This window comes from Lithobates pipiens, unplaced genomic scaffold, assembly GCF_037356315.1.
Source record: "Lithobates pipiens isolate NorthernLeopardFrog02 unplaced genomic scaffold, aLitPip1_a1.2 Scaffold_18, whole genome shotgun sequence".
Classification (NCBI taxonomy): domain Eukaryota; kingdom Metazoa; phylum Chordata; class Amphibia; order Anura; family Ranidae; genus Lithobates; species Lithobates pipiens.
Genome location: NW_027507758.1, coordinates 577,441 through 649,529, shown reverse-complemented (window position 1 = coordinate 649,529; position 72,089 = coordinate 577,441). Strand labels below are relative to the sequence as shown.

At 48.1% G+C, this 72,089-nt stretch overlaps 2 protein-coding genes across 2 annotated transcripts; both read right to left on the bottom strand.

The window, feature by feature from the left end:
- Positions 1-53,002: 53,002 nt before the first annotated feature.
- Positions 53,003-62,416, bottom strand: LOC143986928 (uncharacterized). The gene is made up of 3 exons (XM_077485337.1): positions 62,278-62,416; positions 57,381-57,522; positions 53,003-55,859 (listed from the first exon to the last, which is right to left on the bottom strand). Exons 1-3 carry the CDS (start codon positions 62,380-62,382, stop codon positions 53,125-53,127), a joined length of 2,982 nt encoding a protein of 993 aa, XP_077341463.1. The 5' UTR covers positions 62,383-62,416; the 3' UTR covers positions 53,003-53,124.
- Positions 62,417-62,554: 138 nt separating this feature from the next.
- LOC143990016 (gastrula zinc finger protein XlCGF66.1-like) lies at positions 62,555-63,805 on the bottom strand. Its single transcript, XM_077490254.1, has 3 exons — positions 63,719-63,805; positions 62,727-62,861; positions 62,555-62,662 (listed from the first exon to the last, which is right to left on the bottom strand). Exons 1-3 carry the CDS (start codon positions 63,794-63,796, stop codon positions 62,555-62,557), a joined length of 321 nt encoding a protein of 106 aa, XP_077346380.1. The 5' UTR covers positions 63,797-63,805.
- Positions 63,806-72,089: the final 8,284 nt, after the last annotated feature.

The window sequence follows — 72,089 nt, the reverse complement described above, 5'->3', positions numbered from 1 at the left end:
TCCCCGAGCTTCAGTGTTCAGTGTCCTCATCCCTATCCCGGAGCTTCAGTGTTCAGTGTCCTCATCCTTATCCCCGAGCCTCAGTGTTCAGTGTCCTCATCCCTATCCCCGAGCTTCAATGTTCAGTGTCCTCATCCCTATCCCCGAGCTTCAGTGTTCAGTGTCCTCATCCCTATCCCCGAGCTTCAATGTTCAGTGTCCTCATCCCTATCCCCGAGCTTCAGTGTTCAGTGTCCTCATCCCTATCCCCGAGCTTCAATGTTCAGTGTCCTCATCCCTATCCCCGAGCTTCAATGTTCAGTGGCCTCATCCCTATCCCCGAGCTTCAATGTTCAGTGTCCTCATCCCTATCCCCGAGCTTCAATGTTCAGTGTCCTCATCCTTATCCCTGTGCTTCAATGTTCAGTGTCCTCATCCCTATCCCCGAACTTCAATGTTCAGTGTCCTCATCCTTATCCCTGTGCTTCAATGTTCAGTGTCCTCATCCCTATCCCCGAGCTTCAATGTTCAGTGTCCTCATCCCTATCCCCGAGCTTCAATGTTCAGTGTCCTCATCCTTATCCCTGTGCTTCAATGTTCAGTGCCCTCATCCCTATCCCCGAGCTTCAATGTTCAGTGTCCTCATCCTTATCCCCGAGCTTCAATGTTCAGTGTCCTCATCCTTATCCCTGTGCTTCAATGTTCAGTGTCCTCATCCTTATCCCCGAGCTTCAATGTTCAGTGTCCTCATCCCTATCCCCGAGCTTCAATGTTCAGTGTCCTCATCCTTATCCCTGTGCTTCAATGTTCAGTGTCCTCATCCCTATCCCCGAGCTTCAATGTTCAGTGTCCTCATCCTTATCCCTGTGCTTCAATGTTCAGTGTCCTCATCCCTATCCCCGAGCTTCAATGTTCAGTGTCCTCATCCCTATCCCCGGGCTTCAATGTTCAGTGTCCTCATCCTTATCCCCGAGCTTCAATGTTCAGTGTCCTCATCCCTATCCCCGGGCTTCAATGTTCAGTATCCTCATCCTTATCCCTGTGCTTCAATGTTCAGTGTCCTCATCCCTATCCCGAGCTTCAATGTTCAGTGTCCTCATCCCTATCCCCGGGCTTCAATGTTCAGTGTCCTCATCCTTATCCCCGAGCTTCAATGTTCAGTGTCCTCATCCTTATCCCCGAGCTTCAATGTTCAGAGTCCTCATTCTTATCCCCGGGCTTCAATGTTCAGTGTCCTCATCCTTATCCCTGTGCTTCAATGTTCAGTGTCCTCATCCTTATCCCCGAGCTTCAATGTTCAGTGTACTCATCCTTATCCCCGAGCTTCAATGTTCAGTGTCCTCATCCCTATCCCCGGGCTTCAATGTTCAGTGTCCTCATCCCTATCCCCGGGCTTCAATGTTCAGTGTCCTCATCCTTATCCCCCTGCTTCAATGTTCAGTGTCCTCATCCTTATCCCCGAGCTTCAATGTTCAGTGTCCTCATCCCTATCCCCGAGCTTCAATGTTCAGTGTCCTCATCCTTATCCCCGAGCTTCAATGTTCAGTGTCCTCATCCTTATCCCCGAGCTTCAATGTTCAGTGTCCTCATCCTTATCCCCCTGCTTCAATGTTCAGTGTCCTCATCCCTATCCCCGAGCTTCAATGTTCAGTGTCCTCATCCTTATCCCTGAGCTTCAATGTTCAGTATCCTCATCCCTATCCCCGAGCTTTAATGTTCAGTGTCCTCATCCTTATCCCCGAGCTTCAATGTTCAGTGTCCTCATCCCTATCCCCGAGCTTCAATGTTCAGTGTCCTCATCCCTATCCCCGAGCTTCAATGTTCAGTGTCCTCATCCTTATCCCCGAGCTTCAATATTCAGTGTCCTCATCCCTATCCCCGAGCTTCAATGTTCAGTGCCCTCATCCCTATCCCCGAGCTTCAATGTTCAGTGTCCTCATCCCTATCCCCGAGCTTCAATGTTCAGTGTCCTCATCCTTATCCCCGAGCTTCAATATTCAGTGTCCTCATCCCTATCCCCGAGCTTCAATGTTCAGTGTCCTCATCCTTATCCCCGAGCTTCAATGTTCAGTGTCCTCATCCTTATCCCCCTGCTTCAATGTTCAGTGTCCTCATCCCTATCCCCCTGCTTCAATGTTCAGTGTCCTCATCCCTATCCCCCTGCTTCAATGTTCAGTGTCCTCATCCCTATCCCCCTGCTTCAATGTTCAGTGTCCTCATCCCTATCCCCCTGCTTCAATGTTCAGTGTCCTCATCCCTATCCCCCTGCTTCAATGTTCAGTGTCCTCATCCCTATCCCCCTGCTTCAATGTTCAGTGTCCTCATCCCTATCCCCGAGCTTCAATGTTCAGTGTCCTCATCCTTATCCCCGAGCTTCAATGTTCAGTGTCCTCATCCTTATCCCCGAGCTTCAATGTTCAGTGTCCTCATCCTTATCCCCGAGCTTCAATGTTCAGTGTCCTCATCCCTATCCCCGAGCTTCAATGTTCAGTGTCCTCATCCCTATCCCCGAGCTTCAATGTTCAGTGTCCTCATCCTTATCCCCGAGCTTCAATATTCAGTGTCCTCATCCCTATCCCCGAGCTTCAATGTTCAGTGTCCTCATCCTTATCCCCGAGCTTCAATGTTCAGTGTCCTCATCCCTATCCCCATGCTTCAATGTTCAGTGTCCATCCTTATCCCTGTGCTTCAATGTTCAGTGTCCTCATCCTTATCCCTGTGCTTCAATGTTCAGTGTCCTCATCCTTATCCCTGTGCTTCAATGTTCAGTGTCCTCATCCCTATCCCCGAGCTTCAATGTTCAGTGTCCTCATCCCTATCCCCGAGCTTCAATGTTCAGTGTCCTCATCCCTATCCCCGAGCTTCAATGTTCAGTGTCCTCATCCCTATCCCCGAGCTTCAATGTTCAGTGTCCTCATCCCTATCCCCGAGCTTCAATGTTCAGTGTCCTCATCCCTATCACCGAGCTTCAATGTTCAGTGTCCTCATCCTTATCCCCGTGCTTCAATGTTCAGTGTCCTCATCCTTATCCCCGAGCTTCAATGTTCAGTGTCCTCATCCTTATCCCCGAGCTTCAATGTTCAGTGTCCTCATCTCTATCCCCGAGCTTCAATGTTCAGTGTCCTCATCCCTATCCCCGAGCTTCAATGTTCAGTGTCCTCATCCCTATCCCCGAGCTTCAATGTTCAGTGTCCTCATCCCTATCCCTGTGCTTCAATGTTCAGTGTCCTCATCCTTATCCCTGTGCTTCAATGTTCAGTGTCCTCATCCCTATCCCCGAGCTTCAATGTTCAGTGTCCTCATCCTTATCCGCGAGCTTCAATGTTCAGTGTCCTCATCCTTATCCCCGAGCTTCAATGTTCAGTGTCCTCATCCTTATCCCCGAGCTTCAATGTTCAGTGTCCTCATCCTTATCCGCGAGCTTCAATGTTCAGTGTCCTCATCCTTATCCCCAAGCTTCAATGTTCAGTGTCCTCATCCTTATCCCGAGCTTCAATGTTCAGTGTCCTCATCCCTATCCCCGAGCTTCAATGTTCAGTGTCCTCATCCTTATCCCCGAGCTTCAATGTTCAGTGTCCTCATACCTACCCCCGAGCTTCAGTGTCCTCATCCCTATCCCCGAGCTTCAATGTTCAGTGTCCTCATCCCTATCCCCGAGCTTCAATGTTCCGTATCCTCATCCCTATCCCCGACCTTCAATGTTCAGTGTCCTCATCCTTATCCCCGAGCTTCAATGTTCAGTGTCCTCATCCTTATCCCCTGCTTCAATGTTCAGTGTCCTCATCCCTATCCCCGAGCTTCAATGTTCAGTGTCCTCATCCCTATCCCCGAGCTTCAATGTTCAGTGTCCTCATCCCTATCCCCGAGCTTCAATGTTCAGTGTCCTCATCCCTATCCCCGAGCTTCAATGTTCAGTGTCCTCATCCCTATCCCCGAGCTTCAATGTTCAGTGTCCTCATCCCTATCCCCGAGCTTCAATGTTCAGTGTCCTCATCCCTATCCCCGAGCTTCAATGTTCAGTGTCCTCATCCCTATCCCCGAGCTTCAGTGTTCAGTGTCCTCATCCTTATCCCCGAGCTTCAGTGTTCAGTGTCCTCATCCCTATCCCCGAGCTTCAATGTTCAGTGTCCTCATCCCTATCCCCGAGCTTCAATGTTCAGTGTCCTCATCCTTATCCCTGTGCTTCAATGTTCAGTGTCCTCATCCTTATCCCTGTGCTTCAATGTTCAGTGTCCTCATCCCTATCCCCGAGCTTCAATGTTCAGTGTCCTCATCCTTATCCCCGAGCTTCAATGTTCAGAGTCCTCATTCTTATCCCCGGGCTTCAATGTTCAGTGTCCTCATCCTTATCCCTGTGCTTCAATGTTCAGTGTCCTCATCCCTATCCCCGAGCTTCAATGTTCAGTGTCCTCATCCTTATCCCCGAGCTTCAATGTTCAGAGTCCTCATTCTTATCCCCGGGCTTCAATGTTCAGTGTCCTCATCCTTATCCCTGTGCTTCAATGTTCAGTATCCTCATCCTTATCCCCGAGCTTCAATGTTCATTGTCCTCATCTTTATCCCCGAGCTTCAATGTTCAGTGTCCTCATCCCTATCCCCGAGCTTCAATGTTCAGTGTCCTCATCCCTATCCCCGAGCTTCAATGTTCAGTGTCCTCATCCCTATCCCCGAGCTTCAGTGTTCAGTGTCCTCATCCTTATCCCCGAGCTTCAGTGTTCAGTGTCCTCATCCCTATCCCCGAGCTTCAATGTTCAGTGTCCTCATCCCTATCCCCGAGCTTCAGTGTTCAGTGTCCTCATCCCTATCCCCGAGCTTCAATGTTCAGTGTCCTCATCCCTATCCCCGAGCTTCAATGTTCAGTGTCCTCATCCCTATCCCCGAGCTTCAGTGTTCAGTGTCCTCATCCCTATCCCCGAGCTTCAATGTTCAGTGTCCTCATCCCTATCCCTGAGCTTCAGTGTTCAGTGTCCTCATCCTTATCCCCGAGCTTCAGTGTTCAGTGTCCTCATCCCTATCCCCGAGCTTCAGTGTTCAGTGTCCTCATCCCTATCCCCGAGCTTCCGTGTTCAGTGTCCTCATCCTTATCCCCGAGCTTCAGTGTTCAGTGTCCTCATCCCTATCCCCGAGCTTCAATGTTCAGTGTCCTCATCCCTATCCCCGAGCTTCAGTGTTCAGTGTCCTCATCCCTATCCCCGAGCTTCAGTGTTCAGTGTCCTCATCCCTATCCCCGAGCTTCAATGTTCAGTGTCCTCATCCCTATCCCCGAGCTTCAGTGTTCAGTGTCCTCATCCCTATCCCGGAGCTTCAGTGTTCAGTGTCCTCATCCTTATCCCCGAGCCTCAGTGTTCAGTGTCCTCATCCCTATCCCCGAGCTTCAATGTTCAGTGTCCTCATCCCTATCCCCGAGCTTCAGTGTTCAGTGTCCTCATCCCTATCCCCGAGCTTCAATGTTCAGTGTCCTCATCCCTATCCCCGAGCTTCAGTGTTCAGTGTCCTCATCCCTATCCCCGAGCTTCAATGTTCAGTGTCCTCATCCCTATCCCCGAGCTTCAATGTTCAGTGTCCTCATCCCTATCCCCGAGCTTCAATGTTCAGTGTCCTCATCCTTATCCCTGTGCTTCAATGTTCAGTGTCCTCATCCCTATCCCCGAGCTTCAATGTTCAGTGTCCTCATCCTTATCCCTGTGCTTCAATGTTCAGTGTCCTCATCCCTATCCCCGAGCTTCAATGTTCAGTGTCCTCATCCCTATCCCCGAGCTTCAATGTTCAGTGTCCTCATCCTTATCCCTGTGCTTCAATGTTCAGTGCCCTCATCCCTATCCCCGAGCTTCAATGTTCAGTGTCCTCATCCTTATCCCCGAGCTTCAATGTTCAGTGTCCTCATCCTTATCCCTGTGCTTCAATGTTCAGTGTCCTCATCCTTATCCCCGAGCTTCAATGTTCAGTGTCCTCATCCTTATCCCCAAGCTTCAATGTTCAGTGTCCTCATCCTTATCCCTGTGCTTCAATGTTCAGTGTCCTCATCCCTATCCCCGAGCTTCAATGTTCAGTGTCCTCATCCTTATCCCTGTGCTTCAATGTTCAGTGTCCTCATCCCTATCCCCGAGCTTCAATGTTCAGTGTCCTCATCCCTATCCCCGGGCTTCAATGTTCAGTGTCCTCATCCTTATCCCCGAGCTTCAATGTTCAGTGTCCTCATCCCTATCCCCGGGCTTCAATGTTCAGTATCCTCATCCTTATCCCTGTGCTTCAATGTTCAGTGTCCTCATCCCTATCCCCGAGCTTCAATGTTCAGTGTCCTCATCCCTATCCCCGGGCTTCAATGTTCAGTGTCCTCATCCTTATCCCCGAGCTTCAATGTTCAGTGTCCTCATCCTTATCCCCGAGCTTCAATGTTCAGAGTCCTCATTCTTATCCCCGGGCTTCAATGTTCAGTGTCCTCATCCTTATCCCTGTGCTTCAATGTTCAGTGTCCTCATCCCTATCCCCGAGCTTCAATGTTCAGTGTCCTCATCCTTATCCCCGAGCTTCAATGTTCAGTGTCCTCATCCTTATCCCCCTGCTTCAATGTTCAGTGTCCTCATCCCTATCCCCCTGCTTCAATGTTCAGTGTCCTCATCCCTATCCCCCTGCTTCAATGTTCAGTGTCCTCATCCCTATCCCCCTGCTTCAATGTTCAGTGTCCTCATCCCTATCCCCCTGCTTCAATGTTCAGTGTCCTCATCCCTATCCCCCTGCTTCAATGTTCAGTGTCCTCATCCCTATCCCCCTGCTTCAATGTTCAGTGTCCTCATCCCTATCCCCGAGCTTCAATGTTCAGTGTCCTCATCCTTATCCCCGAGCTTCAATGTTCAGTGTCCTCATCCTTATCCCCGAGCTTCAATGTTCAGTGTCCTCATCCTTATCCCCGAGCTTCAATGTTCAGTGTCCTCATCCCTATCCCCGAGCTTCAATGTTCAGTGTCCTCATCCCTATCCCCGAGCTTCAATGTTCAGTGTCCTCATCCTTATCCCCGAGCTTCAATATTCAGTGTCCTCATCCCTATCCCCGAGCTTCAATGTTCAGTGTCCTCATCCTTATCCCCGAGCTTCAATGTTCAGTGTCCTCATCCCTATCCCCGAGCTTCAATGTTCAGTGTCCTCATCCCTATCCCCGAGCTATTCTTCATGCTACCAGTAGTGACACTGACCCTATAAGGTCCAGGTATGGCCTCATGCTACCAGTAGTGACACTGACCCTATAGGGTCCAGGCATGGCCTCATGCTCCCATTAGTGACATTGCCCCTTCAGTGTCCTCATCCTTATCCCCGAGCTTCAATATTCAGTGTCCTCATCCTTATCCCCGAGCTTCAATGTTCAGTGTCCTCATCCTTATCCCCGAGCTTCAATGTTCAGTGTCCTCATCTCTATCCCGAGCTTCAATGTTCAGTGTCCTCATCCCTATCCCCGAGCTTCAATGTTCAGTGTCCTCATCCCTATCCCCGAGCTTCAATGTTCAGTGTCCTCATCCCTATCCCCGAGCTTCAATGTTCTGTGTCCTCATCCTTATCCCCGAGCTTCAATGTTCAGTGTCCTCATCCTTATCCCCGAGCTTCAATGTTCAGTGTCCTCATCCCTATCCCCGAGCTTCAATGTTCAGTGTCCTCATCCTTATCCCTGAGCTTCAATGTTCAGTGTCCTCATCCCTATCCCCGAGCTTCAATGTTCAGTGTCCTCATCCCTATCCCCCTGCTTCAATGTTCAGTGTCCTCATCCCTATCCCCCTGCTTCAATGTTCAGTGTCCTCATCCCTATCCCCGAGCTTCAATGTTCAGTGTCCTCATCCTTATCCCTGAGCTATTCTTCATGCTACCAGTAGTGACACTGACCCTATAAGGTCCAGGTATGGCCTCATGCTCCCATTAGTGACATTGCCCCTTCAGTGTCCTCATCCTTATCCCCGAGCTTCAATATTCAGTGTCCTCATCCCTATCCCCGAGCTTCAATGTTCAGTGTCCTCATCCTTATCCCCGAGCTTCAATGTTCAGTGTCCTCATCCTTATCCCCCTGCTTCAATGTTCAGTGTCCTCATCCCTATCCCCCTGCTTCAATGTTCAGTGTCCTCATCCCTATCCCCCTGCTTCAATGTTCAGTGTCCTCATCCCTATCCCCCTGCTTCAATGTTCAGTGTCCTCATCCCTATCCCCCTGCTTCAATGTTCAGTGTCCTCATCCCTATCCCCCTGCTTCAATGTTCAGTGTCCTCATCCCTATCCCCCTGCTTCAATGTTCAGTGTCCTCATCCCTATCCCCGAGCTTCAATGTTCAGTGTCCTCATCCTTATCCCCGAGCTTCAATGTTCAGTGTCCTCATCCTTATCCCCGAGCTTCAATGTTCAGTGTCCTCATCCTTATCCCCGAGCTTCAATGTTCAGTGTCCTCATCCCTATCCCCGAGCTTCAATGTTCAGTGTCCTCATCCCTATCCCCGAGCTTCAATGTTCAGTGTCCTCATCCTTATCCCCGAGCTTCAATATTCAGTGTCCTCATCCCTATCCCCGAGCTTCAATGTTCAGTGTCCTCATCCTTATCCCCGAGCTTCAATGTTCAGTGTCCTCATCCCTATCCCCGAGCTTCAATGTTCAGTGTCCTCATCCCTATCCCCGAGCTTCAATGTTCAGTGTCCTCATCCTTATCCCCGAGCTTCAATGTTCAGTGTCCTCATCTCTATCCCGAGCTTCAATGTTCAGTGTCCTCATCCCTATCCCCGAGCTTCAATGTTCAGTGTCCTCATCCCTATCCCCGAGCTTCAATGTTCAGTGTCCTCATCCCTATCCCCGAGCTTCAATGTTCTGTGTCCTCATCCTTATCCCCGAGCTTCAATGTTCAGTGTCCTCATCCTTATCCCCGAGCTTCAATGTTCAGTGTCCTCATCCCTATCCCCGAGCTTCAATGTTCAGTGTCCTCATCCTTATCCCTGAGCTATTCTTCATGCTACCAGTAGTGACACTGACCCTATAAGGTCCAGGTATGGCCTCATGCTACCAGTAGTGACACTGACCCTATAGGGTCCAGGCATGGCCTCATGCTCCCATTAGTGACATTGCCCCTATAGGGTCAAGGTATGGCCTCATGCTACCTGTAGTGACACTGACCCTATAAGGTCCAGGTATGGCCTCATGCTCCCAGTAGTGACACTGACCCTATAGGGTCCAAGGATAGCCTCATGCTACCAGTAGTGACACTGACCCTATAGGGTCCAGGTATGGCCTCATGCTCCCAGTAGTGACACTGACCCTATAGGGTCCAAGGATAGCCTCATGCTACCAGTAGTGACACTGACCCTATAGGGTCCAGGGATGGCCTCATGCTACCAGTAGTGACACTGACCATATATGGTCCAGGGATGGCCTCATGCTACCAGTAGTGACACTGACCCTATAGGGTCCAGGTATGGCTTCATGCTCCCAGTAGTGACACTGACCCTATAGGGTCCAGGTATGGCCTCATGCTCCCAGTAGTGACACTGACCCTATAGGGTCCAGGGATGGCCTCATGCTACCAGTAGTGACACTGACCGTATAGGGTCCAGGGATGGCCTCATGCTACCAGTAGTGACACTGACCCTATAGGGTCCAGGTATGGCTTCATGCTCCCAGTAGTGACACTGACCCTATAGGGTCCAGGTATGGCCTCATGCTACCAGTAGTGCCATTGACCCTATAGGGTCAAGGTATGGCCTCATGCTACCTGTAGTGACACTGACCCTATAAGGTCCAGGTATGGCCTCATGCTACCAGTAGTGACACTGACCCTATAGGGTCCAGGTATGGCCTCATGCTCCCAGTAGTGACACTGACCCTATAGGGTCCAAGGATAGCCTCATGCTACCAGTAGTGACACTGACCCTATAGGGTCCAGGTATGGCCTCATGCTCCCAGTAGTGACACTGACCCTATAGGGTCCAAGGATAGCCTCATGCTACCAGTAGTGACACTGACCCTATAGGGTCCAGGGATGGCCTCATGCTACCAGTAGTGACACTGACCATATATGGTCCAGGGATGGCCTCATGCTACCAGTAGTGACACTGACCCTATAGGGTCCAGGTATGGCTTCATGCTCCCAGTAGTGACACTGACCCTATAGGGTCCAGGTATGGCCTCATGCTCCCAGTAGTGACACTGACCCTATAGGGTCCAGGGATGGCCTCATGCTACCAGTAGTGACACTGACCGTATAGGGTCCAGGGATGGCCTCATGCTACCAGTAGTGACACTGACCCTATAGGGTCCAGGTATGGCTTCATGCTCCCAGTAGTGACACTGACCCTATAGGGTCCAGGTATGGCCTCATGCTACCAGTAGTGCCATTGACCCTATAGGGTCAAGGTATGGCCTCATGCTACCTGTAGTGACACTGACCCTATAAGGTCCAGGTATGGCCTCATGCTCCCAGTAGTGACACTGACCCTATAGGGTCCAAGGATAGCCTCATGTTCCCAGTAGTGACACTGACCCTATAGGGTCCAGGTATGGCCTCATGCTCCCAGTAGTGACACTGACCCTATAGGGTCCAAGGATAGCCTCATGCTACCAGTAGTGACACTGACCCTATAGGGTCCAGGTATGGCCTCATGCTCCCAGTAGTGACACTGACCCTATAGGGTCCAAGGATAGCCTCATGCTACCAGTAGTGACACTGACCCTATAGGGTCCAGGGATGGCCTCATGCTACCAGTAGTGACACTGACCATATAGGGTCCAGGGATGGCCTCATGCTACCAGTAGTGACACTGACCCTATAGGGTCCAGGTATGGCTTCATGCTCCCAGTAGTGACACTGACCCTATAGGGTCCAGGTATGGCCTCATGCTCCCAGTAGTGACACTGACCCTATAGGGTCCAGGGATGGCCTCATGCTACCAGTAGTGACACTGACCATATAGGGTCCAGGGATGGCCTCATGCTACCAGTAGTGACACTGACCCTATAGGGTCCAGGTATGGCTTCATGCTCCCAGTAGTGACACTGACCCTATAGGGTCCAGGTATGGCCTCATGCTACCAGTAGTGCCATTGACCCTATAGGGTCCAGGTATGGCCTCATGCTCCCAGTAGTGACACTGACCCTATAGGGTCCAGGGATGGCCTCATGCTCCCAGTAGAGACACTGACCCTATAGGGTCCAGGTATGGCTTCATGCTCCCAGTAGTGACACTGACCCTATAGGGTCCAGGTATGGCCTCATGCTCCCAGTAGTGACACTGGCCCTATAGGGTCCAGGTATGGCCTCATGCCCCCAGTAGTGACACTGACCCTATAGGGTCCAGGTATGGCCTCATGCTCCCTGTAGTGACACTGACCCTATAGGGTCCAGGGATGGCCTCATGCTCCCAGTAGTGACACTGACCCTATAGGGTCCAGGTATGGCTTCATGCTCCCAGTAGTGACACTGACCCTATAGGGTCCAGGTATGGCCTCATGCTCCCAGTAGTGACACTGACCCTATAGGGTCCAGGTATGGCCTCATGCTCCCAGTAGTGACACTGACCCTATAAGGTCCAGGTATGGCCTCATGCTACCAGTAGTGACACTGACCCTATAGGGTCCAGGGATGGCCTCATGCTCCGAGTAGTGACACTGACCCTATAGGGTCCAGGTATGGCCTCATGCTCCCAGTAGTGACACTGACCCTATAGGGTCCAGGGATGGCCTCATGCTACCAGTAGTGACAATGACCCTATAGGGTCCAGGGATGGCCTCATGCACCCAGTAGTGACACTGACCCTATAGGGTCCAGGTATGGCCTCATGCTACCAGTAGTGACACTGACCCTATAGGGTCCAGGCATGGCCTCATGCTACCAGTAGTGACACTGACCCTATAGGGTCCAGGTATGGCCTCATGCTCCCATTAGTGACATTGCCCCTATAGGGTCAAGGTATGGCCTCATGCTACCTGTAGTGACACTGACCCTATAAGGTCCAGGTATGGCCTCATGCTCCCAGTAGTGACACTGACCCTATAAGGTCCAGGTATGGCCTCATGCTCCCAGTAGTGACACTGACCCTATAGGGTCCAAGTATGGCCTCATGCTCCCAGTAGTGACACTGACCCTATAGGGTCCAGGTATGGCCTCATGCTCCCAGTAGTGACACTGACCCTATAGGGTCCAGGTATGGCCTCATGATCCCAGTAGTGACACTGACCCTATAGGGTCCAGGGATGGCCTCATGCTCCCAGTAGTGACACTGACCCTATAGGGTCCAGGTATGGCCTCATGCTACCAGTAGTGACATTGACCCTATAGGGTCCAGGTATGGCCTCATGCTCACAGTAGTGACACTGACCCTATAGGGTCCAGGTATGGCCTCATGCTACCAGTAGTGACACTGACCCTATAGGGTCCAGGTATGGCCTCATGCTACCAGTAGTGACACTGACCCTATAGGGTCCAGGTATGGCCTCATGCTACCAGTAGTGACACTGACCCTATAGGGTCCAGGGATGGCCTCATGCTCCCAGTAGTGACACTGACTCTATAGGGTCCAGGTATGGCCTCATGCTCCCATTAGTGACATTGCCCCTAAAGGGTCCAGGTATGGCCTCATGCTACCTGTAGTGACACTGACCCTATAAGGTCCAGGTGTGGCCTCATGCTCCCAGTAGTGACACTGACCCTATAAGGTCCAGGTATGGCCTCATGCTCCCAGTAGTGACACTGACCCTATAGGGTCCATGGATGGCCTCATGCTCCCAGTAGTGACACTGACCCTATAAGGTCCAGGTATGGCCTCATGCTCCCAGTAGTGACACTGGCCCTATAGGGTGCAGGGATGGCCTCATGCTCCCAGTAGTGACACTGACCCTATAGGGTCCAGGTATGGCCTAATTCTCCCAGTAGTGACACTGACCCTATAGGGTCCAGGTATGGCCTCATGCTCCCAGTAGTGACACTGACCCTATAAGGTCCAGGTATGGCCTCATGCTCCCAGTAGTGACACTGACCCTATAGGGTCCATGGATGGCCTCATGCTCCCAGTAGTGACACTGACCCTATAAGGTCCAGGTATGGCCTCATGCTCCCAGTAGTGACACTGACCCTATAGGGTGCAGGGATGGCCTCATGCTCCCAGTAGTGACACTGACCCTATAGGGTCCAGGTATGGCCTCATGCTCCCAGTAGTGACACTGACCCTTTAGGGTCCAGGTATGGCCTCATGCTCCCAGTAGTGACACTGACCCTATAGGGTCCAGGGATGGCCTCATGCTCCCAGTAGTGACACTGACCCTATAGGGTCCAGGTATGGCCTCATGCTCCCAGTAGTGACACTGACCCTATAAGGTCCAGGTATGGCCTCATGCTTCCAGTAGTGACACTGACCCTATAGGGTCCATGGATGGCCTCATGCTCCCAGTAGTGACACTGACCCTATAAGGTCCAGGTATGGCCTCATGCTCCCAGTAGTGACACTGACCCTATAGGGTGCAGGGATGGCCTCATGCTCCCAGTAGTGACACTGACCCTATAGGGTCCAGGTATGGCCTCATGCTCCCAGTAGTGACACTGACCCTATAGGGTCCAGGGATGGCCTCATGCTCCCAGTAGTGACACTGACCCTATAGGGTCCAGGTATGGCCTCATGCTCCCAGTAGTGACATTGACCCTATAGGGTCCAGGTATGGCCTCATGCTCCCAGTAGTGACACTGACCCTATAAGGTCCACGTATGGCCTCATGCTCCCAGTAGTGACACTGACCCTATAGGGTCCAGGTATGGCCTCATGCTCCCATTAGTGACATTGCCCCTATAGGGTCAAGGTATGGCCTCATGCTCCCAGTAGTGACATTGACCCTATAGGGTCCAGGTATGGCCTCATGCTACTAGTAGTGACACTGACCCTATAGGGTCCAGGTATGGCCTCATGCTCCCAGTAGTGACACTGACCCTATAAGGTCCAGGTATGGCCTCATGCTCCCAGTAGTGACACTGACCCTATAGGGTCCAGGTATGGCCTCATGCTCCCAGTACTGACACTGACCCTATAGGGTCCAGGTATGGCCTCATGCTCCCAGTAGTGACACTGACCCTATAGGGTCCAGGTATGGCCTCATGCTACCTGTAGTGACACGGACCCTATAGGGTCCAGGTATGGCCTCATGCTCCCAGTAGTGACACTGACCCTATAGGGTCCAGGTATGGCCTCATGCTACCAGTAGTGACATTGACCCTATAGGGTCCAGGTATGGCCTCATGCTACCAGTAGTGGCACTGACCCTATAGGGTCCAGGTATGGCCTCATGCTACCAGTAGTGACACTGACCCTATAGGGTCCAGGGATGGCCGAGTACATAAATACCCGACACGTCACACTATGACATCACACCGGGTACTTCGATGTTGGGGGGTATATTTGGTACCAGTGACCCCAATTTTGGGGTTTGTAATTGCTACCAGTGGCCCCAGTGGGGTTATAATTGCAGCTAGTGAGCCCTATGATGGGGGATATAATTTCTTCCAGTGACCCTAATGTTGGAGTCATAATTGGCGTCAGTGACCCCAATTTTGGGGGTTGTTATTGCTACCAATGACCTCAATGTTGGGGTTATAATTGCTTCCAGTGACCCCAATGTTGGAGTTTTAAATGGCGCCAGTGACTCCAATGTTGGGGGTTATAATTGCAGCGAGTGACCCTTATGTTGCGGGATATAATTGCTACCAGTGACTCCTATGTTGAGGTTTTTAATTGCTACCAGTGACCCCAATGTTGGTGGTTATAATCGGTTCCTGTAACCCCAATGTTGGGGGTTATAATTGCTACCAGTGGCCCCAATGTTGGAGTTATAGTTGGCGCCAGTGACCCCAATGTTGGGGTTATAATTGGCACCAGTAACCCCAATGTTGTTTTTTATTGCTACAAGTGACCCCAATGTTTAGGGTTATAATTGCTTCCAGTGACCCCAATTTTGGGGGTTAGAATGGCTACTAGCTACCCCAATTTTGGGGGTTATAAGTGCTACCAGTTACCCCAATGTTGGAGTTATAGTTGCTTCCAATGACTCCAATGTTGTGAGTTATAGTTGCTGACAGTGACCCCAATGTTGGAGTTATAATTGCTTCCAGTGACCCCAATTTATCGGGTTATAATTGCTTCCAGTGACCCCAATGGTAGGAGTTATAATTGCTACCAGTTACCCCGATGTTGGAGTTATAATTGGCGCCAGTGTTCCCAATGTTAGGGGTTATAATTGCTACCACTGACTCCAATGTTGGGATTAAACTTTCTACCAGTGACCCCAATGTTGGAGTTATAATTGCTACCAGTGACCCCAATGTTGGGAGTTTTTATTGCTACCAGTGACCCCAATTTCAGGGTTTATAATTGCTTCCAGTATCTCCGATGTTAGGGGTTATAATTGCTACCAGTTACACCAATGTTGTTTTTTTTATTACTACCGGTGACCCCAATGTTAGTGGTTATAATTCCTACCAATTTATCCAATGTTGGAGTTATAATTGCTAACAGTGACCCCAATGTTGGAGTTATAATTGCTGCCAGTGACCCCAATGTTGGGAGTCATAATTGCTATCAGTGACCCCAATATTGGGGGTTATAGTTGGTAGCAGTGACCCCAATGTTGGGGTTTATTATTGCTACCAGTGACCCCAATGTTGGGGGTTATAATTGCTAATAGTGATTCCAATGTTGGGGCTTATAATTGCTGACAGCGACCCCAATTTTGGGGTTAAAATTTCTACCAATGACCTCAATGTAGGGGGTTTTAATTGTTACCAGTGACCCCAATGTCGGGGGTTTTAATTGCTTCCAGTGACCCCAATGTTGGAGTTATAATTGGCGACAGTGACTCCAATGTTAGTAGTTATAATTGCTTCCAGTGACCCCAATGTTGGAGTTATAAATGGCGCCAGTGACCCCAATGTTGGGGGTTATAATTTCTTCCAGTGACCCCAATGTTGGGGGTTATAATTTCTTCCAGTGACCCCAATGTTGGGGGTTATGATTGTTTCCAGTGACCCCAATGTTGGGGGTTATAATTGCAGCGAGTGACCCTTATATAGCGGGATATAAGTGCTACCAGTTACCCCAATGTTGGAGTTATAATTGATTCCAATGACTCCAATGTTGTGGGTTATAGTTGCTGACAGTCAGGGGCGTAACTATAGGGGGTGCAGCAGTTGCAACCGCAACCGGGCCCTGTGATGCAGGGGGCCCATGCAGCCCCCTCTACATATGGCTGCTCTTTAGTTGTGCATTCCCCGCATGACCTGTGTCCTCAGCCGGCTCCTCAGAGTACCCCTCTCCTGCTCCATGAATTGCCGCTTAGTCCGATGTCTGTTCTCCCCAGCCAGAGTCCCGCCCACCCCGAGTCCGGCCCACTCTGCACTGCAAACTTTTCCCGGGTAAACAAACTTTAAGCACACAGATGCAGTGCAGCCCTATGAGAGCCCCCCGGAGGACACTGCAGGCTTGTCTGCCATCCCCCCTCCTCCCCCGTCATACACAGATGATGAAAGGTCTTTCTGGGAGATATGCTGATCGCCGTGCCACACACTGGATGGAGCCCAGGCCAACATGGATGAGTGCGTGGCCTACAGCTTGGTCATGGTGAGTGAGAGGACCCCATCCCCCACACACCATTACATACCCCCTCCATCTCCCCCTGGGGACAGGGACCCCTTCCCACGTGGGGACAGGGACCCCCATCTCCCCTGGGGACAGGGACCCCTTCTCACCTGGGGGCAGTAACTTCATCTGCCCTGGAGAAAAGGACCTCATCTCTTCTGGGGATGGGGGCCCCATCCTACCTAGGGACAGTCCCCAATGGGGCACCTAAAAATAAATAAAAATAAAAATACTGATACCAGTGGTGGAACTACAGGGCTCACAAAGGTCATACCTGTGACCACGCCCTGGAGTTCCACCGCCGGACTCGGAGGGAAGGGCCCTGGCTGGGGTTCAGGGGGGCCCTTCATGGTTTCTTGCATTGGGGCCCTGAAGGTTCTAGTTACGCCACTGCTGACAGTGACCCCAATGTTGGAGTTATAATTGCTTCCAGTGACCCCAATGTTGGAGTTATAATTGCTTCCAGTTACCCCAATGTTGGGGGTTATAATTGCTTCCAGTGACCCCAATGTTTTGGGTTATAATTGCTACCAGTTAACCCAATTTGGAGGTATAATTGCTTCCAGTGACCCCAATGTTGGGGTTTTTTATTACTACCAGTCACCCCAATGTCGGGGTTATAATTTCTACCAGTGACCCCAATGTTGAGGATTATAATTGGTACAAGTGACCCCAAATTAGGGGTTTTAATTGCTAACAGTGACTCCAATGTTGGGAGTTATAATTGGTACCAGTGACCCCAATGTTGGGGGTTATTATTGCTGCCAGTGACCCCAATGTTGGGGGTTTTAATTGCTTCCAGTGACCCCAATCTTGGAGTTATAATTGGCGCCAGTGACCCCAATGTTGAGGGTTATTATTGCTACCAGTGACCCCAATGTGGGGTGTTATAATACTTGTCAGTGACACCAATGTTGGGGGTCGCAATTGCTGCCAGTGATCCCAATATTGTTGGTAATAATTGGTGCCAGTGACCCCAATGTTGGAGTGACAATTGCAGCCAGTGTCCCCAATGTTGGGGGAAATAATTGCTGCCAGTGACCACAATGTTGGAGTTATAATTGCTGCCGGTTACCCCAATGTTGGGGAATATAATTGCTGCCAGTGACCCCAATGTTGGAGTTATAATTGCTGCCGGTTACCACAATGTTGGGGGTTATTATTGCTACCAGTGACCCCAATGTTGGAGTTATAATTGCTGCCAGTGACCCCAATGTTGGGGGTTATAATTGCTTCCAGTGACCCCAATGCTGGGGGTTATAATTGCTGCCAGTGACCCAATGTTGGGGGTTATAATTGCTACCAGTGACCCCAATGTTGGAGTTATAATTGCTGCCAGTGACCCCAATGTTGGAGTTATAATTGCTGTCAGTGACCCCAATGTTGGGGAATATAATTGCTGCCAGTGACCCCAATGTTGGAGTTATAATTGCTGCCAGTGACCCCAATGTTGGAGTTATAATTGCTGCCAGTGACCCCAATGTTGGAGTTATAATTGCTGCCGGTGACCACAATGTTGGGGGTTATTATTGCTACCAGTGACCCCAATGTTGGAGTTATAATTGCTGCCAGTGACCCCAATGTTGGGGGTTATAATTGCTTCCAGTGACCCCAATGTTGGGGGTTATAATTGCTACCAGTGACCCCCAAAATTGGTGGTTATAATTGCTGTCAGTGACCCCAATGTTGGAGTTATAATTGCTGCCAGTGACCCCAATGTTGGGGGTTATAATTGCTACCAGTGACCCCAATGTTGGGGGTTATAATTGCTACCAGTGACCCCAATTTGGTTGCTATAATTACTACCGGTGACCCCATTGTTAGGGGTTATAATTGCTACCAGTGACCCCAATGTTTGAGTTATATTTGCTCCCAGTGACCCCAATGTTGGGGGTTATAATTTCTACCAGTGACCCGAATGTTGGGGGTTAAAATTGCTGCCAGTGACCCCAAAGTTGGGGATTAAACTTGCTACCAGTGACCCCGATGATGGGGGTTATTATTGCTACCAGTGACCACAATGTTGGGGGTTTTAATTTCTATCAGTGACCCCAGTGCTGGCGTTATAATTGCTGCAAGTGACGCCAATTTTGGGGGTTATTATTCCTGCCAGTGACCCCAATGTGGGGTGTTATAATATCTGCCAGTGACCCCAATATTGGGGGTTATAATTGCTGCCAGTGACCCCAATGTTGGGGTTTATTATTGTTGTCAGTGACCCCAATATTGGGGGTCATTATTGCTACCAGTGACCCTAACATTTTCAGTTATAATTGCGTCCATTGACCCCAATGTTGGGGGTTATAATTGCTACCAGTGACCCCAACATTTTCAGTTATAATTGCGTCCATTGACCCCAATGTTGGGGGTTATAGTTGCTGCCAGGGACCCCAAAGCAGCAAATATAATTGCTACCGTTGACCCCAATGTTGGGGGTTACAATTGCTTCCAGTGACCCCAATGTCGTGGCTTATAATTTCTGACAGTGACCCCAATGTTGTGGGTTATAATTGGTACCAGTGACCCCAATTTTGAGGGCTATAAATGGTGCTAGTGACCCCAATGTTGAGGGTTATCAGTTCTACCAGTGACCCCAATGTTGTGGCTTATAATTGCTGATAGTGACCCCAATGTTGGGTGCTTTAATTGCTTCCAGTGACCCCAATGTTGGAGTTATAATTGGTACCATTGACCCCAATGTTGTGGGTTATATTTGCTACTAGTGACCCCAATGTTGGGGGTTATTATTGCTACCAATGACCCCAATGTTGGTTTTTTTTATTGCTACCAGTGACCCCAATGTTGGGGGTTATAATTGCTACTAGTGACCCCAATGTTCGGGGTTATAATTGCTACCAGTGACCCCAATGTTGTTTTTTTTATTACTACCAGTGACCCCAATGTTGGGGGTTATATTTTGTACCAGTGATCCCAATGTTAGGGTTTATATTTGCTCCCAGTGACCACAATGTTGGAGTTATAATTGGCGCCAGTGTTCCCAATGTTAGAGGCAGTGCCGGTGCTAGACTATTTTGCACCCTAGGCAAGGCCAGATACATGCGCCCCCCCCCCCCCCCCAACAAAAAAACATACTTTTTTTTTTAAACACATGCCACTGCACACTGTGAATGAGTGGGTGGAAATGCACCTGCATCCTCGGTAACACTAAAATAACATTGTCTCTTATACTGGGAGGACAAATGCCCTTGTGTCTGTGCTGTCACTGGAAGAAAAAAATTGTCCGTGTCCATTATATGTGAAGTGCACCAGTAAGGGAATGGGGTTGTAGAAAGCTGGCAATGGAGTAGATGGGGATGAAGATGACAGGGGGTGGGGTGATAGGAACCTGGCAATGGAGTAGATGGGGATGAAGATGACAGGGGATGGGGTGATGGGAAGATGGAAGTGGGGTACAGGGGGGTGACAATGACAGGGAGCTGGGTGGTAGGAAGCTGGCAGTGGGGTACATGGGGATGAAGATGACAGGGGTGGGGTGGCAGAAAGCTGGCAGTGGGGTGCATGGGGATGAAGATGACAAGGGGCTGGGTGGTAGGAAGCTGGCAGTGGGGTGCAGGGGGATGAAGATGACAGGGGGCTGGGTGGTAGGAAGCTGGCAGTAGGGTACATGGGGATGAAGATGGCAGGGGCGGGGTTGTAGGCAGCTGGCAGTGGGTTACAGATGACAGGGGGTGGTAGGAAGCTGGCAGAGGGGTACAGGGGATGAATATGACAGGGGGTGGGGTGGAAGAAAGCTAGCAGTGGGGTACAGGGTGGTGAAGATGACAGGGGTAGGGTGGTAGGAAGCTGACAGTGGGGTACAGGTGAATGAGCATGACAGGGGGCATGGTGGTAGCAAGCTGGAAGTGGGGTACGGGGGGGAATGAAGATGACAGGGGGTGGGGTGGTAGGAAGCTGAAAGTGGGGTACAGGTAAATGAGGATGACAGGGGGCAGGGTGGTAGCAAGCTGGAAGTTGGGTACAGGGGGGTGAAGATGACAGGAGGTGGGGTGGTAAGAAGCGGACAGTGGGATACAGGGGAATGAAGATGACGGGGGTGGAGTAATAAGCTGGCAGTGGGGTACAGGGGGATGAAGATGACGGGTGAGGTGGTAGGAATCTTGCAGTGGGGTACAGGGGGGTGAAGATGACAGGGGGGTGGTAGGAAGCTGGCAGTGGGCTACAGGGGGGTGAAGATGACAGGGGTGGGTGGTAGGAAGCTGACAGTGGGGTACATGGGGATGATAAGAAGTATGTGACAGGAGGTAGGTTAGTAGGGAAACAGGGAGATGATGAGGAGGATAAAGATGATGACAGGGGGACAGCAGGTGGCAGCATCATATGTATTGTTAGGGCTGTGTGTGGGGCGGCTGCTAACAGTAATTTGTAGGGCTCCCTCGGTCAGGGAGTGACGTCACGGGTACTGCCAGTGTCGGGCAGGACCGTCATGACTCATGTAGTACCTGTAGACGCCAGAAGAATGATGATCGCCAGGCTCCTGTTTCAGGTCCTCCAGCACAGTCCACAGAAACTGATGTCCATCCTGGAGAGGAGGGGAGAGCTGCTCAGCCGCGGCGACCATTATCCGGGCTCTGCACACATAGTAGGAGATCTGCAGAGCGCGTGGGCAGGGGAGGAGCGCACATGGAACCACCCACTGATCCAGCAGCTGTTGCACTTCCTGCTCTGTGCCGAGTTCACCAGCTACTCAAACTGACAAACTCCATTACAGCGCTTCCTTCTCCACAGGACTACACCATGCCTTGCTCCCTGAAAGCATTAGCGGGAGCATCACTGCTGTCACACAGCGAGATAGAGAGCCAGAGGCCGTGGCAGCGCCCTAGGCAGCAGTGCGCCCTAGGCGACTGCCTAGTTCGCCTAGTGGTAGCGCCGGCCCTGGTTAGAGGTTATAATTGCTATCAGTGACCCCAATGATAGGGGTTAAAATTGCTGCCAGTAACCCCAATATTGGAGTTATAATTGCTTCAAGTGACCCCCATGTTAGGGGTTATATTTGCTACAAGTGACCCCAATGTTGGGGGTTATTATTGCTACCAGTGACCCCTATGTTAGGGGTTATAATTCCTACCAATTTATCCAATGTTGGAGTTATAATTGCTAACAGTGACCCCAATGTTGGAGTTATAATTACTGCCAGTGACCCCAATGTTAGGGGTTATAATTGCTGCCAGTGACTCCAATGTTGGGGGTTATAATTTCTATCAGTGACCCCAATATTGGGGGTTATAATTGGTAGCAGTGACCCCAATGTTGGGGTTTATTATTGCTACCAGTGACCCCAATGTTGGGGTGTATATTTGCTATCAGTGACCACAATGTTGGGGGTTATAATTGCTAATTGTGACTCCAATGTTGGGGCTTATAATTGCTGACAGCGACCCCAATGGTGGGGTTAAAATTTCTACCAATGACCCCAATGTAGGGGGTTTTAATTGTTACCAGTGACCCCAATGTAGGGGGTTTTAATTAGAACCAGTGACCCTAATGTCGGGGGTTGTAATTGCTTCCAGTGACCCCAATCTGTGGAGTTATAATTGCTTCCAGTGACCCCAATGTTAGGGGTTATAATTGCTACCAGTGACCCCAATGTTGGGGGTTTTAATTTCTATCAGTGACCCCAATGCCGGCGTTATAATTGCTGCAAGTGACGCCAATTTTGGGGGTTATTATTCCTGCCAGTGACCCCAATGTGGGGGTTTATTATTGTTGTCAGTGACCCCAATATTGGGGGTCATTATTGCTACCAGTGACCCCAATGTTGTGGCTTATAATTGCTGACAGTAACCCCAATGTTGGGGGCTTTAATTGCTACCAGTGACCCCAATGTTGTGGGTTATAATTGCAACCAGTGAGCCCAATGTTGGGGGTTATAATTGCTACCAGTGACCCCAATGTTTGGGGTTATAACTGCAGCCAGTGACCCCAACATTTTCAGTTATAATTGCGTCCATTGACCCCAATGTTGGGGGTTGTAGTTGCTGCCAGTGACCCCAAAGCAGCAAATATAATTGCTACCGTTGACCCCAATGTTGGGGGTTACAATTGCTTCCAGTGACCCCAATGTCGTGGCTTATAATTTCTGACAGTGACCCCAATGTTGTGGGTTATAATTGGTACCAGTGACCCCAATTTTGAGGGCTATAAATGGTGCTAGTGACCCCAATGTTGAGGGTTATCATTTCTACCAGTGACCCCAATGTTGTGGCTTATAATTGCTGATAGTGACCCCAATGTTGGGTGCTTTAATTGCTTCCAGTGACCCCAATATTGGAGTTATAATTGGTACCATTGACCCCAATGTTGGGGGTTATAATTACTACTAGTGACCCCAATGTTGGGGGTTATTATTGCTACCACTGACCCCAATATTGGAGTTTTTTATTGCTACCAGTGACCCCAATGTTTGGGGTTATAACTGCAGCCAGTGACCCCAACATTTTCAGTTATAATTGCGTCCATTGACCCCAATGTTGGGGGTTGTAGTTGCTGCCAGTGACCCCAAAGCAGCAAATATAATTGCTACCGTTGACCCCAATGTTGGGGGTTACAATTGCTTCCAGTGACCCCAATGTCGTGGCTTATAATTTCTGACAGTGACCCCAATGTTGTGGGTTATAATTGGTACCAGTGACCCCAATTTTGAGGGCTATAAATGGTGCTAGTGACCCCAATGTTGAGGGTTATCATTTCTACCAGTGACCCCAATGTTGTGGCTTATAATTGCTGATAGTGACCCCAATGTTGGGTGCTTTAATTGCTTCCAGTGACCCCAATATTGGAGTTATAATTGGTACCATTGACCCCAATGTTGGCGGTTATAATTACTACTAGTGACCCCAATGTTGGGGGTTATTATTGCTACCACTGACCCCAATATTGGAGTTTTTTATTGCTACCAGTGACCCCAATGTTGGGGGTTATAATTGCTACTAGTGACCCCAATGTTCGGGGTTATAATTGCTACCAGTGACCCCAATGTTAGGGGTTATAATTGCTTACCCTGATGCCACTGTTGGGGGTTATAATTGCTGCCTGTTACCCCTATGTTGGGGGTTATAATTGCTACCTTTGACCCCAATGTTGGGGCTTATAGTAGCTGCCAGTTACCCCAATGTTGAGGGTTATGATTTCTACCAGTGACCCTAATGATGGGGGTTATAATTGCTATCGGTGACCCCAATGGTGGGGGTTTTAATTGCTGCCAGTGACCCCAAAAATTTGGAGTTTTAATTTCTTCCAGTGACTCCAATGTTGTTGGTTATAATATCTGCCAATGACCCCAATGTTGGGGGTTATAATTTCTACCAGTGATCCCAAACTTGGGGGTTATAATATCTGCCAGTGACCCCAATATTGGGGGTTATAATTTCTGCCAGTGACCCCACTCTTTGGGGGTATAATTGCTGCCAGTGATTAAAATATTGGGGGTTATAATTGGTGCCAGTGACCCCAATTTTGGGGGTTATGATTGCTGCCAGTGACCCCAATATGTGGGGGTATAATTGCTGCCAGTGACCCCAATGATGGGGGTTATAATTGCTGTCAGTGGCCCCAATGTTGTGGGTTAAATTGGTACCAGTGACCCTAATGTTGGAAGTTATAATTACTACCAGTGACCCCAATGTTGTGGGTTATAATTGGTACAAGTGACCCCAATGTTGTGGGTTATAATTGGTACCAATGACCCAAATGTTGTGGGTTATAATTGCTACCAGTGATCCCAATGTTGTAGGTTATAATTGGTACCAGTGACTCCGATAATTTGTGTTATAATTGCTGTTAGTGACCCCAATAATGGAGTTATAATTGCTGCCTGTGACCCCAAAGTTGGGGATTATAATTGCTGCCAGTGACCCCAATAGGGCAATTTTAATTGCTACTAGTGACCCCAATGTTGGAGTTATAATTGTTGCCAGTGACCCCAATGTTGGGGGTTATAATTGTTTACAGTGACCCCAATGTTGGGGTTATAATTTCTACCAATTACCCCAAAGTTGGGGGTTATAATCGCTACCAGTGACCCCAATGTTGGGGATTATAATTGCTTCCCCTGATGCCACTGTTGATTATTATATTTGCTGTCAGTGACCCCAATGTTGGGGATTATCATTTCTACCAGTGACCCCAATCTATGGGGGTATAATTGCTGCCAGTGACCCCAATAATGGGGGTTATAATTGCTACTAATGACCCCAATGTTGGGAGTTATAATTGATATCGGTGACCCCAATGTTGGGGGTTTTAATTGCTGGTAGTGACCCCAAAGATTTAGGTTATAATTGCTTCCGCTAACCCCAATGTGGGGGTTATAATATCTGCCAGTGACCCCAATGTTGGGTGTTATTATTGCTACCAGTGACCCCAATGTTGGGGATTATTATCGGTGCCAGTAACCCTAATGTTGAGGTTATAATTGCTTCCCCTGATGCCACTGTTGGGGGTTATAATTGCTACCAGGGACTCCACTGTTGGGGGTTATTATTGCTACCAGTGACCCCAATGTTGGGGGTTATATTGCTACCAGTGACCCCAATGTTGGGGGTTATAATTGCTGACAATGACCCCAATGTTGAGGGCTATAATTGGCGCTAGTGACCCCAATGTTGGGTGTTATTATTTCTACCAGTGACCCTAATGTTGTGGCTTATAATTGCTGACAGTGACCCCAATGTTGGGGGCTTTAATTGCTACCAGTGACCCCAATGTTGTGGGTTATAATTGCAACCAGTGAGCCCAATGTTGGAGTTATAATTGCGTCCAATGACTCCAATGTTGTGGGTTATAGTTGCTGACAGTGACTCCAATGTTGGGGGTTATAATTGCTACCAGTGACCCCAATTTTGGGGGTTATATTTTCTATCAGTGACCCCAATGTTGGAGTTATAATTGCTTCCAGTGACCCCAATGTTGGGGGTTATAATTGCTACCAGTGACCCCAATGTATAGGGTTATAACTGCTTCCAATGACTCCAATGTTGTGGGTTATAATTGCTACCAGTACCCCAATGTTGGAGTTATAATTGCTTCCAGTGGCCCCAATAGTGGAGTTATAATTGGCGCCAGTGACCCCAATGTTGGGGGTTATAATTGCTTCCAGTGACTCCAATGTTGGGGGTTATGATTGCTTCCAGTGACCCAAATGTTAGGGGTTAGAATTGCTACTAGTTACCCCAATTTTGGGGGTTATAAGTGCTATCAGTTACCCCAATGTTGGGGGTTATAATTGCTTCCAGTGGCCCCAATAGTGGAGTTATAATTGCTTTAAGTGACCCCAATGATTGGGGTTATAATTGCTACCAGTGACCCCAACGTTTGGGGTAATTATTGCTATCAGTGACCCCAATTTTGTGGGTTATAATTGGTACCAGTGACCCCAATGTTGGGGTGTATTATTGCTGACAGTGACCCCAATAGTGGAGTTATAATTGGCGCCAGTGACCCCAATGTGTGGGGTTATAATTGATACCAGTTATCCCAATGATGGGGGTTAAAATTGCTGCCAGTAACCCCAATATTGGAGTTATAATTGCTTTAAGTGACCCCAATGATTGGGGTTATAATTGCTACCAGTGACCCCAACGTTTGGGGTAATTATTGCTATCAGTGACCCCAATTTTGGGGGTTATAATTGGTACCAGTGACCCCAATGTTGGGGTGTATTATTGCTGACAGTGACCCCAATGTTGGGGTTAAAATTTCTACCAGTGACCCCAATTTCGGGGGCTTTAATTGCTACCAGTGACCCCAATGTGGGGGGTTATAATTGCTACCAGTTACCCCAGCATTGGGGGTTATAATTGGTACAAGTGATCCCAATGTTAGGGGTTTTAATTCCTACCAGTGACCCCAATGTTGGGGGTTATGATTGCTTCCAGTGACCCCAATGTTGGGGGTTATAATTGGTACAAGTGATCCCAATGTTGAGTTGTGGAGATGTGGAGTTATAATTGCTTTTTTATTTTATTTAATTTTTATTTTTATTTCTTAATTTCAATTTATTTTATTTATGGAGATTCTCTAGTTATTAACTAAATATTTTTGTGGCAGAAGGTTTCGTTTATATAGATAAGGGATGTGTCATTCTCTGCGCACAGTTCGTGAGGGTTTTCTCCATGTGCCCGCCCAGGCATGTACTGGCCATCGGGACTACAGGGAGTTTCCCGGTGGGCTGATGGCTTAGTGGGCCACTCTGATGTAAGGGGGTTGGTGATGGGACACTCTGATGTAAGAGGGCTAGTAATGGGACACTCTGATGTAAGGGGGTGCTGATGGGACACTCTGATGTAAGGGGGTTGGTGATGGGACACTCTGATGTAAGGGCTGGTGATGGGACACTCTGATGTAAGAGGGCTGGTGATGGGACACTCTGATGTAAGGGGGCTAGTAATGGAACACTCTGATGTAAGGGGGCTGGTGATGGGACACTCTGATGTAAGAGGGCTGGTGATGGGACACTCTGATGTAAGGGGGTGCTGATGGGACACTCTGATGTAAGGGGGTTGGTGATGGGACACTCTGATGTAAGGGGGCTGGTGATGGGACACTCTGATGTAAGGGGGCTGCTGATGGGACACTCTGATGTAAGGGGGCTGCTCATGGGACACTCTGATGTAAGGGGGTGCTGATGGGACACTCTGATGTAAGGGGGCTGGTAATGGGACACTCTGATGTAAGGGGGCTAGTAATGGGACATTCTGATGTAAGGGGGCTAGTAATGGGACACTCTGATGTAAGGGGGCTGGTGATGGGACACTCTGATGTAAGGGGGCTGGTAATGGGACACTCTGATGTAAGGGGGCTGGTGATGGGACACTCTGATGTAAGGGGGCTGGTGATGGGACACTCTGATGTAAGGGGGCTGGTGATGGGACACTCTGATGTAAGGGGGCTGGTGATGGGACACTCTGATGTAAGGGGGCTGGTGATGGGACACTCTGATGTAAGGGGGCTGGTGATGGGACACTCTGATGTAAGGGGTTGGTGATGGGACACTCTGATGTAAGGGGGCTGGTGATGGGACACTCTGATGTAAGGGGTGGTGATGGGACACTCTGATGTAAGGGGGCTGGTGATGGGACACTCTGATGTAAGGGGGCTGGTGATGGGACACTCTGATGTAAGGGGGTGCTGATGGGACACTCTGATGTAAGGGGGTGCTGATGGGACACTCTGATGTAAGGGGGCTGGTAATGGGACACTCTGATGTAAGGGGGCTAGTAATGGGACATTCTGATGTAAGGGGGCTAGTAATGGGACACTCTGATGTAAGGGGGCTGGTAATGGGACACTCTGATGTAAGGAGGCTGGTGATGGGACACTCTGATGTAAGGGGGCTGGTGATGGGACACTCTGATGTAAGGGGGCTGGTGATGGGACACTCTGATGTAAGGGGGCTGGTGATGGGACACTCTGATGTAAGGGGGCTGGTGATGGGACACTCTGATGTAAGGGGGCTACTAATGGGACACTCTGATGTAAGGGGTTGTTAATGGGACACTCTGATGTAAGGGGGCTACTAATGGGACACTCTGATGTAAGGGGTTGGTGATGGGACACTCTGATGTAAGGGGGCTAGTAATGGGACACTCTGATGTAAGGGGGCTGGTGATGGGACACTCTGATGTAAGGGGGCTGGTGATGGGACACTCTGATGTAAAGGGGCTGGTGATGGGACACTCTGATGTAAGGGGGCTGGTGATGGGACACTCTGATGTAAGGGGGCTGGTGATGGGACACTCTGATGTAAGGGGGCTAGTAATGGGACACTCTGATGTAAGGGGGCTGGTGATGGGACACTCTGATGTAAGGGGGCTGGTGATGGGACACTCTGATGTAAGGGGGCTAGTAATGGGACACTCTGATGTAAGGGGGCTGGTGATGGGACACTCTGATGTAAGGGGGCTGGTGATGGGACACTCTGATGTAAAGGGGCTGGTGATGGGACACTCTGATGTAAGGGGTTGGTGATGGGACACTCTGATGTAAGGGGGCTAGTAATGGGACACTCTGATGTAAGGGGGCTGGTGATGGGACACTCTGATGTAAGGGGGCTGGTGATGGGACACTCTGATGTAAGGGGGCTGGTGATGGGACACTCTGATGTAAGGGGCTGGTGATGGGACACTCTGATGTAAGGGGGCTAGTGATGGGACACTCTGATGTAAGGGGGCTGGTGATGGGACACTCTGATGTAAGGGGGCTGCTAATGAGACACTCTGATGTAAGGGGGCTAGTGATGGGACACTCTGATATAAGGGGGGTGGTGATGGGACACTCTGATGTAAGGGGGCTGCTCATGGGACACTCTGATGTAAGGGAGCTGGTGATGGGACACTCTGATGTAAGGGGGCTGGTAATGGGACACTCTGATGTAAGATGGCTAGTAATGGGACACTCTGATGTAAGATGGCTAGTAATGGGACACTCTGATGTAAGGGGGTGCTGATGGAACACTCTGATGTAAGGGGGCTAGTAGTGGGACACTCTGATGTAAGGGGGTGCTGATGGAACACTCTGATGTAAGGGGGCTAGTAGTGGGACACTCTGATGTAAGGGGGTGCTGATGGGACACTTAAAATGTAAGTGGGCCGATCTGGATGAAGTCCAGGGCCAAATTTATGTCCCAGTCCAGCCCTGTAACCTTTCATGACTGGATTGGTCCTTTTATGGGAGGTGTGGGCATGTCGAGTCTTGCTCACTGTTTACAAGTATGGTCATGATGGCCCCTCCCCGTGCCTGTCGCCTATGATTTTGATTGCGTTTTACAGTGATTGATATGTGGAGGGGTTCTATAAAATGCGTGGTGTGTAGTGGCGTGGCGCCGCCACTGAAGACGTCTATGACGAAACGCGACCAACGGAGCCACGCACACTACGTCATTTCCGGGTCGCCGCGAACGGGTGGAACGCAACTGGAGCGCACGCTGCATATCCTCCGATCGGGTCCCGAACAAGTTTTCTGAAGCCTGCAGAGGGTATATGTATTTTTTCTAGCCACAACCCGAGGGTTAGCAGTGGAGCTTCCGCACTTTACAACGGCGGACTGCTGGCACTTATTAGCCATTTCTGAAATGGATGCATGTCCTCTTTAGTTTGCGGACCTCTTGCTGACTAACAATTTGGAACTTATTATGATGTGAGCTATTTGAAAGTTTTCAATCTGGCCTTTGCTTGCTTTTTTCACATCTTCGTTTTAACTTGTCTGGGACTGTTTTTATTATTATCATTTTTTGTCATTTTATTTAATTATTTTTTATGATTTATTATAAAAAAAATTTATCTTGTTACCACACTGGTGTATGAACTGTGAAGTGGGAGTTTGTGATAATTAACTAATTTTTTATATCTTTTGTTAAAAATTTCTTTTGATTTTTATATATTTTTTGGCATATGTGCTTCTTAAAAAACTGAAAATTTATATCAAATACTTACCGTAATTTTCCTTTCCTGATAGGCTCCATGGCAGCATACGTGTGGGTAGCCCCGCCTCCACGATTACCCAATAGGACCCCACTCCCATAAATCTTTGCTCCTGGCTACTATCCGTGTTCCGTAACTAGCCTACTCCAGACATTTGGGAGGGAACTCCTGCTGCCATGGAGCTTATCAGGAAAGGAAAATTACGGTAAGTATTTGATATAAATTTTCCGTTTTCCTGAAAGGCTCCATGGCAGCCTACGTGTGGGAAATAACTCGCCAAACACACCCGGGTGGGCAAAATGTCGAGCAAAGAACAAAAGTTTATTTTGCATTGTCAACCGAGAAAACTTGCAAACCGAAATTAACAGAAGACAGAGCAGCTGGCACAATAATGAGAAACAAAAGTATTAATGGAAGACCAAGAGGCCGCTCTGCAAATAACTTCAGGCGCAACATGTCGAGAAGCTGCCCGCGATGTTGAGATACTCCGTGTTGAATGAGCCATTAGTGCCTCAGGAGGAGCCAAGCCCTTTGCTCTGTATGCCCTCTGAATGATCTGAACGATCCAGGTAGAGATAGATCTAGCCGAAGCTCGCAATCCTTTATTCTTGCCATGAGGGAGAACAATAAGGAATTTTGTTTGCCTAAAAGGAGCTGTGACTTCCAAATATTGTTTTAGTGCGTGTCCTACGTCCAGAGGATAAACATCCTGACTCTCCGAGTTTTTGAAAGTAGGAAGCACAATTTCCTGATTCTCATGGAAGACAGAGGTTACTTTGGGATTCGATCCCAACATGGGAATCAATACTGCCCTGTCTGGGGAAAAAAGTCAGAAAAAGGTTCTTCCGAACCTAGATTCCTAATCTCTGAAACTCTCTTGGCTGAGGTTATAGCTACCAAGAAGATGGTCTTGAGAGTGAGATCCCTTACGGACAGAGGCTCTCTAGGATCCTTTCCAAGGTTCAAAAGAAAGTCCAGCACTAAAGGGAGGTCCCATTTAGGAAACCTTGGTTTTCTTTGGGGTCTGAGCCTGATAGCTCCCTTGAAGAATTGTCATACCAGTGCATAATTCGCCCATGAAATACCCGTAAAAGCTGAAATAGCCGACACTTGGACTCTCAATGAACTGATAGCCAAAGGTAAGTCAAGGCCTGTTTGGAGAAAGCTCAGTATATCTTGTACTGTTGGAGAACTGCAAGAATTTTCTCTGGAGGACATATGGGCTGAAAACTTGGACCATATGCTCTCATATACCCTATTAGTACTCCCGCGTCTGGAATTGAGAAGGGTTGGAATGACCTCTTCCGGACAACCAAGAGCTTCTAGCCTTTCCCTCTCAAAAACCATACCCTGAGGTGTAGACATGATGGGCATGGATGTAACCTTGTGCCTTGAGATAGCAAATCCGACCTGAGAGGCAGGGGAACCGGCTCTTGATAACTGAGGAGCAGCAGTAGAGGGAACCAAGGCCTGTTTGGCCAGAATGGAATCACTGCAAGGATCTCTACCTTCTCTGTCCTGAGTCTCCGAAGGAACTGCAGGATCACCGGAACTGGAGGGAAGGCATAAGCTGTCTGAAAATTCCAATGTTCTGTGAGGGAATCTATCCCATATGCCTGAGGATCCCTGAACCTTGAGTAATATTTTGGGAGCTTCTGATTGCACGAGGAAGCGAACAAGTCGACTTCCAGGGACAATCCTAATGTCAGAAGCCAATCTAATACTTCCCCATGTAGGGACCATTCGTTGTTGTCCATCTCGACACGCGATAGGAAGTCCGCCTGAACATTCTGCACCCCTGGGATGTAGACTGCAGAAAGGTTGGACAAATTCTTATTCATTATTGGCTCCGTCTTCTGTAACAGGGACCAGCTGCGAGTTCCCCCTTGCTTCCTTACGTAAGCCACCGCGGTTGTGTTGTCCAACCTTAGCATGACCGAGGCATTTGCTGTCAGATGGTGGAATGACCGAAGCGCCTGGAAGGCCGCTCTTAGCTCCAGAACATTGGAGACGACTCTTTGTGATGGAAATGTCCACCTGCCCTGAGCGACCTTCGAAAGACAGTGAGCACCCCATCCTTGGTTGCTGGCATCTGATGTTACCGTGACCCATGAGATGGGAATGATCAAATGGTGGTTGCGCAGGTTCTTCCCCTGCAGCCACCAAAGAAGAGACGTCCTCATGGCTGAAGTGAGGAATATGCGATGTGTCTGGCTGGATAAGTCCCACTGTTGTAGAAACCCCTTCTGAAAGGGACGAGTGTGCCACTGGGCCCACTTTACCATGGGAATGGTGGCTGACATTGTGCCAATCACATTCAGACATTGGAGAGCCGAAAGATGGGATGACACAAGGGCTGCATGAATCCTGTCTCGTATGACTCCAACCTTCTCTTCTGGAAGGGCGATAGAACCTTCCACTGTGTTGAACTGTGCCCCTAAGAAAAACGAGAGACTGAGTTGGATCTAGGTGACTCTTTTTTAGGTTCAGAAGCCACCCGAACTCCTGTAGAGTGGAGATGACTAAGTCTTTGTGCTCCAAGAGCTGATTTTTGTTCTGGGATAGCAGAAGAAGGTCGTCGAGATAGTGGTGGAGATGAACACCTTTGACTCTGAGAAGGGCCACAACTGCCAAAAGAACTTTGGAGAAGACCCGTGGGGACGTTGTTAACCCAAAGGGAAGACGTAAATTGTAGATGTTGATTGCCTACCGCAAAGCGGAGGTACTGTTGAAACTCCTTTGCCACGGGCACATGGAAGTAAGCGTCCTTCAAGTCGACTGATATCATCCAGTCCCCCAGATACACGGACTGCTGGATGGTAAGCAGAGATTCCATCTTGAACTTCTCTGTGTGAATGAAGGAATTGAGATGGGTCAAATCTATTACCGGCCTCCATGTGCCGTTTTCTTTTGAACCATAAACAGAGGGGAATACATGCCCTCTCCACATTCTTCTTCTGGAATGGGAACGGCTGTGCCTTGATCCAGTAAAGAGCTCACGTAGGTCAATAGGACTTGTTTCTTCTCTTCTGATTCTGGAAGAGTTGTGGGAATGAATCTTAGCCTTGGGGTGCTGATAAAACCCCACTTGTGACCTGAGGAAACTGTTTTCACTGTCCAAAAATCCCGAATTGAGGCCGCCCAAACATGCCTGAAGTGGAGAAGACGAGCCCCCACCTGACAAGCTTGAGCGGGCCCAATTTCAAAAGGATTTCGCGGAATCCTGCTTGCCGGACGAACCCCCTTTTGAGGTATTTTTGAAAGAAGACTGCCTGGATCTCCATGACCTTGAGAATTCTCGACCAGGTCTACGCGCCTCCCTGGCACGATCAGGGCCTTGTCTTCTAGGAAATGGACGTTTTTGATTCTGAAGACGTCTGTCCTGGGGAAGAAACCCAGATTTCCCACCTGTAGACTGGGATATGGCAGTATCCAGCTTGTTACCAAACAAAGATGTCCCCTCAAAAGGAATACGACACCAGGCCTGTTTGGATGCTGGATCCGCCAGCCATGGACGGAGCCATAACGCACGGCGAGCTGAGACTGCTGCTAACATATCCCGAGATATCAGGCGAATAACATCAATAGATGCCTCCCCCAAAAAGGTAGACGCCATTCTGATTTCTTGAATAGGGGAGTCTTTGGCTGTTTCGATAGAAATACTCCTCAGGAATTCTTCCACAGTATCAGCCCAGGATTCTATGGCCTTAGATACCGCTGCCATTGCCAGCACTGGTTTGCAAGCCATTCCAGAAGTCAGGTAGATCCTTTTTAGGTCTGAATCGATCCGCCTTTCCAAAGGATCTTTAAAAAATACCGTATCTTCTAAAGGGAGGGTTACATATCTCACCAAACGCATGAGCGCTGCATCCACCAGTGGAGCTGACTCCAGGTGTTTCACATCCTCTTCCTTAAAAGGGTATAGCTTCAGGATCTTTGACTGCATGGAGCCCTTTTTATCCATCTTGCCCAATTCCTCGGTGATAATGTCACCCAACTCCGAAAGGAAAGGAAAATATTGTTGCTCCTTATTGAGCTGTTTAAAGAATTTTCTCTGCTTTGGTGGGGAAGTAATAGGGTCTTCCCACTTCAGAGCTTCTCTCACTGCTTTGACCAACGAAGGCACCAGTCCATAGTCAAATCCTAAACCAGGATCCTCCCAGTCAGATTCACTGTCTGAGATGGGAGCAGATAGACGACTTGGTTGAGAGGATTCCCATGTCTCCTGCAATGGGTTCTCTCTGGTTGGAGGAGCCAATAAATCTGACAGGGATTCACACGACTGTAGAGCATCCCTCTCCTGCAGAGACTCCTTCACAACCCGTTTTACTATTGACTCCAAACGCTGGTCTGCACCATCCCTCTCATCTGCAGCTTTGGAGAAGCAGTGATCGCATAGGGATTTGTCTGATGGAACAGGCATCCTGCACCCCCAGCATGATTTTTCCGGCCGTCTGCTGGAGTGAGCAGCAGGGGGGTGAGAATAATTCTTGTCACGCTGTTCAGACCTTGACCTATGCTGGCTAGACCTTGAGGAGGATTTATGGCGGTGTGATCTTGATGATCCACTGCGTCTAGAGGCATTATGCTGTGGATCAGACCCAGAAGGGCTGTAAAGACAAAACAGACAGAAAGAGAAAAGACACACAGTCAATCCCACCTATGCAAAACTCTCTCCATTATAAAAAACATAAATGCTAGCAACCTACCTAACATGAGTGGGCTGGCCACTAGGAGGCAGTAAGGCGTCCATATCCCAAACAAACCAACAGATCAAGAAGTACTGCAAACCAAAGAGAAATAAAAATGCATTTTTTTTTTGAGTAAGCATTTCCCTAGCCTAAGGGACATGCTCTTACCTTAAACCTCCGAACTGTCAGCCGCTGCGTCCACTGCAAACATTCCCAGGGTTCTGACAGCTTCCAAAGATTTTTAAAAGTGGCGCCCGAGACGTCATTGCCGACGTCAGACGCGAGGCGCTCCCGCGCATGCGCGGGAACCAAGCCTCGGTTTCACATCGGGTTCGCACATGCGCAGAACGCCTGTGAAACCCGGAAGTAGGAGAGAGAGGTTTGCTGGAACGCGGAAGCTTCCACAAACAGCATAGAGAAGACCGATTTAGACAAACGAAAAAGGCAAACACACAAATACATTGCTGCCATGGATACACAAAAGGCTCACCACTCCACCAACGATCACCTGGCCGAACGGACTGGGACACCCACGCCGCACCTCCAAGCAGATAATGGTCACCCATAGCAACGGGACGCAGACCGTGCGCACTTCAGGTAGGAAATCCTTTCTTCAGCGCTACTCTGCAAATACACTCCATACCCTGCTTAACAGTCAGGGCCTATCAGAGGAAAAACTCTCAGTCAATCAGCCAATCGATCGTCGTGAAGTTTTGTTTCCGGGAAAGAAACCATCTGGTCCTACTGGGGAGGACAAAAAAGGAACACGGATAGTAGCCAGGAGCAAAGATTTATGGGAGTGGGGTCCTATTGGGTAATCATGGAGGCGGGGCTACCCACACGTGTGCTGCCATGGAGCCTATCAGGAAAATTATTTTTGTGCCTTTTTCCTTTTTCTATTATTTTTTATTTCTATTATTTTTTATTTTCAGGATTTGAAGAAGAGAGAGTGTCCCAGTGTAGAATAAATAAATGGAAAATGTAAGGTGGGATCACCAACTCTCATAGAAATGTAATATTTTATATTTGATAATGCTGTAAACCCTGAATAATTTATATGAATAAAAATTCTAATTCTGTCTTGTTTCTTCTTTTGTGATTAGAAGAACAGGAACCAGGTGTAATGATACAGTTGTTGTTTTTTTTTAAATAAAACTTTATTAATCAAAATGACGAATATTTGATGTACATTTTATATATGCTCCTTTGTAATATTTTATCCTCCGAAAGGCCCTGTCTCTCCTTCCCTGTGCTGTACAATACAATTACTGCCATCTAGTGGAAAATTAACAGTATTACATCACCCTAACATGTTATATGTATATTTAAAGTGGAGGCCACCCTGAAAAAAAATGCATTACAAATTAGAAAAAAATCTAAAAAAAAAAATTAGAAAAAAATTTAAAAATTTTTTTTTTTTTTTACTTACCAGAAATGCCCGTTGCTAGGCACATAATCCTAATCTGCCTCTTCCTCCTCCGCGGAGATCTTCTTTCTTCTCTCCTTGTCCCGTTGTCTTCTGGGTTCTGGGTAATGGGTAATGGGAACTGTGTGTCCCAGAACACAGCGCGTCCCATTCCCAAAGCGCTGCGTGACTCGCACATGCGCAGTAGGAAACGGGCAGTGAAGCCGCACTGCCTGTTTCCTTTAGAAAGAATGGCGGCGCCGGGACCTGAGAGCCGAAGGACGACATCGCGGGAGCCCTGGACAGGTAAGTCGGCTTATTAAGTCAGCAGCTGCAGTGTTTTCAGCTGCTGACTTTTAATTTATTTTTTAAACGGCCCTCCTCTTTAAGTCATATTATATATATATATATATATATATATATATATATATATATATATATATATATATGATTTTTGTAATATATTTATATATATTACAATAAAATTCTATATTATATATATGTATATTTAAGTAATAACTGTATATATATATATATATATATATATATATATATATATCTATATATCTTTGTAAAATGTTATCCTCCAAAAAGCCATGTCTCTTCTTCCCTGTGCCATACAATGCAATCACTGCCATCTAGTGGAAAATTAACAGTATTACATCATCCATGTCAGGAGGGACTCTGCTGAGGGCACCTGATGGCATCTGGTGGCAGGTAACGTGGCTAGTGACGCGCTCAGGGCTCCCACTGATTCTGCATTATGGTGAGTTGAATGATTTCATTTCATATTACAATGTAATAATAGAAATAATGCGCTTCAATCATACTGACACCATAACAATCATGGCGCCGGGATGATTGAATCGCTAACACCAGGTATTTGGAGTATCTTTATCTGCTGATTGTCAAACTCTGGAAAAAACATATTGCTATTGTGGTGTAGGATCGGGGGGGCTGCTGTCCCTCCATCCCTCCACCCTCCCCCCCTTTCCCTTTCCCTCTCCATCCTGCATTCATCTCAGATGCTAACCACACCCCTTTGAGCCCCGCCCCATGTAACCCACGCCCACCATTTTATGTAAACCACGCCCATATTTTGCCATGGCGCGCTCAGCGCACCGCATTTTATCCCTTTCCTATGCCACACCTATAACCACATGCGCCGCCCCTAATTATAACACAACTCCGCCTACTGCCAAAAAAGTTCCCGAAATTTTTTTTTACAATGTTGGCAACTATGTATACACACATACACTGTCTGCTGGTAGTACACCGCTAGTTTATTCAGCAACTACAATTCCCAGCGTGTCCCGAGGAAATGGAGGAGTTTTTTATTTAATTTTTTATTTATTTTGTATTCTCATATGAGTGTTATGTAATGGACTGCAGTTCTCAGGGGAGACCCACAGGTGGCGGTGTTGTATGCAGAGCTGATTACAGTAGCTGTCACTGATGCTATCGTTATGTAATAGTAATGGGCTGCAGTTCTCAGGGGGGACCCATAGGTGGCAGTGTTGTACACAGATCTGATTACAGTAGCTGCCACTAGAGGTCGACCGATATTTAGAAGTCACGGCGGCCGATATAAGATGCCGATTTATCTATTTTTGGGCCGATATGTTAGGCCGACTTATTTTATTTTGTTATTTTGCTTTTTTTTTTCATCTCATAAAATCTAACGGACACCTTTTCCCACTGGGGCGTTTTTCAGGCACGTTGCCTGCAAAACGGCCCCCCTGCAGTCTGTGTGAAAGCCTGAGTGATTTCACACTGAGGCGAGGCGCTGGCAGGATGTTAAAAAAAAGTCCTGCAAGCAGCACGTTTGGAGCGGTGTACACCCCTCCCCCACCACTCCTGCCCATTGATATGAATGGGCACCACTGCCGAAGCGCATGCAATGCACTTTAGCAGCGGTGCTTCAGGGGCACATTTAACCTCTTCCTTGGCCGTTAACTGAGTTATATGCGCCCCTCTAGCAGCCGAATAGCGCCGCTAAAATGACGGTAAATCGCCGCTAAAAACTAGCAGCGTTTTACCATCAGCGCCTGCCCGCTCCAGTGTGAACGCAGTCTTCATAAGTGATACAGAAAATTTCTTACATTTAAACATTTATTAAACAAAACAAATCTCCAATAAGTTTACTTGTATGTATAATTTAGATTAAAAAAACAAACAAACAAACTATATATTAAATATTAAATAAAAACAGGTAGTAAAAACTTTTTGCCGAAAAAAAATGGGCTAACTTTACTGTTTTCATTTTTTTTTTTCATTAGTGTATTTTTTTCCAAAAAAAATTGCATTTAAAAGGCCTTTGAGCAAATGCCGTGTGACATAAAATATTGCAACAACCACTATTTTATTCCCTAGGATCTTTGCCAAATATATATATATATATATATGTGATTATATGTGTGATATGTGTGATATATAAAAGTGATTTTCTGGCAGAAAATACAGGATTTTTACTTGTAAACAACAAGTGTCAGAAAAGATTTAGTCTTTAAATGGTTAAACTGAGAACTTCTACACACAGAGTTGAGTTCATTTAGAAGTGTAAACTTTGTATCTCTTTACTCTTTTCTTGGTAGACTGCCCAGAGAGGAGGAAAGTCACTTCACTGAAGACTCAGGCAACTTGCATTGACTTCTATTACAGAAGTCATTTGTTGCAAGTCGCGCTGTAGTTCTAATCAGCCTTTTTATCAGCGCAATCGATTAATTTAAAAAAACTGCAAATATTGGCCGGTATATCACTTGACCTCTAGCTGTCACTAGTGCTATCCTTATAGTAATGGGTTGCAGTTCTCAGGGGGGACCCATAGGTGGCGGTGTTGTACACAGATCTGATTGCGGTAGCTGTCACTAGCCCTATCGTTATGTAATAGTAATGGGCTGCAGTTCTCAGGGGGGACCCATAGGTGGCGGTGTTGTACGCAGAGCTGATTATAGTAGCTGCCACTAGCCCTATCGTTATGTAATAGTAATGGATTGCAGTTCTCAGGAGCTGCCCACAGGTGGCGGTGTTGTACACTGAGCTAATTACAGTAGCTGCCACTAGCCCTATCGTTATGTAATAGTAATGGGCTGCAGTTCTCAGGGGGGACCCATAGGTGGCGGTATTGTACACAGATCTGATTGCGGTATCTGTCACTAGCCCTATCGTTATGTACCATAATAGTAATGGATTGCAGTTCTCAGGAGCTGCCCACAGGTGGCGGTGTTGTACACGGAGCTAATAACAGTAGCTGTCAGTAGCCCTATCGTTATGTAATAGTAATGGGCTGCAGTTCTCAGGGGGGACCTATAGGTGGCGGTGTTGTACACAGATCTGATTGCAGTAGCTGTCACTAGCCCTATCGTTATGTAATACTAATAGATTGCAGTTCTCAGGAGCTGCCCACAGGTGGCGGTGTTGTACACTGAGCTAATTACAGTAGCTGTCAGTAGCCCTATCGTTATGCAATAGTAATGGGCTGCAGTTCTCAGGGGGGACCCATAGGTGGCGGTATTGTACACAGATCTGATTATAGTAGCTGCCACTAGCCCTATCGTTATGTAATAGTAATGGGCTGCAGTTCTCAGGGGGACCCATAGGTGGCGGTGTTGTATGCAGAGCTGATTATAGTAGCTGCCACTAGCCCTATCGTTATGTAATAGTAATGGATTGCAGTTCTCAGGAGCTGCCCACAGGTGGCGGTGTTGTACATTGAGCTAATAACAGTAGCTGTCAGTAGCCCTATCGTAATGTAATAGTTATGGGCTGCAGTTCTCAGGGGGGACCCATAGGTGGCGGTATTGTACACAGATCTGATTGCGGTAGCTGCCACTAGCCTTATCGTTATGTACCATAATAGTAATGGATTGCAGTTCTCAGGAGCTGCCCACAGGTGGCGGTGTTGTACACGGAGCTAATAACAGTAGCTGTCAGTAGCCCTATCGTTATGTATTAGTAATGGGCTGCAGTTCTCAGGGGGGACCCATAGGTGGTGGTGTTGTACACAGATCTGATTATAGTAGCTGCCACTAGCCCTATCGTTATGTAATAGTAAAAGGGCTGCAGTTCTCAAGGGGACCCATTGGTGGCGGTGTTGTACACAGATCTGATTGCGGTAGCTGTCAGTAGCCCTATCGTTATGTAATAGTAATGGGCTGCAGTTCTCAGGGGGGACCCATAGGTGGCGGTGTTGTACGCAGAGCTGATTATAGTAGCTGCCACTAGCCCTATCGTTATGTAATAGTAATGGGCTGCAGTTCTCAGGGGGACCCATAGGTGGCGGTGTTGTACGCAGAGCTGATTACAGTAGCTGCCACTAGCCTTATCATTATGTAATAGTTATGGGCTGCAGTTCTCAGGGGGGACCCATAGGTGGCGGTGTTGTACACAGATCTGATTGCGGTAGCTGTCACTAGCCCTATCGTTCTGTAATAGTAATGGATTGCAGTTCTCAGGAGCTGCCCACAGGTGGCGGTGTTGTACACGGAGCTAATAACAGTAGCTGTCACTAGCCCTATCGTTATGTATTAGTAATGGGCTGCAGTTCTCAGGGGGGACCCATAGGTGGCGGTGTTGTACACAGATCTGATTATAGTAGCTGCCACTAGCCCTATCGTTATGTAATAGTAATGGACTGCAGTTCTCAGGGGGGACCCATAGGTGGCGGTGTTGTACGCAGAGCTGATTATAGTAGCTGCCACTAGCCCTATCGTTATGTAATAGTAATGGATTGCAGTTCTCAGGAGCTGCCCACAGGTGGCGGTGTTGTACATTGAGTTAATAACAGTAGCTGTCAGTAGCCCTATCGTTATGTAATAGTTATGGGCTGCAGTTCTCAGGGGGGACCCATAGGTGGCGGTATTGTACACAGATCTGATTGCGGTAGCTGTCACTAGCCCTATCGTTATGTACCATAATAGTAATGGATTGCAGTTCTCAGGAGCTGCCCACAGGTGGCGGTGTTGTACACGGAGCTAATAACAGTAGCTGTCAGTAGCCCTATCGTTATGTAATAGTAATGGACTGCAGTTCTCAGGGGGGACCCATAGGTGGCGGTGTTGTACACAGATCTGATTATAGTAGCTGCCACTAGCCCTATCGTTATGTAATAGTAATGGACTGCAGTTCTCAGGGGGGACCCATAGGTGGCGGTGTTGTACACAGATCTGATTATAGTAGCTGCCACTAGCCCTATCGTTATGTAATAGTAAAAGGGCTGCAGTTCTCAAGGGGACCCATTGGTGGCAGTGTTGTACACAGATCTGATTGCGGTAGCTGTCAGTAGCCCTATCGTTATGTAATAGTAATGGATTGCAGTTCTCAAGGGGACCCATTGGTGGCGGTGTTGTACACAGATCTGATGGCGGTAGCTGTCAGTAGCCCTATCGTTATGTAATAGTAATGGATTGCAGTTCTCAGGGGGGACCCATAGGTGGCGGTGTTGTACACAGATCTGGAAATAAAATGCTGGATTCCCACTCACACTCTGCAGTTGATTTACTAAAGACAAATACATTGTGCACTTTGCAAACTTCATTTGTACTTCCATCATCCAATCATGTACAAGCAAAACATTTTTTATTTTTATTTTCCTTGCACGGATTTGGTAAAAGGTAGAGAGTACTCTTTGTAAAGTGAAGCTTTACCTCTTACTAAGCTCTAGAGCAGGGATCTGCAATTAGCGCACCTCCCAGCTGTTGCAAAACTACAAGTCCCATCATGCCTCTGCCTCTGGGTGTCATGCTTGTGGCTGTTAGCGTCTTGCTATATGCCTCATGGGACTTGTAGTTCTGCAACAGCTGGAGGTCGGCTAATTGCCTATCCCTGCTCTAGAGCAAGGGTCTCAAACTGGCAGTCCTCCAGCTGTTGCAAAACTACAAGTCCCATGAGGCATTGCAAGGCTGACAGATACAAGCATCACCCCCACAGGTAGAGGCATGCTGGGACTTGTAGTTTCACAACAGCTGGAGGGCTGCCAGTTTGAGACCCCTGATCTAGAGCAATTGCACTTGCAAAGTGCACACTTTATTGGCCTTTAGTAAATCAACCCCCAGTGTGTTGTTATGGTGTGAATTGGTGATTTTTCTCTTTGGTTCTTTGGTGGACACAGCTCCAGTCATTTTGGTGCTGGTGCACTGCTGGACCAATAAAAACACTCACGTGATAACAAAAACTCGCCACCGCCCTCATCTATAGCTGGCTATTGCAGTAAGCGGCATTGGAAGGCTAAACACAGGTAACAATGTCTGGGGAATGGCCAGGAGAAAACCAGAGCCTACTTGCTAGCAGCTCCTATGGATGTAGTTCACATCTGTGCATCTTATGGAAAGGGCCGGGAACTTTATTCTGCTTTTTGGTTCCATAGACTTCAATGGATCAAAAATGTGTATTGAAAAATGCACCTGGAATACGCAACCTGCATGGTGTGAACCAGGCCTCAAGCTGGAGCATGCAAAATCTGGTGCAGCAGTGCATAGCATCCAATCCGCTTCAGTGTTTTAGCCCCTCCCCCCTTCTCACTGAATGCGGCTTTGAAATCGTGGCCCTTCACTCGAAATCGGACAAATTCAAAGCCGCACGCATGTCGGTGTGATGTGGCTGACATCTGTGTGGCTTCATGCACAGATGTGTATTTAAATTGCACCTGAAATCGCCAAAAATGGCGCAGGAACCTTTTTATTTTATATTTTTTATGGTGCGGCACCGCAGAGTTTGAACAGTTCCATTGCTGACCATAGGGGGTGCCATTTTGTCATGCCGTTTGGACCGGTCAAAGTTGCACTGGTGTGAACGGGGCTTATTGTCAAAGCTTTATTTTAGAAGCTGATTGGCTACCATGCAGAGCTGCACCAGATTTTGCACTCTTCACTTTTAGTAAATCGGCCCCAAAGTGTTCTCCACAATATCGCAGCCAGTGTGACATGTTATAGGGTGAAGGGATTGCAAAGCCAAACTTTTTTTCACAAAGTATAGAAAATAAAATTGCAGCGTTGTGTAAGGAATCCGTCATGGCAGAGACCCCGTCCAGTACATCGAGCTAACAGAGGAGGACCTAAAAGGGCTTTACTAGACTTTGATTCTTCTTCTAGTCATAAAGGGGAGTCTGTGAAAGCACATCATGTATACACCATTGCTCTATGGTGGCCTGCAATGCACTAAACTTCTATTTATCTAATGCAGAGGTAAATCTAAGCAGCTCTCAGCATGCAGATAATGGAGGAGATTTACTAAACCTGGAGAGTGCAAAATCATGTGCAGCTCTGCATAGCGACCAATCGGCTTCCAGCTTTCATTGTCAAAGCTTATATGGAACAAGCTGAAGTTAGGAGCTGATTGGCTACCATGCAGAGCTGCACCACATTTTGCGCTCTCACGTTTTGCATAAATTGACCTGATAGTGTTGTAGAGAAAATGGATCTAAAACAGAAATGTTGTTGCAGATGGCCGATTCTTTTTATTTCTTTTTTTCTTCACTGTAAGGCCTCATTCCTAGAGGAGCCGAGGCCTGTTGATGGAGGATGGGCCGAGTGTTGATGTGGTTGAAGCCTCCAAATACCTGTGTGCTTGGCTCGTTTACACCACAATCCCTGCGTTCGCTGTGTGTTTGCCGTGCTTTTTCATTTCTCTTTGAACAATTAACCATTTCAATACCGAGCCCATCCCCCCCAGGCCAATTTTCAGTGCTGTCGCACTTTGAATGACAATTGGACGGTTATGTGACATTGTACCCAAATGATCATCATTTTTTCCCCACAAATAGAGCTTTCTTTTGGTGGTATTTGATCACCTCTGGGGGGTTTTTATTTTCTGCTAAACAAATTTAAAAAAAAAAGACCAAAAATTTTGAAAAATAAAAAGTTTCTTAGTTTCTGTCATAAAATGTTTTCTCCTTCACTGACGGGCAGCGTTGGGTGTTAATGATGGGCACTGAGACTTTATTGAAGGGGCACTGCTGGCAGCTGGGCACTGATTGGCACATTTGGGGCTGTGCTGATAATCATAACATTGATTACCAGCACAGACCCCCCTTTGACAGGGAGAGTCATCGATTGGCTCTCCCTGTGAGTGCGAACCGAGGAAAGCCATTTACCGGCACTTCCTCGTTCATGTAATGATCAGGTGAGACTGGCCAGTCAACTCCATGACTTTAGTATGTTTCTTCTTGAGCCGCTCCTCTGTTGCCATGGTGTTTTTGGGTCATTGTCATGCTGGAATCCATGGTCCATTTTCAATGCCCTGGCTGATAGGAAGTTTTCACCCAAGATTTGACAATACATGGCCCTGTCCATCGTCCCTTTTGATGCAGTGACGTTGTCCTGTCCCCTTAGCAGAAAAACACCCCCAAAGTATAATGTTTCCATTCCCATGTTTGATGGTGGGGATGGTGTTCTTGGGGTCATAGGGCTCCTCTTCTAAACACGGCAAGTTGAGTTGATGCCAAAGAGCTGGATTTTGGTCTCGTCTCACCACAACGCTTTCCCTCACTTCTCCTCTGAATCGTTCAGATGTTCATTAGCAATCTTCAGACGGGCCTGTACATGTGCTTTCTTGAGCGGGGGGACCTTGTGGGCGCTGCAGGATTTCAGTCCTTCACGGCGTAGTGTGTTTTCAATTGTTTTCCAGCTGCCTTGAGATCATTGACCAGATTCTCCCGTGTAGGGAAAAAATATCTATCTATCTCTGTAGCTATCCCATAGTTCATAGACGCTATAACGTTTGTGCAAAACAATCAATATACGCTTATTGGGCTTTATTTTTTTTTTGTATAAATACATAAAACCAGCAGAGGTAACCTGGTCAAATACCACCAAAAGAAAGCTATATTTGTGGGGGGATCATTTTCTTTTGGGGTACAGCTTCGCACGACTAGACATGTGCGATTCGTTTCGTACGAATCTCAAATTCATTCGAATTTCCCAAAATTCGTACGTTCGGGAGGATCCGAAATACGAATTGCCGTGCGTCAGAATTCTGTACGGAATACGAACTTTTGTTTAGGAATTCCGGATTTATTATAACTTGCAGAAGACTTCTGTGATAGAAGTCAATGTAAGTTGCCTGAAGACATCAGTGAAGGACTTTCCTCCTCTCTGGGCTGCCAAGAAAAGAACAAAGTGATACAATGTTTCTTCTTCAATGGGCTGAACTCCCTGTGTAGAAGTTCTCAGTTTAACCAAAGACTAAATCTTTTCTGACACTTGTTGCTTACAAGTAAAAATCCAGTATTTTCTGCTAGAAAATCACTCAGAAGCCCCAAAAATTATATATATATTTTTATCAGAGACCCTAGGGAATTAAATAGCGGTTGTTGCAATACGCTTTCAAATGCAAGTTAGCCTTTTTTTTTTTCGGTCGACCTCTAGAGAGCACTGACATTAGCAGCGTGACATACAGCAATGACACCTGCACCGTGATAGAGTGATCTGACACCAGCACCGTGATAGAGAGCACTGACACCAGCACCGTGATATACAGCACTGACACCTGCACCGTAAGCAGCCCCAGGAGGAAGTTAGCATAGCACAGTGATGGTGGGAGCCCCTCATAATAGGCAGCCCCAGGAGGAAGTCAGCACATCACAGGGATGGTGAACTTTACAAACCTACAGGTCATATTTGCAGCCACAAAATAATTACTAGCTGTGCACACATAGTCCCACCACATGGACAATGACATAACACATGTATGAGGCGAATCTGGGATCAACAACTACAAGCATTCTTTTTTTACATGTGAAATTCTGAAAATTCAGAAATGGAGACAATGGAGGTGAGGGAAGGTGAGGGGAGGCAAAGAAGAGGGTGTAGGAGATGATCACCAGCACCAGCACCGTGATATAAAGCACTGACACTTGCACCGTGATCATGCTCATTATGAGGGGCTCCCACCATCCCTGTGCTGTGCTGACTTCCTCCTCGGGCTGTTTATTATGAGGGGCTCCCACCATCCCTGTGCTATGCTGACTTCCTCCTGGGGCTGCTTACGGTGCAGGTGTCAGTGCTCTATATCACGGTGCTGGTGCTCATCTCCTGCATTCTCTTCTTTGCCTACCCTCACCTCCATTGTCTCAAGATTCCTGAATTTTCAGAATTTCACATATAAAAAAAGAATGCTTGTAGTTGTCGATCCCAGATTCACCTCATACATGTGTTATGTCATGGTGCTGGTGTCAGATCACTCTATCACGGTGCTGGTGCTGGTGATCATCTCCTGCACCCTCTTCTTTGCCTACCCTGACTTTCCCTCTCCTCCATTGTCTCAAGATTCCTGAATTTCACATATAAAAAAAGAATGCTTGTAGTTGTTGATCCCAGATTCACCTCATACATGTGTTATGTCATTGGCCATGTGGTGGGACTATGTGTGCACAGCTAGTAATTATTTTGTGGCTGCAAATATGACCTGTATGTTTGTAAAGTTCACCATCCCTGTGATGTGCTGACTTCCTCCTGGGGCTGCTTATTATGAGGGGCTCCCACCATCCCTGTGCTATGCTGACTTCCTCCTGGGGCTGTTTATTATGAGGGGCTCCCACCATCCCTGTGCTATGCTGACTTCCTCCTGGGGCTGCTTACGGTGCAGGTGTCAGTGCTGTATATCACGGTGTTGGTGTCAGTGCTTTATGTCACACTGCTGATGTCAGTGCTCTCTATCACGGTGCTGATGTCAGATCACTCTATCACGGTGCAGGTGTCATTGCTGTATGTCACGCTGCTAATGTCAGCGCTCTCTAGAGGTCAACCGAAAAAAAGGGCTAAATTGCATTTGAAAGACCTCTGCGCAAATACCGCGTCACATAAAACATTGCAACAACCGCTATTTTATTCCCTAGGGTCTCTGCTAAAAAAATATATATAATTTTTGGGGCTTCTAGCAGAAAATACCGGATTTTTACTTGTAAGCAACAAGTATCAGAAAAGATTTAGTCTTTGGTTAAACTGAGAACTTCTACACAGGGAGTTCAGCCCATTGAAGAAGAACTATTGTATCACTTTGATCTTTTCTTGGCAGCCCAGAGAGGAGGAAAGTCCTTCACTGATGTCTTCAGGCATCTTACATTGACTTCTATTACAGAAGTCTTCTGCAAGTCATAATAAGCATAATGAGCAATGTTTTTGCCTTTAAATTCATCGTGAAGAATGTTCGTACACGTTAACGAACCCAACGACAATTCGTATTTCGTACGAAACAGAACGGAATTTTGGACACGAAAATTGGCTAAAAGACAGAATTCAGAGAGTCGTGGTTAATGATTCTTACTCTGAATGGTGTAAGGTTATCAGTGGTGTACCCCAAGGTTCAGTGCTGGGACCCAGTGGCGGCCCATCCATAGGGGGCGCCCGGGCGCCGCCCCCCCTCCAGGCAGTCACAAAAAAAAAAAAAAAATTGAAAAAAAATTTTTTTTTTTAAAATGGCCCTTTAAAAAAAAAAAAAATGAAAAAAAGTCCTTAAGTGCACTGTGTATGAGCGCTGGACACAGTGCACTATGTGAAGCACCACGTCAACGCAATCACAAGATTGCAGACGCGGCGCTTCATTTGCGGGGTTTTAACCCGCCTTGTGGCGCAACTAAAAATGCCGATCTGCATCCGCCCGGCGCCCATAGGTTTACTATGCTATGGGCTTTGAGTGACAGACTAGTTAGTCTGTCACTTCCGGTCTTCCCCTGTCAGATCAGTGCGCCGAGCGGAGGAGCAGAGGAATGTGAACTGCACTATGATCTATGAAACAACAAGGTAGATGGCGATGCATTGCTGGAAATCCACAGGAGGGGGGCAGAGGTACAGGATGGATGGAGGGGGAGGCTTCACACGGGCAGCACTGACGATCAGCACTTCTATTATCTCCACTGGTGTTGCTGTGTCTCGGTTTGGCAGTGTCAGTGGAGGCTCTTGTGAAACACACAGCCCATATGAAGCCTCCCCCCACCCACCTATCCCTCTGTCCCTGATTCATCCCAACCACCATCTCTCTGTCCCTGATCCCTGATCCATCCCACCCACCATCCTTCTGTCCCTGATTCATCCCAACCACCATCTCTCTGTCCCTGATCCCTGATCCATCCCACCCACCATCCCTCTGTCCCTGATTCATCCCACCCACCAGCTCTCTGTCCCTGATCCCTGATCCATCCCACCCACCCACCATCCCTCTGTCCCTGATCCCTCCCACCCACCATCTCTCTGTCCCTGGTCCATCCCACCCACCCATCCCTCTGTCCCTGATTCATCCCAACCACCATCTCTCTGTCCCTGATCCCTGATCCATCCCACCCACCATCCCTCTGTCCCTGATTCATCCCACCCACCAGCTCTCTGTCCCTGATCCCTGATCCATCCCACCCACCCACCATCCCTCTGTCCCTGATCCCTCCCACCCACCATCTCTCTGTCCCTGGTCCATCCCACCCACCCATCCCTCTGTCCCTGATTCATCCCAACCACCATCTCTCTGTCCCTGATCCCTGATCCATCCCACCCACCATCCCTCTGTCCCTGATTCATCCCACCCACCAGCTCTCTGTCCCTGATCCCTGATCCATCCCACCCACCCACCATCCCTCTGTCCCTGATCCCTCCCACCCACCATCTCTCTGTCCCTGGTCCATTCCACCCACCATCTCTCTGTCCCTGATCCATCCCACCAACCATATCTCTGTCCCTGATCCCTCCCACCCACCATCTCTCTGTCCCTGATCCATCCCACCGTCCTTCTCTCCCTGATCCATCCCACCCACCATCTCTCTGTCCCTGATCCATCCCACCGTCCTTCTTCTCTCCCTGATCCATCCCACCTACCATCTCTCTGTCCCTGGTCCATCCCACCCACCATCTCTCTGTCCCTGATCCATCCCACCAACCATATCTCTGTCCCTGATCCCTCCCACCCACCATCTCTCTGTCCCTGATCCATCCCACCGTCCTTCTGTCCCTGATCCATCTCACCTACCATCTCTCTGTCCCTGGTCCATCCCACCCACCATCTCTCTGTCCCTGATCCATCCCACCGTCCTTCTGTCCCTGATCCATCCCACCTACCATCTCTCTGTCCCTGGTCCATCCCACCCACCATCTCTCTGTCCCTGATCCATCCCACCAACCATATCTCTGTCCCTGATCCCTCCCACCCACCATCTCTCTGTCCCTGATCCATCCCACCGTCCTTCTCTCCCTGATCCATCCCACCCACCATCTCTCTGTCCCTGATCCATCCCACCGTCCTTCTGTCCCTGATCCATCCCACCTACCATCTCTCTGTCCCTGGTCCATCCCACTCACCATCTCTCTGTCCCTGATCCATCCCACCAACCATATCTCTGTCCCTGATCCATCCCACCCACCATCTCTCTGTCCCTGATCCATCCCACCAACCATATCTCTGTCCCTGATCCCTCCCACCCACCATCTCTCTGTCCCTGATCCATCCCACCGTCCTTCTCTCCCTGATCCATCCCACCCACCATCTCTCTGTCCCTGATCCATCCCACCGTCCTTCTGTCCCTGATCCATCCCACCTACCATCTCTCTGTCCCTGGTCCATCCCATCCACCATCTCTCTGTCCCTGATCCATCCCACCAACCATATCTCTGTCCCTGATCTATCCCACCCACCACCCCTCTGTCCCTGATCCATCCCTCTGTCCCTGATCCCATCCCACCCACCACTGATCCAACTCCCCACCCCACCTCCATCCTTCTGTCTCTGATCATCACCATCCCTCTGATCCCACCACTAAAGGAAAACATGTAAGATATTGCATTATTGCAGTCACTAAATGTGATGACTGTATTTGTTTTATTTTATTAGGCTTTCTTGTACTTCATTGTCTGCGGTGACCTCTGCCTATTGCTGTTTCCCGAGCACCTTTTTTGTGTTTCCTGTTTTGTTTTCTCTGGTGAACGAGGAGTGTGGCTGGGCTGTCAGACATATTGATGTGTCATTAGAACCTGGTGTATAATGTAGAGCCTGGTATATGATGTACAGAGCCCTGTCTATAATGTAGAGCCTGGTATATGAAGTATAGAGCCCTGTGTATAATGTAGAGCCTTGTATATGATGTACTACAGGGGACGGAGTTGGTGGATTCTATAATGGGTGGGGCTTATGAGAAGTGGGATGGGTCAAAAGGGTGGGCGTGGTCTAGCGCCCCCCCATCTTAAAACTTCACCAGCCGCCACTGCTGGGACCCTTACTTTTTAATATCTTTATAAATGATATTGGGTCTGGGATCAAAAGTAACATTTCCGTCTTTGCAGATGACACCGAGCTATGCAGTGGAATAACCTCCTTACAGGATGTCTCCAATTTACAAGCCGACCTCAATGCTCCGTCTAATTGGGCGACTATGTGGTAGATGAGGTTTAATGTTGAGAAATGTAAAGTTCTGCACTTGGGGGGCTAAGAATATACATCATACATACTAGGGAAGGATCTGGGGGGTCCATAGTGGAGAAGGATCTGGGGGGATCCATGGTGGAGAAGGATCTGGGGGATCCATAGTGGAGAAGAATCTGGGGGGTCCATAGTGGAGAAGGATCTGGGGGGGTCCATAGTGGAGAAGGATCTGGGGGGATACATAGTGGAGAAGGATCTGGGGGAATCCATAGTGGAGAAGGATCTGGGGGATCCATGGTGGAGAAGGATCTGGGGGATCCATAGTGGAGAAGGATCTGGGGGTATCCATAGTGGAGAAGGATCTAGGGGATCCATGGTGGAGAAGGATCTGGGGGGATCCATAGTGGAGAAGGATCTGGGGGATCCATGGTGGAGAAGGATCTGGGGGGATTCATAGTGGAGAAGGATCTGGGGAATCCATGGTGGAGAAGGATCTGGGGGGATTCATAGTGGAGAAGGATCTGGGGAATCCATAGTGGAGAAGGATCTGGGGGGATCCATAGTGGAGAAGGATCTGGGGGGATCCATGGTGGAGAAGGATCTGGGGGGATCCATGGTGGAGAAGGATCTGGGGGATCCATGGTGGAGAAGGATCTGGGGGGATTCATAGTGGAGAAGGATCTGGGGGAATCCATAGTGGAGAAGGATCTGGAGGGGGATCCATAGTGGAGAAGGATCTGGGGGGTCCATAGTGAAGAAGGATCTGGGGGGATCCATAGTGAAGAAGGATCTGGGGGGATCCATAGTGGAGAAGGATCTGGGGGGATCCATGGTGGAGAAGGATTTGAGGGGATCCATAGTGGAGAAGGATCTGGGGGGATCCATAGTGGAGAAGGATCTGGGGGATCCATGGTGGAGAAGGATCTGGGGGGATTCATAGTGGAGAAGGATCTGGGGGAATCCATAGTGGAGAAGGATCTGGGGGAATCCATGGTGGAGAAGGATCTGGGGAGATTCATGGTGGAGAAGGATCTGGGGAAATCCATAGTGGAGAAGGATCTGGGGGAATCCATAGTGGAGAAGGATCTGGGGGGATCCATAGTGGAGAAGGATCTGGGGGGGTCCATAGTGGAGAAGGATCTGGGGGGAGTCCATAGTGGAGAAGGATCTGGGGGGAGTCCATAGTGGAGAAGGATCTGGGGGGATCCATAGTGGAGAAGGATCTGGGGGGATTCATAGTGGAGAAGGATCTGGGGGAATCCATAGTGGAGAAGGATCTGGGGGGATCCATAGTGGAGAAGGATCTGGGGGGGTCCATAGTGGAGAAGGATCTGGGGGAATCCATAGTGGAGAAGGATCTGGGGGGATCCATGGTGGAGAAGGATCTGGGGGGGTCCATAGTGGAGAAGGATCTGGGGGTTTTAGTAGATCATAAGCTCAATAATAACATGCAATGCCAAGCTGCTGTTTGCAAAGCGAAGAAAGTCCTTTCCTGTATAGGAGAGGTCTGGACTCCAGAGAGAGAGATATCATCTGTACAAATCATTAGTAAGACCTCATCTGGAATATGCTGTTCAGTTTTGGGCTCCAGTTCTCAGAAAGGATATCGGGGAACTGGAGAAAGTGCAGAGAAGGGCAACCAAACTGATAAGAGGCATGGAGGAGCTCAGCTATGAGGAAAGATTAGAGGAACTGAATTTATTCTCTCTTGATAAGGGGGGATATGATCACCATGTATAATATATAAGGGGGGATATGATCTCCATGTATAATATATAAGGGGGGATATGATCACCATGTATAATATATAAGGGGGGATATGATCTCCATGTATAATATATAAGGGGGGATATGATCTCCATGTATAATATATAAGGGGGGATATGATCACCATGTATAATATATAAGGGGGGATATGATCTCCATGTATAATATATAAGGGGGGATATGATCACCATGTATAATATATAAGGGGTCCACATAGTGAACTTGGTGTTGAGTTCTTCACTTTACAGTCAACAATGAGGACAAGGGGGACTCTTTACATCTAGAGGAAAAGAGATTTCATCTCCAAATACGGAAAGGTTTCTTCACAGTAAGAGCTGTGAAAATGTGGAATAGACTCCCTGCAGAGGTGGTTCTGGCCCAATCAGTGGATTGCTATAAGAAAGGTCGGGATTATTTCCTAAGTGTACAGAATATATCTGGATGACATTTATAGGGAAAGGTGATCCGGGGAAAATACGATTGCCTCTCGGGGGATCAGGAAGGAATTTTTTCCCCTGCTTTAGCAAATTGGATCATGGCTCTGCTGGGGTTTTTTGCCTTCCTCTGGATCAACTGTGGGTATAGAATTGGGTATATGGGCTGGTATGATATTTATTATATATATATATATTTTTTTTTTTTGGTTGAACTGGATGGACTTGTGTCTTTTTTCAACCTGACTAACTATGTAACTATGTAACGAAATACGAATTAATTTTATTACGAATCTAAACGGAACAGAACAAAAAAATTTATTTATAGCACCCATGTCTAGTCCAGCAACATTCATATACAAACATTTCCCGCACTCAAGGCACTAATACACCTCGAGGGTTGTGTGGGACCCCTGATGTACAGGAAGACAGGACTTCAGTGAGGGACATTTCCCTCACTCGGGACAGGAATACGGCTTCTCCCCGGTGTGAGATCTCTCATGTGTGGAAAGATGGGACTTCACTGAAAAACATTTCCTGCACTCAGGACAGGAATACGGCTTCTCCCCGGTGTGAGATCTCTGATGTTTGGAAAGATGGGACTTATCTGAAAAACATTTCCCACACTCAGGACAGGAATACGGCTTCTCCCCGGTGTGAGATCTCTGATGTTTGGAAAGATCAGACTTCTCTGAAAAACATTTCCCACACTCAGGACAGGAATGCGGCTTCTCCCCTGTGTGAGATCTGTTATGCCTATTAAGTTTGGATTTATAACGGAAACACTTCCCGCACTCAGTACAGGAAAAGCTCTTCTCTGTTGGAAGGATGGCCCCATCCCGCACAGTCTGAGGTTCCTCAGGATAAGAGGAATACGATGGTCCGGCACCGTCCCGCACAGTCTGAGGTTCCTCAGGATAAGAGGAATACGATGGTCCGGCACCGTCCCGCAAAGTCTGAGGTTCCTCGGGATAAGAGGAATACGATGGTCCGGCCCCATCCCGCAAAGTCTGAGGTTCCTCGGGATAAGAGGAATACGATGGTCCGGCACCGTCCCGCACAGTCTGAGGTTCCTCAGGATAAGAGGAATACGATGGTCCGGCACCGTCCCGCACAGTCTGAGGTTCCTCAGGATAAGAGGAATACGGTGGTCCCGCACCGTCCCGCACAGTCTGAGGTTCCTCGGGATAAGAGGAATACGATGGTCCGGCACTGTCCCGCACAGTCTGAGGTTCCTCGGGATAAGAGGAATACGATGGTCCGGCACCATCCCGCACAGTCTGAGGTTCCTCGGGATAAGAGGAATACGATGGTCCGGCACCGTCCCGCACAGTCTGAGGTTCCTCGGGATTAGAGGAATACGATGGTCCAGCACCGTCCCGCACAGTCTGAGGTTCCTCAGGATAAGAGGAATACGATGGTCCGGCACCATCCCGCACAGTCTGAGGTTCCTCGGGATAAGAGGAATACGATGGTCCGGCACCGTCCCGCACAGTCTGAGGTTCCTCGGGATAAGAGGAATACGATGGTCCGGCACCGTCCCGCACAGTCTGAGGTTCCTTGGGATAAGAGGAATACGATGGTCCGGCACCGTCCCGCACAGTCTGAGGTTCCTCAGGATAAGAGGAATACGATGGTCCGGCACCGTCCCGCACAGTCTGAGGTTCCTCGGGATAAGAGGAATACGATGGTCCGGCACCGCCCCGCACAGTCTGAGGTCCCTCGGGATAAGAGGAATACGATGGTCCGGCACCGTCCCGCACAGTCTGAGGTTCCTCGGGATAAGAGGAATACGATGGTCCGGCACTGTCCCGCACAGTCTGAGGTTCCTCAGGATAAGAGGAATACGATGGTCCGGCACCGTCCCGCACAGTCTGAGGTTCCTCAGGATAAGAGGAATACGATGGTCTGGCACCGTCCCGCACAGTCTGAGGTTCCTCGGGATAAGAGGAATACGATGGTCCGGCACCGTCCCGCACAGTCTGAGGTTCCTCGGGATAAGAGGAATACGATGGTCCGGCACCGTCCCGCACAGTCTGAGGTTCCTCGGGATAAGAGGAATACGATGGTCCGGCACCGCCCCGCACAGTCTGAGGTCCCTCGGGATAAGAGGAATACGATGGTCCGGCACCGTCCCGCACAGTCTGAGGTTCCTCGGGATAAGAGGAATACGATGGTCCGGCACCATCCCGCACAGTCTGAGGTTCCTCAGGATAAGAGGAATACGATGGTCCGGCACCGTCCCGCACAGTCTGAGGTTCCTCGGGATAAGAGGAATACGATGGTCCGGCACCATCCCGCACAGTCTGAGGTTCCTCGGGATAAGAGGAATACGATGGTCCGGCACCGTCCCGCACAGTCTGAGGTTCCTCGGGATAAGAGGAATACGATGGTCCGGCACCGTCCCGCACAGTCTGAGGTTCCTCGGGATAAGAGGAATACGATGGTCTGGCACCATCCCGCACAGTCTGAGGTTCCTCGGGATAAGAGGAATACGATGGTCCGGCACCATCCCGCACAGTCTGAGGTTCCTCGGGATAAGAGGAATACGATGGTCCGGCACCATCCCGCACAGTCTGAGGTTCCTCGGGATAAGAGGAATACGATGGTCCGGCACCGCCCCGCACAGTCTGAGGTTCCTCGGGATAAGAGGAATACGATGGTCTGGCACCATCCCGCACAGTCTGAGGTTCCTCGGGATAAGAGGAATACGATGGTCCGGCACCGTCCCGCACAGTCTGAGGTTCCTCGGGATAAGAGGAATACGATGGTCCGGCACCGCCCCGCACAGTCTGAGGTTCCTCGGGATAAGAGGAATACGATGGTCTGGCACCATCCCGCACAGTCTGAGGTTCCTCGGGATAAGAGGAATACGATGGTCCGGCACCATCCCGCACAGTCTGAGGTTCCTCGGGATAAGAGGAATACGATGATCCGGCACCGTCCGGCACAGTCTGAGGTTCCTCGGGATAAGAGGAATACGATGGTCCGGCACCGCCCCGCACAGTCTGAGGTTCCTCGGGATAAGAGGAATACGATGGTCCATCTACACTGTGTGGTGCCGGATGGACATTTGAGGTAGTCGGGTTTTCTCCTGGACTATACTGTGTGATGTCCTCATCTTCTACTTTACAGTCTGGAGACAAAGTGAGACAATCCTCTGAGGTTTTCCTCATCTCCCGTCCATCTACTAAAATAGAAATACAAAGATTATTACTAGACATCAGCTGATTGGTTCCCCTAAACCAGGACTCCGCCCACATCAGGCATTTCTTTATTCATGGACCTTATTTAGAGAGGAGGAAACAACGAGAACTGTCTTCTATAGGAGTGACAGTGATGAGGGGATTATAGGACGAGTGTCCCCTCCCCCTCTATCACTCATTGCCATCTTCCCAACACAAGAAGTACTGACCTTCCTTATTTAGTCCATGATTTAGTCATGAATAACAGCGGGGCTGAGCCCCACCAGAGGTCAGAGAGTGAGGATGGGGGGAGAACCACCAAGATGAAGACTGGACTGATCCTGAAGAGCCCCATCATTGGGTTATTGACTCCTCCCCCATTATCACTTTCTGTTTAAGGGTCCAAAGTCTGAAGAAGTTATCACATTATTATCACCATGTAAAAGTCTGTCCTCCAATCACATCATCCGATATAAAATGTCCAGCTGGTAGGAAATGGGTATAACAATTCAGGACTATGTAATGTACAACTTATTATATAGGATAGAATAGATAGGACTATATAGTATCAGAGTGATGTAATGTACAATATAGAGTATATAGTGCAGGGGTCAGGAGTATGTAATGTACAAAATAGAGTATATAGTGCAGGGGTCAGGAATATGTAATGTACAATATAAATTATATAGTGCAGGGGTCAGGAGTATGTAATGTACAATATAGAGTATACAGTGTAAGGGTCAGGAGTATGTAATGTAGAATATAAAGTATACATTGTAAGGGTCAGGAGTATGTAATGTATAATATAGAGTATACAGTGCAGGGGTCAGGAGTATGTAATGTAGAATATAAAGTATACAGTGCAGGGGTCAGGAGTATGTAATGTAGAATATAAAGTATAGAGTGTAAGGGTCAGGAGTATGTAATGTAGAATATAAAGTATACAGTACAGGGGTCAGGAGTATGTAATGTAGAATATAAAGTATACAGTGTAAGGGTCAGGACTCATAATATTGGTATTCAGTAATCAGTGGAAGATGAAATGTTTACATGAGACAAGTTGCAGAGGTCCCACACCGCTGCCTCCCATCTCCTGAGACTGCACTCAGTGACTTGGGTCTGAGACTATACAGACATATCCCTCCACCCGGCACAGCCAGCAGACAACACAACAAGTAATCCTGGGGGGATTGTACTTTCAGAGATCTTGCCATACCCGGGTATGGGGCAGAAGACCCAAATCACATACCGTAGGTGCCTAGATCTAGTAACATCTATGGGGAAAATGAACACTTTGCTGCCAGCTGATCCCCAGAATCTCCATAAATCCAGTCTAGATACATAAATTGTGTCTGTAGCACAGAGAAGGAAGATTATCGGAGAGAAATCCAGGAATACAAGACGGGGAACACAGCTCAGGAAAGTGACCAGGGGATTACAGGCTGATATCACCCAGCCCCCGCCCTACTCTGGACCAATCAGTGAGCAGTATGGGTGGAGGAATGTATTTAGTGTTAATGACCCACCTGTGCTGATCTCTGTAGGAGTGTCCTCCTCTATAAATGTCCCCGTTATTCCATCCTCCTCCATAGACTGCTGATCATCCCTCACATACCTCTCTTCTTCTTCTGATTTCACCTCAAATTCTATATCCATTGGATCTCCACTCTAAACCAAGAAAATGAGAGAGAATATCATCTGTAAGATAGAAGATTTATTATTGTGACATCACATAGAAAATCCACACATTGGGGCTGATTTACTAAGATGAATTATCAACTGAGCGTATGAAGCGGCGCACGCATAAGCACAACACATAATATGCCGGCGCAATTCATACTAGCGCACGCCCGTATCATTAACAATCCATTCACAGAGGGGCAACACGACTTCCAGAGCGACTTTGGGAGGCAACTTGGACACGACATGAGTGTGAACCACAGGGCGACTTGGGGTGACTTACAACATGACTTTAAGTCGCCCCCCAGGCCAGGCGACTTTAATAAAAAAAAATAAAACAGCACGGGTTCCCCTCCAAGAGCATACCAGGCGCTTCAGGTCTGGTATGGATATTAAGGGGAACCCCACACCCTAAAAAAAATGGCATGAGGGTCCGCCTCAAAATCCATACCAGACCCTTATCCGAGCACGCAACCTGGCAGGCCGCAGGAAAAGGGGGGGACGAGAGAGCGCCCCCCCTCCTGAACCGTACCAGGCCACATGCCCTCAACATTGGGAGGATACTTTGGGGTCCCCCCCAAAGCACCTTGTCCCCATGTTGATGAGGATAAGGGCCTCATCCCCACAACCCTGGCCGGTGGTTGTGGGGGTCTGTGGGCGGGGGGCTTATCGGAATCTGGAAGCCCCCTTTAACAAGGAGACCCCCAGATCCTGGCCTCCCCCCTGTGAAATGGTAAGGGTATCTGTGGCAGCAGGCAGGTAAAATCACCTGGTTGTATCCAGGATGGGAAATATGTGTGCCCTAGATTCAGGCTTTATGCAGACTTGTACAACTAGAGGGGAAGAGTTAATGAGCCCAGCTGAAGTAAGTGGGCTCATTAAGACCTCTACAAAAAAGCCCAGCATGCTTAGGGAGATGCTCCATCCTGGAACCAGTTTTGTGTTGTAAAGACAGGGGAGTGTGACACCTGTTCTGTGCGGTGAGGTAACGCCTGTGTGGCAAACCTCTACAACAGAGACAGAGACAGGGACTGGTACAGCACAAGGCTGCACTCAGTTGTTAGACAGGGAATCCATGTGTGTAATTAGAGATCAAGCTGACCAGGATTTATTTTCATGTTTTATTTTTGTTTGGCTGTTATATTTTTCACTGCATGTAGCATAAATAAACCGCACCTTTTGTATTTTCCACCTACAACGCTGTCTGCTGTGCCTGATTTTGTGTTGTGAACCCATCCAGGGGGTCACACACACCCGCTGCCGAGCGAACCCCTCACAGTACCCTACCATTTCACCAAAAAAGTGACAAAAGTGTTATAAATGACAAGAGACAGTTTTTGACAATTCCTTTTTTAAAGTCTTCGTTCAGAAGAGGGAGGTGGAGTCACCGGGTGGCACCGCCCTCCGTTATATAAGACCTGTCAGAAGAAGAGAAGCGTCACACAGCGGGAGCCTCCCATTGCACGGAGCGGCCCGAGAACAAAGAGAGACGCTGTGGAGGAAGATGCCGGACGAGAACACCAGAGCAAGAAGAAGAGGATCGGAAGAAGAACCCGAAGGATGAAGAAAGGAAGAAGGAAAACCAGAAGAAAGAAGATGAAAGAAGACTTTAATAAAGGAATTGTCAAAAACTGTCTCTTGTCATTTTTTACCCTTTTGTCACTTTTTTGGTGAAATGGTAGGGGTATTTTTGTATCCCCTTACCATTTCACACAGGGGGGAAGCCAGGATCTGGGGGTCTCCTTGTTAAAGGGGGCTTCCAGATTCCGATAAGCCCCCAGCCCGCAGACCCCCACAACCACTGGCCACGGTTGTGGGGATGAGGCCCTTGTCCTCATTAACATGGGGACAAGGTGATTTGGGGGGACCCCAAAGCATCCTCCCAATGTTGAGGGCATGTGGCCTGGTACAGTTCAGGAGGGGGGGTGCTCTCTCGCCCCCCCTCTTTTCCTGCGGCCTGCCAGGTTGCATGCTCAGATAAGGGCCTGGTATGGATTTTGAGGGGGACCCCCACGCCATTTTTTTGGGGCACGTGGGTTCCCCTTAATATCCATACCAGACCTGAAGGGCCTGGTATGGAATTTCAGGGGACCCCCACGCATTTTTTTTTCTCTTAATCCTAACATGACCTGTGTGCAAATAGCCTTAAAAAAACCTGTAGAAGTGAACCAGCGCAAAAAAAAAAGTCAAGTTGGGAGGTGCGCCTGTTCAACTTATGCAAATGAACCTACATGGCTTGACATTTACTAAGATTTTGCCAGAGCAGTGAACCTGAGCACTTGAACGGGTGCAAATGCCGCTTGCGCATGCGCAGTGCATAAATTGACCTAGCGCAGTTCCAAGTGTATTTGCAGGCGCAGCGGGCTTGTTCAGAGGAAGTTACTTTTCCGTTATATTTTGGGAATATTTGTTACTTGGACAGTCATATCTATACTTCCTCACATCACCCCCATCATATTCGCACTTCCAGCTTTTTTTAATTCTGAGTTGAAGATGCTGTGCGCCAGGTCTATAGCGGCGCACCGATCGCGGCCGCCCGTGCGTCCGGCATGCTCATAGTAAATGGGGAATTGCACTGTTATGCCGCGTACACACGATCAAACAATCCGGTGGAAAAGTCCGGCAAACTCAAGTCCGCCAAACAATCGCCCTGTGTGTAGCCTCCGGCATACTTTTTTGACCCGAAAGTACGGCGGACTTAGAATGCCGTGTTACACACCAATCTTCCTGCCGGACTCGCATTTCGGCATGTGTATGCCAGTCTGCCGTACTTTTGAAATGAGCGGACTTTTCCCGCCCGGAGAAAAGTCCGCTCATTTCGAGCGGGTCTCCAGGTAGGCGGGGCCCGCGAAGGAGACGTCGCTGGCCCCGCCGCCTGGTATGGACTTAAAGGGGAACCCCAATGCCGTAAAAAATTGGCGTGGGGGTCCCCCCAAGTCCACAACAGACCCTTGTCCGAGCACGCTACCCGGCCGGCCAGGAAAGGGGGGCGAGCGAGCGCCCCACCTCATGAGCCGTACCAGGCCGCGTGCCCTCAACATGGGGGGTGCCTTTAATAAGGGGGCCCCTGGATACCGGCCCCCCACCCTATGTGAATGAGTATGGGGTACAATGTACCCCTACCCATTCACCTGTAAAATAAAAGTACAAAAAAAACACAACACACGAGATAAAATACTTTATTGCACAGCTCCGGGGGTCTTCCGTCTTCGGGGGTCTTCTCGCCGGACTCCTCCGCTATCTTCTTGTAGCTCTTTTGCTAGCGGAGGAGTCCGGCTTTCTTCCTCGCCGCCGGCCTCTTCTCCTGACTTCGGGGGTCTTGTCCCCCTCTTCAGTTCTTCTGCCGGGCCACCACGCCTTCTTCTAGCTCTTTTACAGGCGGTGGACCCGGTCTTCTGTCGCGGCCGCCGCCTTCCGTTCTTCTTCTTCTTCTCCAGGAGATGTTGACTCGACGATCTCTCGGCCGCAATGCCAGGGACGCAATGCGGTGCCACTTATATAGGGACAAGGGGCGGTGTCACATGGCTTTATGTCACATGGGTTGGTGTCACATGGTGACCACACCCCCTTACGATGTCACAGTCCCCATGTGACATCAACCCATGTGACCAACCCATGTGACATAAAGCCATGTGACACCGCCCCTTGTCCCTATATAAGTGTCAGCGCAGCGCGTCCCTGGCATTGCGGCCGGAGAGATCGTCGAGTCAACATCTCCTGGAGAAGAAGAAGAAGAACGGAAGGCGGCGGCGGCGGCGACAGAAGAACCAAAGAGGGGGACAAGACCCCCGAAGTCGGAAGAAGAGGCCGGCGGCGAGGAAGAAAGCCAGACTCCTCCGCTAGCAAAAGAGCTACAAGAAGATAGCAGAGGAGTCCGGCGAGAAGACCCCCGAAGACGGAAGACCCCCGGAGCTGTGCAATAAAGTATTTTATCTCGTGTGTTGTGTTTTTTTTGTACTTTTATTTTACAGGTGAATGGGTAGGGGTACATTGTACCCCATACTCATTCACATAGGGTGGGGGGCCGGTATCCGGGGGCCCCCTTATTAAAGGGGGCTCCCGGATTCAGATAAGCCCCCCACCCGCAGACCCCGACAACCAACGGCCAGTGTTGTCGGGAAGAGGCCCTTGTCCTCATCAACATGGGGACAAGGTGCTTTGGGGTGGCACCCCCCATGTTGAGGGCACGCGGCCTGGTACGGCTCAGGAGGGGGGGGCGCTCGCTCGCCCCCCCTTTTCTGGCCGGACGGGTAGCGTGCTCGGACAAGGGTCTGTTGTGGACTTGGGGGGGACCCCACGCCGATTTTTTACGGCGTTGGGGTTCCCCTTTAAGTCCATACCAGGCGGCGGGGCCAGCGAAGTCTCTTTCGCGGGCCCCGCCTACCTGGAGACGCGCTCGAAATGAGCGGACTTTCCTCCGCGTGTGTGGGCGAGTCCGTTCATTTTGAAAGTAGGGCGGATAGTACGGCGGACTTAGTATGCCGTATTAGTCGGCTCAAAAAATGCCATGTGTGGGCAAGTAGCCCGTTCGGAAAGTCCGACAGACAGTCTGGCGGGAAGTCCGCCAGACTAAGTACGTCGGACATACCGCTACGTGTGTACGCGGCTTTACAGGCACAAATGCTTTGTGAATACGAAAACGGCTGTTGTGTGTCGGCGTGCGCCGCAACTCATAGCGCAAATGCTTTGTAAATCAGCCCCATTGTCTCTATAAGTGAGTTTGATAACCTCCATCCCACCAACCTTGCAATATGGAGGGATGGTGTGACCTTCCTGTGTGGAATCCTGGGAATACAGAGGACGGGGCCATCTCTCTGGTGGGTTCCTGTATCTGGATGACTCCACCATGGTGTCCTGGGACAGATCTCTGGGTTCTTCCTCCATCTCCTCCTCATCATCCTCCTCTTTTATTTCTTCTTTAACCTCAACTTTAGGATCTCTCAGGTTTCCACTCTTAATATAGAATAAAAATGACATGAATGGTAACAATGCAGATAATGTACAGATCCTAATGATACTATCAGTGATTGTCCATCATGACGTCCTTGTAGAGATCCTTGTGTCCTTCTAAATACTCCCACTCCTCCATGGAGAAATAGACAGTGACCTCCTGACACCTTATAGGAACCTGACACCCACAATGATACACATCCCTTGTCTGTTACTGTACTGTTACCCAGAATCCTCCTCACCTCTCCTGTCAGCAGCTCCATCATCTTCTTGGTGACTTCTAGAATCTTCTCCATGTTGTGTCTCTCAGGTTTTAGGGAGTCACATGGAGGCACTGTGATGGTCATATGATCACCGGACTTCACAAGAGGAAATCTCTGTATTGGGGAACCAATAGGAACATCATGTTAGATTCCCAGAATCCTCCTCACCTCTCCGGTCAGGTCTGTGTTTTATTAATAGAGATAAGAGTGATGTCATGTGACCTCCCAGAATCCTCCTCACCTCTCCGGTCAGGTCTGTGTTTTATTAATAGAGATAAGAGTGATGTCATGTGACCTCCCAGAATCCTCCTCACCTCTCCGGTCAGGTCTGTGTTTTATTAATAGAGATAAGAGTGATGTCATGTGACCTCCCAGAATCCTCCTCACCTCTCCGGTCAGGTCTGTGTTTTATTAATAGAGATGAGAGTGATGTCATGTGACCTCCCAGAATCCTCCTCACCTCTCCGGTCAGGTCTGTGTTTTATTAATAGAGATGAGAGTGATGTCATGTGACCTCCCAGAATCCTCCTCACCTCTCCGGTCAGATCTGTGTTGTATTAATAGAGATGAGAGTGATGTCATGTGACCTCCCAGAATCCTCCTCACCTCTCTGGTCAGGTCTGTGTTTTATTACTAGAGATAAGAGTGATGTCATGTGACCTCCCAGAATCCTCCTCACCTCTCCGGTCAGATCTGTGTTGTATTAATAGAGATGAGAGTGATGTCATGTGACCTCCCAGAATCCTCCTCACCTCTCCGGTCAGATCTGTGTTGTATTAATAGAGATGAGAGTGATGTCATGTGACCTCCCAGAATCCTCCTCACCTCTCCGGTCAGATCTGTGTTGTATTAATAGAGATGAGAGTGATGTCATGTGACCTCCCAGAATCCTCCTCACCTCTCCGGTCAGATCTGTGTTGTATTACTAGAGATAAGAGTGATGTCATGTGACCTCCCAGAATCCTCCTCACCTCTCCGGTCAGCAGGTAGATGATCTCCAGGGTGAGGTTTAGTATCTCCTCAGTCATGTGACTCCGGTCCTCCTCCATCCTCACTGGTGTCATTGTAGACGGATAACTTTGGGAAATGAAAGTAAGAATTATTTGGATGGTGTTGGTCACACAATAATAAGATGTGGATGTGAGGGGGGTAATAGGAGGGTTTCTATACATACAAGAACTACTCCCCCCCATGGGGGCACATTTAGTTTGGACTGTTTAGCATCTGATTTATTTTTTTGGGCTCCTGGGACCCTCTTGTTCTGCCATATCAGAAATTCTCTTCTCTCTGTTTGGTTTGTTTGGTTTCTGAACTGGTTTTGATCAGTTTTAGATCTGCAGACAAGGAATGATAAATATGATCCTTCCTTTGACTTGTTTGCTCTGAGGCAGTGCTGTGAGGACAATGTCGGATCATCATGGTGTCCAGGAAGGGGAACTTGCTGACTTTTGGTCGGAGTTGTCGGCTAATCAGGATAATTACCAGAACTCCGGCTGCAAGGCTCCAATCTCCGGCAGCCTGCTGACTGATCGGAGTGATGTCACTCTCTACAGTAAGAGAAGGGATGGGATTGGATAGCAGGAGGATTCTGATGGTGGAGTGCAGAACTGTGGGGGACGAGTCTGTTCTGTGCTCTCCAATAGCAATTCAGTGTGGGTGGGAGGAGGACAACAGGGGGAGGGGTTTGTTCTCTTGGTGTATTTTGTGTTGTGGAACATTCTTCTTGACCAGTGATATGGTGAGGTGAAGCTTCCTTCACTTACTGAAGAGAAATGTCAGAGAGACGACTCGGAGCAAAGTGTCACATGAGGAAATCCTGGGAAATAATTCCGGACTAATAGGTATAAATAAATCGATCAGCCAATGATTTGATAAATGATTAATAAATTATAAATTGTATACGGAGACAACGGCGGTTAAAGAATGGAGGATAATAATGGAAGGAATATGACATGGCATATAACGGTCACTTTTCATCATCAAGTCCTGTGTGACTGAACTATTGTCTTATTTCCACTTAGAACTTTACTATTGTCCGGCTCCGACCTCTGATCATTGATTTTGGTTCAGTGGAATCGCTCCGATTAATCACTACAGCCTTATTGATCAATCAGCTGCTGATTTGGATTACGTTCAGTCTAAAGGATACACAGCTTGTTATCATTATCTACAGCTTCTTGGACTTTGTATATCTGCAGATGGCTCCCCGTTTTCATCTCCCCCTTTTCTCCAATCCCCTGGACTCATTTTGTCCTTTTTACCCTGCAATTTCTATCACGGATTGTTATATGCAATGTCACATTGCTTACATTATTAACCTCAATTCTGCAACGGCCGTTTTCTCCGTATACAATTTATCATTTATTAATCATTTATCAAATCATTGGCTGATGGATTTATTTATACCTATTACCTATACCTATTCATCAGGTCATCCTGATGAAGTCACATGACCCGTGACGAACACGTGTCAGGGCGATAGCTACCGGAAGTGACACATACCGAGCTCGTTGCTCGTTTGTAAACCGTTCATTTTTTCTCTATGTTTGTGAGTATTTGCTTTTTTGCTTTCTTTGAAATAAAAGATTATTTATCAAATATACTACACTATGGGGCATCCTTCCTCTATATCTATTTCATCCCACATATATGCCATCCGCTGAGGGACCCCCACTGCTGATATACCTCAGAGAAACATTTTAAAGGGGCCACACAGCATAATAGGCAGAATTAAAAAAAACGCTAGGACCTGGGAACATCACAACGGGATCTTAAAGGGAAAGACCACCAAGGACCTCAAAAGATTATTACATACGCTGTTACCTTACAGCAGTAAGGTAAGGGGACACCCATTACCAGACTACACAGGATCACGAGGGATATACCCCCCATCACCAGCATCACCATTTTCATTTTCTTCACAATTCATCACACTGTTTTATTGAAGTACTGGCACCTTATGCGATTTTGGAGATAATCGCTGCACTTTGCACGTCACAAATGGACATTTGAGAGTTTTATTAAATTCTGTTTCTTTGCGGCGGTTACTCATTTATATTGCATTATAGCACCAGCACCTTATGCGGTTTTTTTAAATGAATCGCTACACTTTGCACTTTAAAGATATTTTAATTTATTTCTATATTTTTATATGTTCTCTAGTAATATATATTTCTTTTGGCTTATACTAATTTATGTATGGACCCTGAAATGAATGTCACAGTTATATGATTATGGAAAGCAATCACTACTTATAATCGAAGTGTGCTATATGATTTTATATGTACCATTTAACCTTATCTGAGCAGTTGATTGCATGATATGCCAAATCTATACCTATTTAGTCGATGATTTATAGTATCAATTTTTTATCTAGCTACAACACTCACCACCCTATTTCTGCTATAGCATACTGTTTCTTGGGGGCACAAAGAAGGAACAGGCTAATCAGCTTCTGTGGGAGAAACCGGCGACTTTCTCCCAAAAAAAACAGGCTACATGACCTTGTCTGTGCATAAGGTAGAGACCCCTGGACAAGCACCCCTTTGACAGCCCCCCTACCATATCCCTAAAGCAGTCTGAGAAGGAATGCAGAAGGAGATACAAGAGATGATTCAGTTAGGAGACATTGAGCCCTCTGATAACCCTTGGGCCTCGCCTGTAGTCCTGGTGCCTAAGAAAGACGGAACTACTCGGTTCTGCGTGGACTACAGGCGACTCAATGAGAAGACCACCACTGACGCCTACCCAATACCCAGGGTAGATGAACTTCTAGATCGTATAGCCAGGGGACGTTATTTAACTACAATAGACCTGTATAAGGTCTATTGGCAGATTCCCTTGGCTGAGGATGCTATCCTCAAGTTGGCATTTGTTACCCCGTTTGGCCTGTACCAGTCTAAGGTCATGCCATTTGGGAGGAAAAATGCCCCGGCTACCTTCCAACGTATGGTAGATAGGCTCCTCGATGGCTTTCAGGATTTTGTATGTGCATACATGGATGACATTGCGATCTACAGTGGGTCTTGGGAGGAGAACCTGGTTCACGTAGGGGTGGTTCTGGACAAGATTCAGGCCGCAGGCCTGATCTTGACACCAGACAAATGCATTTAGGTATGGCGAAGGTGCAGTACCTGGGACACAGAGTAGGGTGTGGGAATCAGAGACCAGAGCCAGCCAAGGTAGAGACAGTAGCTAACTGGCCCACACCCTGTACTAAGACCCAGGTATTAGCCTTCTTTTGGACTGCAGGGTACTACTGACGTTTTATCCCTGATTATAGTGCTATCGCCAAGCCCCTGACTGACCTGACGATAAATAATTTACCTAGGCAGGTCCTGTGGTCTCCAGCTTGTGAAGCCGCGTTTCTAGCCATCAAGCAAGCACTTGTAAATGCCCCTGTCTTGGCTGCCCCAGTACCTAACAAACGTTTCATTGTCCACACAGACGCTTCCATGTTTGGACTGGGGGCTGTGCTGAGCCAAATCGGGGAGGATGGAGGAGAACACGCTGTCGCATACTTGAGCAGAAAGCTATTACCCCGAGATGTGAGCGATGCGGCAGTGGAGAAGGAGTGCTTGGCCCTGGTCTGAGCCCTTAAAAAGTTGAACCCTTATTTGTATGGAAGGGAATTTTCATTAGTTACCGACCACAACCCATTGGTCTGGCTTAACCGGGTCTCAGGAGACAATGGCAGGTTGCTGCGAGGATGCTATCCTCAAGTTGGCATTTGTTACTCCGTTTGGCCTGTACCAGTCTAAGGTCATGCCATTCAGGATGAAAAATGCCCTGGCTACCTTCCAACGTATGGTGGATAGGCGCCTCGATGGCTTTCAGGATTTTGCATGTGCATACCTTTATGACATTGCGATCTACAGTGGGTCTTGGGAGGAGCACCTGGTTCACGTAGGCCCTGCAACCATACAATTTCACCATCAGCTACCAACCCGGTAAGCAAAATGGCAATGCTGATGGGTTGTCCCGGCAAACAGACGTCACTCCGGCCTCCTAGTTGTGGACATCCCCAAGTTGACCCGAGAAGGATCAACCTGGGTCTGCCAGAGTGTCGCACAAGGAGGGAGCCATGTGACGGGAGTCACTTTTGGGCGCAGGGTGACCAAGAAAATAATGAACCCTGCATCTGCCATTTTCGAAATAGTGGCTGCGTCATAATACTGGGACAAATACTGTTAGGAGATGCTGATGTCAATTCAAGCCACCTGTCTCTGTCTGTGTCTGCTATACTGTAAATTAGTCTAGTATGACTTGTCACAGCTTCTAAAGAGTCTTTTCATCCAGTGTGCTAATTAACCCTGCAATTGTATGAAGGAGATGTATGATAAAGTGTATTGTATAGTCAGTGAGCTAGGAGACGTAAAGTCTGTCCTAAAGGTCATGTCTCTGAGTCACCTAGGCTGTCTAAAGGATTAGATAATTAGCTCATGTTAATTAGGTTTCTGGTGAGAGGTTGTATTTTCATCCTGCTGTATATATTTGTGTGAGAGCTCAAAATAAAGATTCATTCCTGTTTGACCCTCAAGACAGAGCCTCGTCTTGTACTTGCAGGGAGAGTTATTCATATGGGTTTCTTGTTTGGCTGATTGGAGTGTTCGGTAGCTGCCTTGGTGTTTGGGAAGGGAATGTCCTAAACAACTTTAAACCCTTTCATACTCGGGGTGTTGTTACAGATGGGTTGTGAGAAGATCAGGTGGTTCTAAAAGCTAGAGTTGTTCTTTACTTGTTTATTACTTGTTTTCAGAAATTAATGTTTGATGCAATATGGGAGTAGTTACGGCATCCGCCCCCCCATCCGCCCCATGGGTCACATCGACCTGATCACTTGTGTAACCAAGTATTACCTTATATGGAAATCGTATGATAACTGTTATCTTGCTGACCTGTCTTTATTTGTATATAAATACGGCTGAATAAAGGCCTTAAATTTTGGCACGGGCATCATTTTGCTCAGAGCTGATATACAGAGAATGATTTCTGTGTCTTATTTCTAAGATAAGAGCATAATAATTAGGAAACAGCAATATAAACTCATTAATGTGACCCATTGATAGTCACACCTAACATTTCTGGCGCCCGAACAGGGACAGAGACTACAAGAGGTGGACGAATGAGGCTGACGGAACAAAAGGATTAGGCATTCCGGGAACCACAGATAAAAACCTGCGCAGGTAAGAAAAAGCTTTATTTTTCTTATATATATTCTGTGCTCCCCTGATTTGTGCCTATCCGTTCTGTCAGTTACGGTTCTCCAGGTAAAATTCCAGCCTCTGTAGTGGTGAGTTTAGAATTACTGTATATTTGGTTTATATTGCTGGAATTATTTGTTGATTGTTGTTTGTCTGTCTTGTTGAAAAAGTGAATGAGCCTTGTCAAGGATGGTATGAGTTGGAAGGGGATTGCCGAACTAAGCAACGGAATGCGCCCTTTCGGGGGGGGTCAGAGGCTTATGCTTAACCTCACATCTAATTCATAAACCATAAGGCGGGTTGAGAGTATAAGCCCTGTCTGCTCCATAAAGCAGGGATAAGAGTGTACGAGAGGGATACCCCAGGTACGGGGGGGAATAAGGTCTCCACAAAGTCCGGAGATCTAGTCAGATACCTGGCCACCAAAAGGAATGCTTGTATATGTTGTAGCCGTCAGTCTGGTCATAATATTTGTCAGTTGGCTAGCATATAAAGTAATTCGATTTCAGAAATCTCATCCAGGAGAGGTTTTTAGCATTCTAGCACCCTAGGGGGGGAGGCAACGAGGAACTGTTGTAGTAGAAGTACACAGTGTCCCACACGCTACCTAGGCACGGACTGTTAGAATGGGCCAGAAGTGTACGAAACCCCGTCAAGAAACTGTGGTGCATTACACTGTACCACAGATAATTAAGAACATTTATGGGAAGGATGAAGCTCGAGATATTGGGAAGGTTCTCCGTAAATTTAAAGTAAAAGGAGCAGCAGGCTTAGACCCAGAGGTATGGAGTGAAATAAGAAGGGACAGACAAGGAGAGGTGTTGGAGAAACAATGGATGTATCAGATCCAATGTTTAATTAAGGCCTCGAATAGGGCAAAAGAGGAAGGATGGAAATATGATCCCGATTTTAATGGTTGGGATATGAAAGACAGAAGAAAGGAAAATGATAAGACTCCGATCGCCCTTAAAGCGGGCATCCCACCCCCATATAGGGATACAGGAAATAGGCCACAAAAAGTATATCCTACCCTTGAGGGAAGAGGGTGGGTTTGTCAGGTCTGTGGAGCACAAAACCCAGAATGGGCAATAGAATGTGTGCATTGTGGGGCACAAAAACCTCATTCAGAAACTGTAGCCCCCGTACGCACAGATACACACATTGTACAGGTAAACAATCCAGACTTTGGAGTAGCCCATCCAGACGCCCCACCTACTGTTACTCGTAGGATGCAGATAAGGACATGGGCACCATAGTCAGCAGACACCCTTATGGCATTAATACAGAGCGCCCCAGATCCTGTTGCAAAACCAGCTGCTTTTTGTAGATTCGTGACGCAGCTGATGAATACGCATGAAGCAACCTGGCAGGATGGGGAGGATTTGTGTAGACATAAAATGACACTAACCCTATTTAACCAGTTTATGACTGAAATAGGTCCTCATCGGCCTCCAGATCGAATGGGTGCGGATGGCAATCTAGAGGCAGGGCATGTCAGACACCTAGACTCCAGAGCCCCCTTTATTGCTAGACTAGAAGCATTTTGTCAGGCAAAACAACAGGAGAGGGGGTCCATATCACCCATGAAACAATCCCCAGGACAGACTGTATCAGAATTTTACTTAAACATGGAAAGTATGATGGCAGATAAAGGACTAGATTTGGTCCTACCAGTCACGATCCGAGCTTTCAATAGACAATTTATGGAAGGCTTAATTCCACAAATAAGTGAGAGGTTGAAGGCCTGTACTCCGGAATGGAGGGCAATTAGGGACAGAGGGGCGTTGCTACAGAAGGCGCAAGGCATAGAGGCGGATTTGGCAGAAGCCAAAGGGAGAAGACAGCATGTAATTAATGTAGTTACAGGTCCACAAGAGCAAAATAGGAGCTCCTCCCGCAAGCCCCTCACTTGTTATTATTGTAACAAGGTTGGTCACATTAAACGAAACTGTAGGAAGAGAATGAGGGATGAGGAGGAGGAAGGTGCCGGTAGGGATCAGATCAGGGACAGACGCAATGACGATAATAGGGGACAAAGAGATGGTCCGAGGGCATGACTCGCTCCTGTCTTAGGAAAATCGCATACAAAAATGTTACACATCCCAATACAAATAGGCAATAAAAAAATCTCATGTTTAGTGGACAGTGGAGCTTCGCGTAGCCTGCTTTCAGACTCGGTGATACGGCCCGGCCAGGAGTCCACTGAAACAGTATTAATAACTGGATATGATGGCATTTTAGCCGACGCCCCGCTGACAAAACCTCTAAAAGTTAAAATAGGGAACCACATGTTCCTTTCACGCTTTCTGGTATCTAGAGGAGCCCCCACTAATTTGCTAGGAGCTGACATTTTGCAGAAAATAGGAGCTAACATTACCTATCACCCAGATGGAACTGTCACCTTAGCTATAGGGGATGATCAAGAACACATGGAGATGTGTAATCTGATACAATACCTAGAGGAGGAATCGGAACTATCCGGTCCATCTCCTTCAGACTTAGATCAGATTTTGTCGTCCCTTCCAGAAGGACTATGGGAGAAACATCCAGCTGATGTTGGACTTTTGCCCATACCTCCGGTTACCCTACAGCTGATTCCAGGAGCAGTGCTTCCCCAACAAAAACAGTATCCACTCAGTGCACCCCAAGAAGCGGCCATAGAAATGCAAGTCCAATCCTTGTTAAAAAGTGGAGCGCTAAAAGAAGTAAAATCACCGGCGAATACTCCTTTGTACCCGGTTAAAAAGAAATCAGTAGCCGGTAGTCCGGTTAAGTACAGAATGGTCCAAGACCTTAGAGCGGTCAACAAAATACTAGCCCCGATGACACCTTTAGTACCCAATCCACATACATTACTGTCACAAATACCATCAACCAGTATGTACTTTACGGTTATAGATTTGGCCAACGCTTTCTTTTCCGTCCCACTTGCGGAAGAGTGCCAACCATGGTTTGCATTCTGCCTCAAAAATAGACAACTAACCTGGACACGCCTACCTCAGGGCATGGCGCATTCACCTACCTTGTATTCGCAGGCATTGCAAACGGTACTGGGGGAATGGGTACCACCTGATTCCTGTGTATTGTTACAATATGTGGATGATTTATTGTTATGCTGCCCTGACAAGGAAACTTGTTT

Coding starts and splice junctions, on each gene's coding strand:
- LOC143986928 (XM_077485337.1), bottom strand. CDS start 62,382: ATGGTGGAGTCATCCAGATACAGGAACCCACCAGAGAGATGGCCCCGT. Junction 57,523..62,277: donor CCATCCCTCCATATTGCAAG/GTTGGTGGGATG, acceptor TTCTTGGTTTAG/AGTGGAGATCCAATGGATAT. Junction 55,860..57,380: donor TCCTACAGAGATCAGCACAG/GTGGGTCATTAA, acceptor TTTCTATTTTAG/TAGATGGACGGGAGATGAGG.
- LOC143990016 (XM_077490254.1), bottom strand. CDS start 63,796: ATGGAGGAGGACCGGAGTCACATGACTGAGGAGATACTAAACCTCACC. Junction 62,862..63,718: donor TCTACCTGCTGACCGGAGAG/GTGAGGAGGATT, acceptor TCCCCAATACAG/AGATTTCCTCTTGTGAAGTC. Junction 62,663..62,726: donor TGGAGCTGCTGACAGGAGAG/GTGAGGAGGATT, acceptor TGTGGGTGTCAG/GTTCCTATAAGGTGTCAGGA.